This window comes from Silene latifolia, chromosome 6 (assembly GCF_048544455.1).
Source record: "Silene latifolia isolate original U9 population chromosome 6, ASM4854445v1, whole genome shotgun sequence".
Lineage (NCBI taxonomy): Eukaryota > Viridiplantae > Streptophyta > Magnoliopsida > Caryophyllales > Caryophyllaceae > Silene > Silene latifolia.
In genome coordinates this window covers 118,553,537-118,625,625 of record NC_133531.1, presented here as the reverse complement: position 1 = coordinate 118,625,625, position 72,089 = coordinate 118,553,537, and the positions used below count along the sequence as shown (strand labels likewise).

Below are 72,089 nucleotides of genomic sequence, written 5' to 3'. Positions count from 1 at the left end.
ATTAGGCTCAAATTGAATTATATAGCGATAATTGTAATGTTTTGTTGTTTGTGCCGAAAACTGAGCCTTAGTCCCTTTGACTGATGCGATGTCAGTTAATTGAGTGATTGGTCAGCCGCAATTTAACCCGTACCTGTCGCAGGGCTGGGGTTGCGGGTAAAAATTCGGTTGAATGAATTAGATAATCGGCCTTTTTCTTGTTTTAGGCCATTTATTATATTTTTATTTCACATGTGTAATTAGTTGATTTAAGTAGCTTCTTATATTGTAGAAACGGCCCTAGATTCCCTGAAGCCTTTAACATGGTTAATATTGTTAGAATTGGACATTGGTATTGAATACTTATTGAGGACACTGTTGGATTATCTGCTGAATAGACATTTATATAGCCTTTCACATGATAGAATGTTATCATTTAGGATGGTAAGTTGGACTTTTTGTCCTCTTATGGTTAAGTGGGTGTCTTACTTGTCTTGTGTGGTGTGGGCTAAAGTATTCAAGCTGGGACTAGCTGGGACTAGGTCCTAGGTGAGTATTTCGGCCTTCATCATAGATAGGTCTTTATAGTCTTTGACGAGTATATGTTCACTGCATGATAGCCTTTGGGTTCCTGACTAGTGGATTTATATCCAAGTTGGGGCATGACCTCGTTACATATTTTGATAGTAAGTGGTCAGCTTAAGTACTAGCCAACCCTTTGGTGGACTCCTTAGGGTACTCACTTTGTTTTAGAAAAATTGTGGGTCTTGGGTGCGGTGGTGTGTATCCGCATGTCTAGGTCTGCGCAGATTTTAGGCTAGGGTTGTGTTGTGTCTTGGCCATGTTTTATTAATATTAACCGCTGAGCCAAGATACTGGTTCGATTACCTTCCCTACCTCGTGGTATAGACTCGAGTTACAAAGTGACTATTGACGGTGCTAAGAACTTATGCCTGTCTTTGATATATTGCCCTTTCTTGTATGGTGACTTTATGAATTGTAATAGGTGAGATGTAAGCCGGTTACAATTGATAAAGTTTGGATTATTGTTTGTTATATGTTTCACATGATAGTCTAGTTTGGTCAGTTTAGAGTTCACATGTTAGAATACATGATAAGTAAATGGTTTATCAAGTTGTTTACATGTTTCATTACATGTTACATTATATATGACGATTCGTGGCTGGGAGGACTCGAAGTTACTCCCCATTGAATTGTGGCTTTCGTGTTTGTATAAAATGCGATTGACAGGTTGTTGATGCTTTGTTGGGGTCACAGACGAGCTAGTGAGCATAAGGAACCTTGGACCTAGTTTTGGCTATTCTATTAGTAAACCTTTTAACTTTTGGTTTTGTATATAATTTGAAGGGACATATGTCTCCCTTTTCTATTTTGGGTTTGTATCATTACATTTTCTAATCGTTAGCTATGTATGTAAGTTAGTTCGTTAGCATTGCAGGTTTTGGCACCCGCCTCTTGGGAATGTTGGAAATGTTGTGATTGGTTTAGAAATTTTTTTGAAATTACAGGTTTTTATATAGTTGGACCAATTACAAACATATCCTACCAGTTTTTCTGTAGAATTTAAGTAATTAGATAACGTTAAATTTAAGGGTGTCACAGTACCACTTGAACGGGGCTAACCCACAAGGAATCTGATATAGGGTAGATGATTCCCGCATCAAGGAATTTCATAACCTTCACTTTTATAATTTCTTGCATGTGGAGGTTTAGTCTCTTTTGTCCTTGGATGGTAGGTTTATGGTCGTCCTCTAGATGAATCCTATGCATGCAAAAGTCGGGGCTTATTCCCTTAAGGTTGTCTAAACTATAACCTATAGCCTTTTCATGTTCTTTCAACACACCAAGCAAACTTTCCAATTGACTATCATCAAGTTTTTCATTGACAATCACGGGTTTGGTTTTAGACTCATCAAGGTAAGCATACTTCAAATTAGGGGGAATGGGGTTTTATAATTGGGGTTTGTACCTCACTTTTTATCTTTGATGGTTCATTAGGAATATCTTCCACCTCCATTACACATTCCACCCTCATTACATGTTCTACCTTGGTTGCTTGTTCTTCCTTAGTGGATTGCGATGATTCCTTGAGAATGTCATTTATCCGCATAGATTGATCATAAGTGAGCTCTTTGTTGTCTAGAGCGGCTTCAAGAAGGTCTACTTCCAATGCCCAATGTTTGTTTTTGGCCTCACTTGCTTCCAAGGCCTCCAATGCTTTCAAATGGTCTTTGATGAGAGTAGAACTCGCATGATCCTCTACACAACAATTTATAAGATCCATCTTGCAAAGTAAACTAAGAGAAAAAGGTGAGAAATACCTTGAGGAAATGCTCTTCCTCAAGGTAAAGAAAAACACAACTAAAAATAATTAATGATAACATTAAACACCATCCCCGGCAACGACGCCTTAGTAGAGTGGTGAGTAAAGGTCGGATCCCAAGGGACGGGTATTGGATTAAATTATCGATTGCAAGTAGCTATGTCTTAGGGTGTCACAATTTAGTTTGGGTTGAGATGGCTATCTAAACTAGTAGGCAAGCGAAACAAAGTAAGTAAAAGAGAATGTAAACAATTAATAATCATACGAACATGTTTACATAGATAACTGAATGACGTGATTATTATTATTAAGTCGTTTACATTATATAGTAGACTGCCTTGAAAGATAATCCAAGAATATTCCTATATTCTATAGGATATTATTATTATTATTATTATTATTATTATTATTATTATTATTATTATTATTATTATTATTATTATTATTATTATTATTATTATTATTATTATTATTATTATTATTATTATTATTATTATTATTATTATTATTATTATTATTATTATTATTATTATTATTATTATTATTATTATTATTATTATTATTATTATTATTATTATTATTATTATTATTTATTTATTTATTATTATTATTATTTATTATTATTATTATTATTATTTATTATTGTTGTTATTATTATTGTTATTATTATTATTATTATTATTATTATTATTATTATTATTATTATTATTATTATTATTATTATTATTATTATTATATTTTTTTTGCAGAAAGATTAGGATCGTATTATTAATAGATAATGATAGATTACAGATCCTAGAACCATCTACAAGGTAGGCCAGTATAGCCACCTAAGCTAAAAACCCAATAAACCAAACAAAGGAGAGGCTACATCAACTATGAACTAATTGAGTAATCAGAGTATCATGCCCCTTGACTCGAAGGGAAGATTGGTAATTCACTTTCCATATAATTTCAGACGGAAGTGAAGAAACCCCATGGAAGACCCTTCTGTTCTGTTCTTTCCAAAGGCAATAGATGACACATACTAACACACATCTCCTGAATTTCTTTAACATGCTACGTCCTCTATTATGAATTCTGTACCATCGTAGAATAGAGCATAATCTATCAGTGAGAGTGACAGCAGCCCATGTTGCAATAGCTTGCCAAACCTCTCTGGAAAATGAGCACTCAAAGAACAAGTGAGAACTGGATTCAGATTGAAGCTCACAAAGAGCACAGCGATTAACAAGAAACAAACCCCTGCTGCATAAGTTATCAATGGTAGGGAGCCTGTTTTGAGCAGCCAGGATGCCTATAACCTCATGCTTAGGATACACCAAGGGCTCATCAAAAAAATTATATGGAGAAAAACCAGAGCCTTTGATCCTAAGCAGCTCATAAGCTTGCTTCTTGTAGCCTGGTGCTACCAGCAACTATTTAGCCACCAATCTATCTCATGTAGCCTGAAGCAAGCAGTCCCTGTAAGCAATGACACTTCTCCAACCCCAGAAATAGGCAGAGTCAGCTGGAAATCCCAAATGTCCACACCCTTCAACACATAGGCCTTAATCCATTTAACCCAGATAGTTGGTGAGTCAAGTTCAATTTTGCTGACCCAGCTCAATAGTTCAGTTTTGTTCCAACTTAAAATCTCCTTTACGTCAAGACCACCCTCCTTTCTAGGCAGGCAAAACCCAGTCCAGCTCTTAAAGACCATCCGTCTATGTCCATCCTCAATCCCCCATAAGAAATTCTTACACATTAGCTTGATTTTTTTAACAATGCCCTTAGGAAGCAGCATACTAGATCCCCAGAAATGTTGTAACCCAAAAATAACAGAGTTGATGAGTACAACTTTCCCAGCATAGGATATTAAGTGATTAGCCCAGCAAGATAGCTTATCCCTGATTTTATCCAGAAGGGGAGAAAACATTTTCTGAGTAAGCCTAGAGCTGAACAATGGAATCCCCAAATACCTCACAGGCATCTCTCCCTCCACATATCCAGTACTTGCAAGAATAAGATTCTTAACTGAAACTGGAACACCACCAAAGTACAGATTTGATTTCATTGGGTTAACCTGCAAACCAGAGAAGGCAGCAAACTGTTTTAGACATCTATCCACTGCTTGAATAGAAGGGAGATCACCTCTTGTAAACACTAACAGATCATCAGCAAAAATCAAATATGTTAAATTGATTTTAACACATTTAGGATGATATGAGAAGCCAGGATGTGTTGGGAGCTTTCTAAGAAGTCTTGAGAGTACTTCCATACATAATGCAAACAAGTAAGGGGAGAGAGGATCCCCTTGCCTTAAACCTCTCTTCCCAGGGAAATAACCTTCAACAGAACCATTGATGTTCAAAGAAAAGTAAGAGGTGGTAACACAAGCCATTATCAATCTAGTAAAGTGATGAGGAAACCCAAACATAGTCAAGCACTTGCCCAAGAAAGACCAGTTAACAGAGTCAAAGGCTTTCTTGATGTCCACTTTAAGGATGCACCTAGGAGATAGGATACTCCTATTATATTTGAAAGCTAGTTCGTGTGCCAACATGGAGTTATCAAACATGTCTCTCCCTTAAATGAATGTTGCTTGCTCTAACCCAACAATATCACCCAGCACATACTTCATACGATTAGCTAAAATCTTACTGACTGTTTTATAGAACACAGTACAACAAGAGATTGGCCTAAATTAAGTGACAGATCTAGGAGAGTCACATTTAGGAATAAGGGCAATTAGGGTGGAATTAGCAGCTCGTGGCATAGTCCCTTTCCTAAAAAATTCTTGAACAGCAGCAGTGAAATCAGACCATGTCACACCCCAAGTATCCTTAAAGAAACCAGAGGTGTACCTGTCCACTCCGGGACTCTTATTTCTATCAATAGAGAATAGTGCATCCTCAATCTCTTTTGAAGTAACCATGACATCCAATGTTGAGGTAGCAGTCAATATATGATGAGAAGAAAGAGAAGGCAGAAGGGTGACCTCCTCAGAGGAGCCCAACAAGGTCTGGTAATAAGCAAGGAAAGCTTGAGATAGTTCAGTATGACCAGCACAATAATTCCCATGAATGTCCTCAATAGCACCAACAGTGTTCCTAGTCCTCCTGGCAGTAATACTTGCATAGAAGTATCTGGTGTTATCATCAGTTTGTTGCAAGTGAGTAACCTTTGCCCTTTGAGCAAGGGCCCTTAGTTCAGCTTCCTTAAGCTTAATATAGGCACCCAAAGCAGATTTCTCCTTAGAAAGCAGTTGCTGATCCAGAGGAGAGGACTGGAGCTCCCTTTGAGAAGCAGTAAGCTCCTCTTTTGAAGCAAGAACCCTAGCAGATAACCCAGCAAATTCATTGGAGTGAATCTTTTTCAGAGAGCCACACAAATACCTAAGTTTAGAGAATAGAGTAAAGATCCTACTCCCTAGTTGCCCAACCCGCCACCCTTGAGAAACAACATAGCTAAAATCAGGAGACAAAGCCCATCAGTTAAGATATCTAAATGGTTTATGTTGAGGAATAGAATAGGCCACAGTCAGGACAAAGGGGGTGTGATCAGACACTCCAACAGGTAAGACTACAACATTTGAATTAGGAACTTGAAGAAACCAAGCTGGATTTGCCAACAGTCTATCCAACTTAGCCCATCTGGGTGAAGCTACTTGTTTATTGTACCATGTATACAATCCACCAGAATAAGGATGATCAACAAGACTACAATAAGACAAACAATCCCTGAAATCCTGCATATCCCTTTCACTAGCAGCATACCCCACCCTCTCATCCTCAGAAAGAGAGACATTAAAATCTCCCAAGCATAGCCAAGGAAGAGACTGAGTAGAGGAGAGCTGCCTAAGAGAATGCCATAAATCCAATCTTTCAGTACCTCTATTGAAAGAATACACAAAAGTGATAACCATTCTAGTCTGAGTAGTAAGATGCATTAACGAGCAATGCAAATATTGTGAATCTCCCTCCAAGACAATTAACTGAACCACAGAAGGATCTCACAGAAATCAAATTCTACCTCCAGGATGATAATTATAATTAGAAACCATACTATACTTAGCTAAAGTTCTATTATAGATAGCCTTAACAGCAGTAATTTTTACATGAGTTTCAATAAGAGCTCCACAATCAACCATATTCCTTTTAAGGAATTCTAAAACCTTCTGTTGTTTTAGAGGATCATTCATCCCCCTCACATTCCAGGAAGAAATGATCATTGAGGTGAGAGGGAGGGAGGGGGGGGGGGACACTCCCCCTGGTTCTATTTCCACAAATTGCCCACATTCAAACCCAGCATGTACCTTCTCATGTTCCACCTCCAAATGCAGTGTAACTGACTCAGTAGGTGCCAACACAGAAAATTGACTATCCAGCTTAGCAGTAACAGAGAGATTGAGTAACTCAGTAGATTTCCTCTTAGTCTGAACCACTTCAAACCCTTCAGCATCCTTCTTAGCAGGAGAATCCTGAGGTTAAGCTGCAACCACCACCTCCTTAGATTTAGGCTGATAAACTTTCTTTGGCTTATTCTTGTTGCATCTATCCTGAGTATGCCCAATCTTATGACATGAATGGCAGAAATGAGGCAACCATTCATACTCTATCTTTTGCAGGACTGTCCCTCTTTAAGGAGTTTGAAGTGTCATCCCCCTAGGAAGCTCTTTAGATAAGTCCACCTCCACTAAGACCCTAGCAAAAGCTATTTTGCTCTTTGTACTAGTAGGCTCATCAGCACATATTGACTTACCCATAAAGCTAGCAACCTTACTCAAAGCAGCTTGAGACCAGAAGCAATGGTCTAGGTTTGGAAATAAAACCCAAACAGGAACAGTAGAGACCACTTCTAATTCCTCAGCAATATTTGGGGACCAAGTCTTAAAAACCAGTGGGTAACCATTAACATTCCAGGACTCAGTTTGAATTGTTGTCATGTCTTCTGTAGAAAGGAATCTAAAATAAAACCATCCTTTTGAGAAATAGAAGATTTCAGGGGTAGTAATATGATGCCAGTGTTTTGAGACCAACGAATTAAGTTCCACAATGGAGGTTTGACGCCCCATACCTGTACCCACAAGTGTAGTACTCCAATATTCCACTTCAGACGCAATATCAGCGACTTCTAAAGTAACCTCCTTATCAAGACCCTTAACAAAGGATAACGACATACCCTTACCAGAAGACTTTAAAGCCTGAACATAAGGCTTCTTAGTAGGACCAGTAGCATTAGGGACATGAGCCGTTTTAGCAGGGACACCAGACTCAACCGTAACCCTATCAGAGTTGGGTTTAGAAGTACCAGAAACATGAGGTGAAATAACCGGCACAAAAGTTACCTGTTGAGCCACCCTTACCCTAGAGGGAGGAGCACAGAGATCGCCAACACCAGTGGAAACCCTAGAAACAGGAGTCCGAGAACAGCCTTCCCCATCACCTAAAGTCCCCCCAATCGTACCACTAGATCGCGTGTTACAGGCTAAGACCTGAATCTTGGGCGGGCGGCCCCTCGACATGGCGGCGGGCCTTCAAAACGAAGGATGAGTGAACCACTCGTCGTCGCAGAGTTGAGAGAATTTTCGTAGACAGAGAAAGAAGAGAGAGGCCGAAAAATTATTATTATTATTATTATTATTATTATTATTATTATTATTATTATTATTATTATTATTATTATTATTATTATTATTATTATTATTATTATTATTATTATTATTATTATTATTATTATTATTATTATTATTATTATTATTATTATTATTATTATTATTATTATTATTATTATTATTATTATTATAAGGTAAATAAACTAGGTTGATAATAAACCAACCTATACCATCCTCGCGGATGAGAACGGTAATTTCCATTTGTCAAGAAGAAATCATAAAATAAAGGGTACAGAGAAGGAGACTCTCCCCGAGAGAGTGCGACATTCTCTAAAACCCGAAAAAAGAAATAAAAAATAAGTTCAGAATGATCGTATAGATTGAGAAAATTGGGCTTTGTTCCATCCAATAATCAACAAATGTGCAGCACTTGCATCATCTTGTCAAGAATTCCAACAAAATGACAAAAATTGCCTCTACTTCCTTGTACAATTATCAATCAAGAGGATAACGACTCTGTGGATTCGGGTATTGTGCTGGTATCTTGACCAGTGGACTGCATAAGAGATAAACACAAGAAAACATACAAAATAATACGACGAAAACTAACCAACGAGGGCAGCAAGGGGAACAAAGAAACCCCAATAAAATTCAAATCTGGTTATAAATTCAAAAAGGATTAAAAATTTCAATACACATTCATCATAAACATATATAGTTATTCTAAAGAAATAAATAATGATTTAGTCAATTTATGAAATTAACTCTAAAAATATTGCTATTAAATTCTTGATTTAAGCCTTCATTAACTAAGATATAAGACTGAGAAAATGCTCTCCTAGACTAAAATGAAGAGCAAATTAAAGTCAAATCCTTAAGAAGGAGAAAAGCAATTTGATAGGCTGAATATTTTTCCAATATGAGACTTATACGAGAATCTACTATCTTCTTGAAAGAAGATGTCTAAAAAAAGTGGTGATTAAAGAATAGGTATGTAGAAGAGTATAGATAATCTTTAAACCCATTTCTTTTTTCTGGATTTTTTTTTTACTTTAGAGAGGACTCTCTCTCTCTAAGATTTTAGAGAGAGATAAATGACATGTGATAGATAGGATATTATTATGATACACATAATAATATCTTTCCTAATATCTTATACTATCTAATATCTCTAATACACCCTCTCAGTCAAAGCGGTAGTTAAATGGACACTTTAACTGGACTAAAAAAAAAAAGAGAAAGTTGTTGATATGCCACGTAGAGGAGCCGAGTTGATCGTTTTTTGACGCTTTAACCGGATGTAGTGCCTTGCCTTTGTCGGAGATCATGCCACTAGAAGAGCCACTCATAACACAAATTAAACTAAAAGTGCACGAGAGTCGAAACACTCGTGAGACAAAAACTAAAACGTCAAGGTGCACGAGGGCCAAAGCAAACTCGTGAAATACCGACTATATGATAAACAAAAAAATTAATGGTGCATGAGGGTCGAGGCAAACTCGTGAAACACCGTAACTGTGAGGGCCGAAGCAAACTCAACATTACAAACAAAATAAAAACAATAATACTAAACCCAATAAAGCACACGTCAAATTTGACTAAAGTAAACGGCGACGAAGTCATATCACCGGCCCGTTAGGTAGGGATGGTTTCTGGGCGAACTCGAGGCGGAGTTGGAGAAGCCGGTGATGGACGTGGTGGTGGTTTAGATCAGGCATCATAGCGGGATGCGATGACGGTGGCGGTTGCCGAAGCAACAGGGCAGATAGGGTTGTTTAGCAACCATAAACAATGACAAGTATGACGGCGGCGCAGCGCGGGCGGAATCAACCGAGAAATTATACAACGACACAACAACAACAACAACAACAACAATAACAACAACAACAACAACAACAACAGCAGCAGCAGCAACAACAACAACAACAACAACAACAACAACAACAACAACAACAACAACAACAACAACAACAACAACAACAACAACAACAACAACAACAACAACAACAACGGCGACGACGACGACGAAAGGGCCATTGGAGGGTAGAGATTTATTTGCAGGGATACTGGGAACGTTGGGTGGAGGTTTGTATTTGCCCAGAATTACTTTATTGATGAAAACAAAAAAATAATGTACAGGTTAGGAACGAAATACCCGTCGGAGATGGTATATTTTTTCTGTGCAGACAGATATGGCATAAGTGGACGATTGTAGTATTATAAAGTAAGCATTATTATACAACTTGATTAAAGTCAAATTAAATGAAAATTTTGACGTTTCAAGGTGGAATCATAATAGATTACCTCGCCGGAAGAAAAAGCTCATATTTTCAACATTTATGTAAGTGAATGAAATAGTTAAAAAGACTTGGATTGTATTGTGAAATATTATTTTAAGAATTAAGGCATGAAGATTTAGGAAGGTGCTTTGATTGAATTCCTGTTATATTATTGTAGGATGCTTCTCATAACTTTATGATAGTAGTTCAGATCATTTATACTTCAAGTCAATTTATTTAACATGTTATTTGAAGGTCTGGTTGGTGATTTCATGATTAGTGTAGGATTGGTAAAAGCATTAAGGGTTTTATAAAAAATATTACTCAAAGTTACGTCTCAATATTAAATAACTATATTTAATTGAAAGGAGAAAATCATATCAATAAAAAAACTAGTTAAAAGACTATATTTAATTGAAATTATATAAATATCATAAAATATAGTCATAGAAGAGTATACTATGTACTACCTCTGTTCCCGTGATATGTTTACATTTCCTTTGAAGTGTAAACATATCACAGGAACGGAGGGAGTATCTAACTATCTATTATGCATATATTGATTCTTCATCTTGGAATCAGAGCATGGAAGTTGAACATTGCTCCCCTGGGTATAAGCATTTCGCTAGACTTTAGAATTGCTTTAAATAAGTGTTTTCACAACACCATTCTCTACTTAAATATATATGACTAAAATCATTATAATTTAAAGTAAAAAGGGTATCTAAAATAATAAAACAACCCCAAAATAATCGATATTAGAAATTTTTTTGGAACTCCATACATCTATGGTATCAAATTACAATCCATTTAATTCCATGTTATTCAAGCACACGAAATTTTAATGAGAAAATGTCTCTACCGAGAATTTCTGGCGTAAAAGAGTGAATTATTTTTTCTTAAATCTACAAGATATTGAGTGAAATAAGGATAGCTTAACATGACTTGAACGCATATACAATTAACAATATACTAGTTTTAAACCCGTGCAAAATTCCACGGGTATGTATTTGGGTCGGTATTAATGTTTTTGGATGTATATTTTATTTTATTTTTGCATTTCTATTGTACTTATCTAGTTGGTCTAAATCAACGATCTACAAAATTAATGTTTAAATTTGTTACAAATACGTGTTCACATGCACTGGTTTATGAGAAAATAATGTAATCTACTCTTGTAAAAAACACTGCATACATAAAAACTTTACATCCGGATAAAAGAAATATAATTTAATAATCAACTTTAACATATGCAACTTATTCTAAAAATTGAAAAATTTCATGATACACTACATTAGTAGTCGTAATAAAAGTACGCATATCTGAGTCACAAATTATGCATGTAATTTATTTGCATTATATGTAATTCAATCCCGTAATTAAATGTAATTCCTTCTCGTAAATATGTAATTTTATTATTATTTAATTTTTTTAAAAGTTACGTAATTCGTTTATTTGTAATTAGTTTTATTTATTCCGATTTGTAATTTATTTCGCTTATATCCATTAATTTCATTTATTCCGAATGTATAATATTTTTCCATTATATTTGTTCTGAGACGGAATTTGTCGTATGTTTTTTTTTTTTTGAGGAAAACCCATAAGGGTTTAATTCATATTATCACGATCGTACGCAGCCAACAAAACAATGTTCTGAGGAAAATCCACGACCCAAACACGCGTACCAACAGACCACGACACCACATGAGCTAGAGCGTGTGCCACCCTATTACAATTACGCTTAACAAAGGAGAACTCTACTTGAATAAAAGAAGAACATAAAACTAAAATCTCATCGTAAATAAGGAATAAATCACTTCGTCCTCGAACTCGATTCTTCAAATCTTGCACGACTCCGAGGCAATCACTTTCCACCTCCACCCTCAACATACCCCGCCGTCTAGCCTCACTCAACCCCATCAAAACAGCCTCTGCCTCTAGCAATTGCGGTTCTCGATCCACCATCTCTTGCCTCGTTGCTGCCCACAACACTCCCTCCTCCTCGTCCCTGCACACCGCTCCTAACCCCATCCCCAACCCTTCCATTTTTCCCGCATCAACATTCACTTTATTCCACCCTTGCATAGGCTTCCTCCATCCTCTCCCTATTACCACCTCTTCCTCAACCTCCCTTCGACCAGCCCCTTCCTCCCTCATCTCCTCCACCAACTCACGCACACGCCTTAGAACCGCGTCCACACTCCACTGCTTTCCATCAAACACCACTTTATTTCTTGCCTCCCATATAGCCCATAAACCAGTCATGAAAGTCACACTCTCGCTAACACCCGGCTCCCTCACCACCGCTTCCACCCACTCCCTCACCCTCTCAAACCCGACCTTCTTCAAAACCTCAATCCCCAGCCCGTCCCAAATCCCCCCAACCTAATTACAACCCTACACCACATGAAGGCTAGTCTCCTTGTTACACGAGCACATCGGGCATACATCCTCAGCTGCACTTATCCTTTTAGCAATGTTACCTTTTGTGGCGATGGCGTCATTACAGAGTTGCCACACAAATACCTTAATGCGAGGTAACACAGGTGCTTTCCAAATCTTACTCCATAACCACTTCTCACGAGAATAGTCGGACTGCTCCACCAGCTCACTCCCATCATCCACGAGAGCCCAATAAGCCGTTCTCACCGAGTACTCCCCATTCTTTGTCAATCCCCAGCACCATTCGTCTTGTCCCCCAACCGTACTTAAACGGATATTCAAAATGCGCTCAGCTTGAAACGAAAGGAACAGCTCCTTGATCATCTCGTTATTCCATCTCCCCTCCCCCTCCACCATCAACTCTTCCACCCTCATATCCTCACTACAATTTTCTCTCGGCGAAAGGGCCCTGCTACTCTTCGTGAGTGGTATCCACGGGTCTCCCCAAACCCGTGTATCCTTGCCATCACCAATTCTTTTCCGAGCTCCCAACCTCATCACATCGCGTGCCTCCCAAATGCTTCTCCATGTATAACTCGGGTTATTACCGAGAGCTGCCTCCATAAAAGTGGTATCCGGGAAATATTTCGCCTTCAACACTCGCACCATCAATGACTCCCTTTCCGTCATGAACCTCCATGCTTGTTTACCCAACAAAGCCATATTGAATTTGTTAAAATCTCGAAATCCTAACCCCCTTCTTGACTTCGGCAAACAAAGATTGTGCCACGCCATCCACGCCACTTTCCTCTTCCCTCCCTCGGTTCCCCACCAAAAACTCGAGACAAGCGACCGTAATTCATCACAAAAATTAGCCGGCAATTTAAAGACACTTATCGCATATGTCGGGATTGATTGGGCCACCGCCTTTATCAATACTTCCCGCCCCGCCTTGCTGAGTAACATTCCCCGCCATCCTTGTAACTTCTTACTGAGCTTATCCCGTATCACTTTTGACACAACCTACCTAGAATGCCCCACTACAGTAGGGAGCCCCAAATACTTATCCTGCACACCCACTACCCGTACTCCAAGGACCTCAGCCACCCGGTTTCTTCGCGCTTCTCTTGTTCCCTTACTAAAAGAAACAGTGGTCTTATCAAAGTTAACAACCTGACCCGACGCCTTATGCATATAGAAGCGCTTTCACCCTACCAGCCTCCCTTTCATTCGCCTTGACAAAGAATATGCTATCGTCTGCAAAAAGCAAATGAGAAATCACAGGGGCAGTTGGGGCAACTCGAATACCATGGAGAGCGTTATTTTCCACTTCTCGACGCAAAAGACTCGACAATACCTCCGCACATAGGATAAAAAGGTATGGTGAAATCGGATCCCCTTGTCGAAGGCCCCTCTCCGGAGTAAAAGTAGTAGAAACCGTCCCATTCACCAGCACCTCATAATTTACCGTCGTCACACATTCCATAACCCTCTCAACCCACGACCCATCGAAGCCCATCTTTATCAACACGGCTTCCAAAAACTTCCACTCCACCCGGTCATAAGCTTTCGACATGTCTAGCTTAAGTGCCATATGTCCTCCACCCCCTCTCGAATTTTTCATATGATGAAATAATTCAAAGGCCAACAAAATATTATCCGTGATAAGCCGGTCTGGAGTAAAGGCACTCTGATTTTCCGATACTATATCACCCAGGAACTGCTTCAACCTATTTGCCAACACTTTAGAAACAATTTTATAGACCACATTACACAAACTTATGGGTCTAAAATCCACCATTTTATCTGGCGCCTTCTTTTTCGGGATTAAAACAATTTGGGCTTTATCTGTTGGGGTTGGTGTCCTTAACAGTTAGTGCAAGGACTTATAAATCTCTAAAAGGATCAAAGGGCATACTTTTGGTATTATTATCAGTTGATCCACGTTTATCAATAACGGTTGGCTTGCTAGATAAGTTTGACGTTATTGTCATACAGATGGCGGTGATCAACTGGTCCCTAAAAGTCACACCTATAGGATACGTTTGAGAGATGTGACGGTATGAAAATACTTTCATGTAGATGCCAAAATTGACTAACCAGTTAGTCCGAGTTATTTGACTAATAATAAGTCAAAATGTGATGTTGAGATATGTTATTTAATACGGATTAAATAATAATGGCTAAGGCGAATTAAGCAGTTAATTCGTAAATTGAATATAAGCGTTTTATATTTAATTAAATGTATATTGAATAAATTATACAATATCGTCTTTGTCGGACATGTATTAATACTTCAACTAACCCGTGTTATTAGTTGATGTTTTAATAACCGATAACCGATGACGATTTATAACAAAACCGCGTCATATACATTTTAGCGATTTACGAACCGGACCATGAGCTAATTCTAAAAGGAAGTAGAAGCCCACTTCCCAAGGCCCCTCTCGGTTTTGCCGAGATTAGGAGAACAAAAGGAGAGCTTCTCCTCTTGCTTAACCTAATCATTCATTCTCGAAAATATTAGGGTTACAGAGCATTCTTCTCTGAAATTTCTAGATCTCACATCGTAAAACCTCACAAGAGCTTTCTCAATATTGCAAGTCAATTAGAAAGCATTTCTAGCACAAGGGCATAGTCTCAGACGGTCTTGGGTGCAACAATTAGGAGGAAATCTCTGTTGATTTCTGTTCTTTACGCCGTGCATCAAAGGACCCGAGGTTGATTCTTAATCTTTATCGTTTCATTGTTGTATTTCGTTTATGACCATATTTCACATGTTAAATTTACGTTATAGTCCTAAATTTAAAGGGTCTTATACGGATATTACCCCACAAGTGGTATCAGAGCGAGGCCACGTAAATTTTCATTGTGATTTTTCATAAAACGATTTTAAAACGGTTGTTTTTGTCTCGAAAACCGTGCCATGTATACACGGCTGAAATTTTTTTTTTTTGAAACCGTGACATGTTTTACACGGTTGTATCCTCTTATTTTCGATTTGTTTTTGTGCATATTGTTGTTTTATACGGAGATTATAACAATATGTCAAGTTTTGTCAGTTTGCAAAATTGTTCTTATGCGTTTTTGATTAAAATTGCAATAAGTTTTGTTTTGACAAACTGTTTCACTAGGGTTTTGCATTTCCAGAGATTTTTGTACTCGATCGAGCAAGTTTTCAATCGATCGAGTGGTTTTTCTGTCTTGTTTTTACTCGATCGAGTCCTTGTTGTACTCGATCGACCACTTTCAAAACCCACCGCCGATCGAGTTGTCCTCGTATTTCGATCGAAGCGATTTGTGATAAAAGTACTCGATCGACCACCACCGAGTTCGATCGATCGAGCACTTTCTGTTTGGCAATCCTCTCGATCGACTTGCGTTCAGATCGATCGAGCCCTTTTTGTTCCTCGATCGAGCACTATTGTCCCTGGATCGAGGGATTTTTGTTTCTGGCAGCTTTGAAAATTTATTCTTTTGCTTTAAATTTTCTTTTGGCCTTAATATGTACTTTATACGGATATTGTACACTCGCTATGATTGTGAAACGGTTCACACACGTACCATTAAGTTATTTTAAAGCGTATTTAAAGTAACGGATTGTATTAGATTAAAATTAAACTGATAGAAGCGGTTTTATCACATGAATTTTAACCGTTAAAAGGTGGTTTGGATTAATTTAACATAATTACGGAATTATGTCACGAATGAATTTGTTTTTAGTTGATGCATTTATTTATCGTTAATTTTGAATGTTTTTGAATGCCTTTTATTACGTATTTTTTACAATCAGTTGTAACTTAGTGTGGCCTTAGTAGAACGTGTTACCGTAATGATGGAACACGGTTTTGGTTGTATTTTGAGATCTCGTATCTCCGTTTTGGATTTTTCCACTTGTAATTACAGTTTTTAATTAGAATGTAAATAGGTTTATATTTGTAATTTTGAATTGTAATTTTTTTGAGAAGACCAAAGATGGAGACCGGATGCTCACTCCCGCTACATGGATCAAGATGGAACATCAAGACAAGCTTCTCGGGTCCAACAGTGGATTCCAAAGTTGTATTATGTTCTTTTTACTAGGATAAGCCACACTAGGAATTTTTATTTACGTATTGCATTCTTTTATTTATCTTTCGTAACGATAATTTGCATCATATTCCGCCTAAAAACCAAACCACCTAATTATTGCATGAAAACTGACACATATAGAGGTCGCGAGTTAGTTTTCTTTGACATTCTCATGTCACACGTTTTTTTTAAGCCATCACCCAAATTAATTCATTCACGCAGACGCTAGTTATTCGTTCACTTAATATGAATTATAATTTAGTTGATGGGATCTTCCTCGTATAAACAAAAATTGAGAACGGTCTTTATAGGTCAAACTCCAATGAGTCCCTTCTTCGTCGGTAGACATAATATGACCCCTTCTACGTCGGGTAAGTTGGAACCGATTGACCTATTTTATCTCAACACTATGGTCACTCGTACGATCCTGTGACTATGGTGGACTATAGATAGGATTTACGGAAATCTATCGACCAAGAGTTCTTCCGGAAGAATTAGCTAAACAGTTGGCTTATCAATTTACAGAAATTGAGTCTTGGGATCACTTGTGTCATTCTTGAGGGAGATCAATTATGCAAGTGTGCGAGTCTACACGTTAAAATATTTTTTTAAATAGACTTAAATCACCTCGATGAGTTGCTTATTTCGTTTTTGTTTTTCTTTCTTTTTCAGTGTAGATCACGAACTTTTAAACTGCTAATAACAAATGGCTGGTTCTACTGATAACCCAATGCCAAGTGCCACATTGGTCCGTGAGTCCTGGCTTCGGATCTTCATGAATCAGATGAATCAGTCTACTCGACTGAAGAATGATGGATCAAACTTCGCGGACTGGGAGGCGGCATTACGGAATGCTGCCGGCTGCCGACGGAAGCTCAAATATCTATTAGAGCCCATCCCGGCAAACCCAGGTCCCACGGCTAGAGCTGCTGAAATCACCAAGTTTAATGATTTCTGTATGGAAGCGGGTGCGATTAAAAACATACTCATTTTTACAATGGAACCCAATTTGCTGAAACGCTTCATAGCCCATGGTGCGAACAAGATTTTCACCACGCTCACCAAGGAATTCTCGAAAGCACCGAGAATCGTGACCTATGAGCATACCACTCGCTTCTTTGATGCGAGACTCCGAAAGGGCCAACTTTGTTAGCCCACACATTCTCGATGATTGAGAATGTCGAGAAGTTGGAGACCTTTGATTGTAACATCAGCGAGAACATTGTTATCGACCGCATGCTTCATTCACTCCACGATGGTTTTTCGCAATTTAGAGCGAATTACTATATGAATGATTTGAAGAAAACCCCACATGAACTGCACTCCCTTCTCGTACAGACCGAGAAGGACATGAAGTTCAGTGGGAGCTTGAAACAGGATGTTCTCGTTGTGACAAACAAGGGGAAAGGTAAGGGCAAAGCTCGTGCAAACCTAGCGAGAGGTAAACCGAAGTTCAAGAAGTCGGGTTCGGGTAAGAGTGGGCCTGGTGAGTCGAGCACCTCATCAAGCGCGACAAAGAGCAAGAATGAAAACATGGAATGCCATCATTGCCACAAGATTGGGCATTGGAGGCGTACATGTCCTGTTTATCATGAGGACTTAAAGGCAGGTCGTGTTAAACCGGTTGGTATGTCTTCTTCTTCTTCTACTTTTATTCATATGATTGAGATTAACCACGCAAGTTACTGGAACTTGGGTACTTGATACTGGTTGTGGTTCTCATCTGTGTAATCATGTGCGGGGGCTCCGAAACATCGAACCCCTCGTAAAGGGTGAGGTGGAACTGCGTGTTGGGAATGGAGCAAGAGTGGCTGCCATCTCAAAGGGGACATATGTGATCCAGCTTCTTAGCGGATTTGAGTTGTCATTATATGACCGCTATTATGTACCTAGTCTTTCGAAAAACATTATTTCGGTTTCGCACTTGACAAACTTGGTTTTTCATTTGTAATAGAGAATAATACTTGCATTTTCTCTTTACACGATATGATTTATGGCAAGGCAGTCTCCATGAACGGAATTTATGTTTTAGATCAGACCACCGAAATATTACACGTAATGAATAAAAAGTTAAAGGTTGGTGACAAAGATCAAACGTATCTATGGCACTGCCGTATGGGACACATTAATGAGAAACGCGTAAAACAGCTCATTAAAAATGGAGCTATCTCGGCCTTTGATTTTCAATCATTTGGCACGTGTGAATCATGTCTCATCGGTAAGATGACTCGGATTTCCTTCAAAGGTGTTGGAATGCGCGGCTGCGACCTATTAGGACTCATACACACGGATGTATGTGGACCTATGTCAATCACCGCACGAGAAGGCTATAGGTATTTCATCACTTTCACGGACGATTTAAGTAGATATGGCTATGTCTACTTAATGAAGCACAAAAGTGAATCCTTTGAGAAATTCAAGGAATACCAAAATAGGGTACAGAACCTATTGGGTAGAAAGATTAAAACACTACGTTCAGATCGTGGTGGCGAGTATCTTTCTCACGAGTTTGATCAACACCTAAAAGACTGTGGGATTGCCCTACAGTTAACTCCACCTGGAACACCTCAATTGAATGGTGTGTCCGAACGGAGAAATCGAACACTACTTGATATGGTTCGATCCATGATGAGTCACACCGTGTTGCCTCGACTCATTGTGGGGTTATGCTCTTCTCGTCACCGCCAATTCTAATACTTAACCGAAGTCCGTCTAAAGTCGTGACAAGACTCCATATGAACTATGGAAGGGAACGGTCCCTAACTTGTCCTTTATACGGGTCTGGGGCTGCGAGGCTTATGTCAAGTGGAGACACGAGGATAAGCTCGGCCCGCGAGCGGTCAAGACGCACTTTATAGGTTATCCTAAAGGAACGCTTGGTCATTACTTTTATTCGCCAACCGAACAACGTGTTTTTGTTGCGGCTAGTGCGACATTCTTAGAGAAGGAATTTCTCGAGAATGCAAAGAGTTATAGAACCTTCGAACTGTCGGAGATTCCAGAACCAAGTACCGAGCAATTATTGGAGGAACCTATTCCTTCAATCCCGGCTGCGGTTAATATTCCTGAGGAACCTAGGAGGTCGGGAAGAGTCTCTATTCCTCCAGACAGATACATTGGTATGGTCGAGGAACATGACATAGATGACGTTCTACTCTTAACGAGTAGTGAACCCGCAACCTATAAAGGTGCCATGACTAGTTCTGACTCAAACCTATGGCTTGAGGCCATGCAATCCGAGATGGACTCTATGTATGAGAACAACGTATGGGATCTTGTTGACTTACCTGCTAAGGTTCGTCCCCTTCAATACAAATGGCTTTACAAGATAAAGCATTCTGTGGAAGGTCAACAAGATATCTATAAAGCACGACTAGTTGCTAAAGGTTTCACCCAAGTGCCAGGTTTGCACTACGATGAAATTTTTGCACCCGTAGTCATGCTGCGTTCCATTCGGATTATCTTAGCGATCGTCGCTTTTCATGACTATGAAATTTGGCAAATGAATGTGAAAACCGCCTTCTTAAACGGTTTTTTGGAGGAAGAGTTGTACATGGTACAACCCGAAGGTTTCATCGATCCTTTACATCCTAAGAAAGTGTGCAAACTTAAGCGTTCCATTTATGGACTTAAGCAAGCATCAAGGAGTTGGAATCATCGCTTCGACCAAGTGATAAAAGAAAATGGATTTACTCGATCGGTCGAGGAACCATGTTTATATATCAAGTCGAGTGGGAGCAACATTGTCTTCCTAATATTGTATGTTGACGACATACTCCTGATTGGGAATGACATACCTCTCTTAACTTCGGTGAAAGTATGGTTGAAAAACCATTTCCAGATGAAAGATCTGGGAGAGGCGCAAAGAATTCTAGGCATCCGTATCTATCGAGATAGATCACGACGGATGTTATCTCTCGATCGGAGTCTTACATAGACAAAGTCCTAGAGAGATTCAAAGATGACTAACTCCAAGAAGGGGTTTCTTCCTATGGCTCCAGGGGGTGCATTTGAGCAAGTCTCGGCACCGAGACACCGGAAGAGAAAGAGCGCATGACACGGATTCCTTATGCTTCGGCAATAGGATCAATCATGTATGCCATGATATGCACACGTCCGGACGTGGCATATGCATTGAGTATGACAATTCGATTCCAACAAAGATCCAGGTGAACCACATTGGCTGGCTGTCAAGAACATTCTTAAGTACCTACGGAGGACTAAAGATTGGGCATTGACTTATGGAGGCGAACAAAAGCTATGCGCAACCGGTTCTGTGAGATGCTAGCTTCCAAACGGATCGAGATGACTCAAATCTCGATCGATTCGTTTTTACTCTTAATGGCACTGCAGTCACCGGAAGAGTTCCAAACAAATCACATGAGATTCTACGACTGAGTCCGAGTAATATGCCGCGTCTGAAGCTACAAAGGAAGCGATATGGATGCGTCAATTCTTACATGGGCTATCTGTAGTGCCTAGTTCGAATGACCCGATCACCATCTATTGCGACAATAGTGGTGCCATCTTCCAAGCTAAGGAGCCAAAGTCTAGCAACAAGTCTAGACATGTACAACGGAAAGCTCATCTAATCCGGGATTACGTGGAGCAAAAGGAAGTAGTGATAGAAAAGATTGCTACAGATGATAACATAGCAGATCCTCTCACTAAACCATTACGACAAGATAAGCATGAAGGGCACGTCAATTCCATGGGAATTAAACGTGTTCCTAAGTTGTAGTACTCCTTTATGGCTCAGATTCATTCCCTTTGTACTCTATACAACATCATCGTTTTGATATTTATATATTTTGTTTTTCATGTGGAATTGTACGACAATTTTTGAACACCACAAAGTGAACTGAACGAACATTATATTTTTCAGTCCTTAATTGCCCACATGAGCTGATAACTCTGGCAATTATTTTGTGACGTTGGTTGATGGTGGGTTCAACGAGCCATGAGTCAAAAGGTTGACTGACCAATCACAGAGGCGATTTATACGGATATTTCGTAGGACACAATTGTGACATCGACGTGGAGTCCTAAATGTTTTATAACATTCGGTGCCCGGTCGTGGATAGGACCTCCATGGTGATCCTAAGAGTCGATTCTTTTGACTATCGACTGTCTCTTGAGACTAAGGCAGATTTTGGGTGACTTTGGTTTCTTTCTCACGGTCATCCGTAGGGGGCCAAGTAGATTTTTTCTGGGTCATTTCATGCTGTGCTTAGATCGGAAGGAGTTCGAGTTGAATGAAATATTCAGCCTTTATCACGTACTCGATATTTCTCAGGGCCACTCGAGGAGTCAGAATCGAAATGCATGGCCATGCTCGGATACGGATTCGTTTTATCACTTAAGTTACTCTCTAGTCGGGGAAACCACTCTAGATACAGATCGATTGTAAAATACGACCTTTGTGGATCCGGATCCGCAAATTGTTTTACATTGAGTGGGAGAAATTTTAAATGAATATGAGAATCGGTTATCGCACATACACTTGTACGGACAAGTGGGAGTTTGTTGAGCCGTGTCCTCCGGTTAGTGCGGATAACGTCATTGCACATACACTTGTACGGACAAGTGGGAGCTTGTTGGGGTTGGTGTCCTTAACAGTTAGTGCAAGGACTTATAAATCTCTAAAAGGATCAAAGGGCATACTTTTGGTATTATTATCAGTTGATCCACGTTTATCAATAACGGTTGGCTTGCTAGATAAGTTTGACGTTATTGTCATACAGATGGCGGTGATCAACTGGTCCCTAAAAGTCACACCTATAGGATACGTTTGAGAGATGTGACGGTATGAAAATACTGTCATGTAGATGCCAAAATTGACTAACCAGTTAGTCCGAGTTATTTGACTAATAATAAGTCAAAATGTGATGTTGAGATATGTTATTTAATACGGATTAAATATTAATGGCTAAGGCGAATTAAGCAGTTAATTCGTAAATTGAATATAAGCGTTTTATATTTAATTAAATGTATATTGAATAAATTATACAATATCGTCTTTGTCGGACATGTATTAATACTTCAACTAACCCGTGTTATTAGTTGATGTTTTAATAACCGATAACCGATGACGATTTATAACAAAACCGCGTCATATACATTTTAGCGATTTACGAACCGGACCATGAGCTAATTCTAAAAGGAAGTAGAAGCCCACTTCCCAAGGCCCCTCTCGGTTTTGCCGAGATTAGGAGAACAAAAGGAGAGCTTCTCCTCTTGCTTAACCTAATCATTCATTCTCGAAAATATTAGGGTTTCAGAGCATTCTTCTCTGAAATTTCTAGATCTCACATCGTAAAACCTCACAAGAGCTTTCTCAATACTGCAAGTCAATTAGAAAGCATTTCTAGCACAAGGGCATAGTCTCAGACGGTCTTGGGTGCAACAATTAGGAGGAAATCTCTGTTGATTTCTGTTCTTTACGCCGTGCATCAAAGGACCCGATGTTGATTCTTAATCTTTATCGTTTCATTGTTGTATTTCGTTTATGACCATATTTCACATGTTAAATTTACGTTATAGTCCTAAATTTAAAGGGTCTTATACGGATATTACCCCACATTATCCAATTGAGCTGGGATACGTGCGCCCTTAAGGATATTCAAAACCTGTCTAATAACAGACGGTCCTACAATATGCCAGTAAGTTTGAAAGAATAATCCATTCATACCGTCTGGTCCAGGCGCCTTGAGCGGGTTCATTTGATTCAATGCCGTAATAACCTCCTCTCCTGTGTATTCGGCTCTCAAGATCTCGTTCATATTCCCTGTGACTCTACCTTCTACACCCCGCAATACATCATCAAACTCCGCAGGGGAAGTAGACGAGAACAGCCCTCGGAAATATCTATTAACAGCTTCCGCAATATCACTTGTTCTCTCATAAACACGATCATCCTCCTCAACCAGCCTTTGAATTCGGTTCTTCTCCTTTCTCTGACAAGCTGTACGATGGAAAAATTTTGTATTACGGTCTCCCTCTTTAAGCCAAATTGCCCTAGAACGTTGACGCCAGAATTGCTCTTCTTAGCTCAATAATTTATTTATGTCTACCACCAATTTCCGCCTTTCCTCTACAGCCCGTCGCGAACGCTGCCCCTCATTCAAAGACTTCAAACGCCTCTTTTTTTTCGCCAGGTCCCTCGTTATCCCACCAATATTAATCCCCTTCCATTTCAACAAGTCCCTCACACAGCCAGCAATAGTGACGATAACGTCCCCATCATCTCGCTCCCAAGCCCTTCTAATAGTATCCTCGCATCCTTCCTCCCCCACCCATACGTACTCAAAACGAAACTTCCTACGCGTGCCCATCTCCTCCCTTATACGTTTATCGAACACTACCTTCAACGGGGAATGGTCCGACCATTATCTATCAAGATGTAGAAGTTTAGCATATGGAAAAAGATCAAACCAATCCGTCGTACCCATAGCTCTATCAAGGCGGCACTGTCGATTATCCATACCCGCTTGTCCATTATCGAACGTAAACTCGTACCCTTCGAATGGGATGTCTCGTAACCCGCAATCATCCACAGCATCCCGAAAATTATTCATCTGCCTCTGAGCGCGATTTCCACCCTTCATCTCCGTTGAATATAAGATCTCATTAAAGTCCCCTACACATAACCATGGGTCATTCGACTGAGTAGCAAGTAACCGAAGTTGTTGCCAAGATAAGTGACCATCTTGCAAGGCCGGCCAACCATAAAAACCAGTAATCCTACACTTCGTCTCGCCAAACTCCACATCAAAATCCATAACATGTACAGACGCGAGCCTCAATTGACACCTTACTTCTTTACGCCAAAAGAACGCTAGACCACCAGAACGTCCCCTACTATCTACAGCCACCCCCTCATATCCCCCTATCTTTCTAAAGACAGCTTGCATATCTCTACTACACAACTTAGTCTCACACAAGAACACAATACTAGGATCCTCCCTTCTGAGCAAATGTTTTAGTCCGCCTACTGCATCGGGGTTGCCCAGCCCCCTGCAGTTAAGGCTCAACAGATTCATGAGGCCCGGCGAGGTTGAGCGACCTCAATCTCCGCCTCAGGTGAACTTACACCCATGATAGTAATGCTTCTCCGTTTCACAGCTACATCCTCATCTACGACTCCCTCTCGTTCTCTCTTCCCTAACTGCCACGCCTCCCCGCTGGTACCATCTCCAACTATACCCTTCTCCCTAGCCAGCCTTTTCCACGAGCTAACACTCCCATGCTCCTCTAGAGACTCCCCCGTACCCTTATCGCATTCCCTCTCCCCCTCTCCAGAGTTCTCCCCTCTCCCCTCATTCATAGGAATATCCCCTTCATCCACCCTTTCCACCACCTCAATTGGTCGCTCCTCATTGCTCCTTCTCTCACCCTCCTCCTCTCTCCTATCCCCAACGACTTTCTCCACAGCAGCATCAACCTTTGGTTCCTTTTTTTTGTATGTTACTGCTATTTGTTGCAACTTCAAGATCATCTTCTCGATATCATCCCTCTCCTTCCTCTCCACGTCCTCAAACGTTTCAGCAAGTGATCTGGCTACCTTCGACTTCGACTCCGCAACCATAGTCTTGGTCACTTTCCAAGGAGAAGCTCGCATCCATTCCCCAAACCTCAATTTCCCTTCATCATATGGACCCTCATCGCACTCCTTCTCCCCATGCCCGAACAGTCCACATCCATAACAAAAATTAGGTAACCTCTCATACTTAACCGCAAACTTACTGGAATTCCCATTTGGCAGCTTCACGACAACGTCCTCCCTTAGAGGCTTTCTAGCATCCATCAAAACCCTAATTCTCACAGCCCTCTCCACCTCCGGGTTTGGTAAATTGTCCATACATACATATGTTCCAATCTGTGACCCTAAATAACGAAGATTCCCTTCATTTGACCTCCTCCTTATCGGTAAGTCATAAACACGTATCCACATTGGGACACGAAACAGCGGCGTCTCAGAAATCATTCCCATGTCACACGGTTCATTTAAACACCATATATGTTTGTCAAAATGCCACGGCTGTCCCTCTAAAACCCTACCTTTATCTTTAGCAATGGAAAAACGGAAAACAAAAATTTTCTCTTTAGGGTTTAGGACGTTACCAATAATAGTGCCCTTCGGATTCCACAGTTTCACCATCGTATCGATGGCTGCTTTAACGTTGATGGCCTTCGTAGTCCATAATTTCCCAACGAGCATAAGGTCCGAGCATTGTTTCTCTCCTTCATCATCTCCAATATCCCAGACAAACTCCTCACTTCCATCATCAGACCCTCCAATCATGATTTGCTTGCCAGCCCGTTGACGAAAACGATCCTCCATATATCTCCCAGAGTAACGAAAATAAAGAAAAAAACCCTCAAGAATAACCCACAAAGACGAATGTAAAGAACAAAAGGAAAGCACAGTCCAATGTCAAGGACACAAGACGGAACCTTAAGCAGAAAGGATGAATAAAGACGGCTTCGACGGACTCTCCACAGGAAACCCTAGGAGCACTTCTGTAATTTGTCGTATGTTTGTATAGCCAGAATTCCGAAGAAATAAAAACATTGCACACTAACGGGTCCCACCATATCATGGATTTCCAAAAAAAAAATAGATTGAATTAATGACGTGGCACGCCCTGAGTTGAGTATTGTCTTCTAAATTAATAAAGATAAAATTTGTGTGTTATTCATTACTATCATCTATCATACGTCTCCATTTGACACCTACAAGGTTACAAATATCGAGTCCCTATAAACCTAAAAGTGTTAGTGCGTTTTGGGATAGACTTTGAGTCATTGATTGACTCCTCCATTTCAATGAATTCTTCTTTCACTAGGGGTGGAGATCATATAAAATTTAAGTATTTTTTTTTAAATTGTACAGATTGGCATAATATTCCATTATAATATAAAATTATAGTTGTAATTGATTTTTGGATTTTAATGAGATTAATTGACATTTTTACATACCGTGCAACGCACGTGCATGAAGTACTAAATATAATTGAACTATTTACCTCAATCAATGACAACAATGAATTAATGATAATTACATTATATGACATAATCCCAAAAAAAGATGTTCTATCACATAATAAATATAATTGAACTATTTATTCACAAAATTCCAACAAAATGTCGGTTGTGTAACGAAATGAATCATTTACTTATGTTTTTAGTGTATTTTTTCACGTTTACACTAACAAAATGTCTATAGTAAAAGAACGTGAGCGGAAGTTTGACACCGTTAAAAGCCTATTCAAATTTCAGTACCCGTACTGATTTTTTTTTTTTTTTTTTTTTTTTTTTTGCTTTCAAGAAAAAAAAATTCAGTACCCGTAGTTGGTGGGTGCTTGGTGCGAAATATGCTCATTACTGAGTTTCTAGCTTTATTTGAGTTACGATCGGCACTTTTTAAAAAGGCCAAATTTTGGGCAAAACTTTGACATCGGCACTGTTTAAAAAGGCCAAATTTTGGGCAAAACTTTGACAATGATAAAAGGGCCCAACCGGGATCAAACCGGTGACCTCTTGATCTGCAGTCAAATGCTCTACCACTGAGCTATGGACCCAATTGGTGACATTTTTAACTATTATAATGATATAATACATACTTTGAATATAAATGTGCTAAACTCAAACTCTCATAATAGTCTTTGCAAAATACACTACTCCGTAGTATTTTATTACAAACTACATTTCTAAATTCTAATAATAAGACATAGCTTAAGAATATAATATACTTGTTACTTTATGGAATATTTTTCAAAATAATGCTCAATAAAATAAAAATAATTTTGCAAAATCAGTTTGAAATAACTAATTGATGTCTACATCGGTTGGGCGGTAAGGATTGCCCTGTTTTTTTGTGCTAGGCGAACAATGCTAGTACTCGTATCTTAAAATATAGGTACAGAAGTAGAAACGTCATTATGAATGACGGTTTTATGGGACGAGATCGCCCCTTCCAATGACAATGAGTTTTTTGTCTCACATTTTTTTGGCGATTTATCATACGAGCCTTTTTTATTTTTTTGTTAAAAATGACCGTCTAATCATGACTTGATATAAAACGATCCAAATATTAAAAACTTTTTAAATTCAACGATGTTTCTAAAACAGTAAAACTAAGAGTTTATTTTTGTGAATAAGGCAAAAGTGAATTGGACATGAGGGCCATGAGGATAAGGTTTTGTTGCTATCATGATATGACATCCTCCGTATATGAATATATGTTTGCTAGAATGAAGAAAAATGGGTGGTCAGCTGACCATTTCAATCAATTAAATGGCTTGTTACATTCCAAACTCAGTAACCTACAGGTGTAGAGGAAGTCCAAGGAGCTTATTTGGATGGAACATTGGCAAAAGAAATGTTGATGAAAAACCTCAACCTAAGTACCATGACATTGATCTTCCCTTCCCAACTTCTTTGGTCTCCAAAACTTTTCTATATGGTACCCTTCTATTCATCATATATATTCACTTCTCGTTTCGATCATGTTTTTTCCTGATTCTTTGTTACGTTTCTTTTTTTTTTTTACCGATAACTTATTTTTCGATCAAGTCTATGTTGTTTACATTTTTTCTACGTCAAAGTTGACACGAACAAGTACTCCCATAAGGTAGACTCGAAAAAATTTAGTTAAAAATTTGAAGTTTTCAATTTTCAGCCGGGGTGAGCGTCCTTGCTAGCTCCCTTTGCTCCACCACTGTTCCTTTCCATTTCTTTGAAAATTGGGTGTTAAATTGTCGCTTTTTTTTTTTTTTTTTTTTTTTTTTTCTCATTTTATGTAGCTCAATGTGATTTTAGCATAGGGGAAGGATGTGTGGACTCAACCCTCTTGCCACCCTGTGGCAAGCTAAGATAATTTGAGACATTAGGATAATGTTATTATCGACTGTTTATAAGATTTCAATATCTGTATTGATCGAGAACGTAAATTGTCAGGAAAAGAGCTCAGATGTTGTTACAGGGCAAGTATAGACGGGTTCAGTGCAACTGAATTCCACAATTATTGTGATTTCAAGGGGCCTTGCGTGATAATAGGGTACACAAACACAAACCCACCCTTAAAATTTGGGGCATTTAACCCTGAAGGCTATAGAAGCACAGATGACTACTATGACTCCTTTGATCCATTCCTCTTTTATTGGACAGAGGATCAAAATTCTGATCCAATAATTCTGCCTAAAGTTGGTGGAAGTGGTGCAGCCCTTTTCGACTACGCTCGTGGAGGCCCACAGTTTGGTGCTGATGGACTGCTCATTGGGCCACCACTTGCGCCAGTCATGGGTGGGTTTGCAGGGCCGGATACTAATTCAGGTGTAGGAGATTTGAAGCAAGCAAAGTCTAGGCTTGGGTTATCCTATGCTAAAAGGCCAGATGGAAAGGAGTCGATTTTCGGAGATGAATCCAGGGCAGTCCTCGAAGAGGTTCAAGTTTTTTGTAATCCTAAGATAGCAAGCTTATACTAAATATCTGTAAAATACATTATTCCTTAATACATGAGTTTTAATTTATCGGTCCAGTATCAGTTCTTTTAGCTGATATAAAGTGTGTTATCATCGTTGTCAATCTGTTGGTGAATTGAGTTAAAATAATGCCATGACAAGCAAAAGTTGGCATGTTCACCTATATGGTTCGTAAATATTACAGCACATGAGCTATTACAATTTACAACTACTAAGAAAATCACATACAAGTATCATCAGGTTGAAGTAGCTTGCTTTATCTATATATGCGATTCCTTTTATTCAAAGATCTTATCCGAGAATTGCTTCGGCCTAAAATCAGACCTGCTGCTACAGTAGTCTACGACTCCATGAATCAACTTTATCATGAACTGATAGTCATTACATCATGATCTTACCACGACCGTACCAAAAGAAGGAGACTTTTGTCCCGCATACTTGTATTGTGATAGAACTTTATGAACGTTTGAATTGGAAAGTAATATTATTGATGATGAAAGAATTGTGTGTGAAATACAATGACTGTTAGGCTATATGTACAAGAGATATTGCACTATACAAAAGATATTGCACAACTTATTTACGGCAAAGAATTATATGGCAAATAATATGGGTGATCTAATTCCTCTTTTGGTGAAAGTGAACGTTGGAAGAGCAACGTCTTTCTTGAGCATTCTGACCGTTGATTCTGCTAACACCCCCCTCAAGTTGGTGCGTGTAGAGACGACGCCATGTAACACCCCCATACTCCAAGTGCCTTACCAGGATCACTCAGGTATAAGGATGCCACCATCTCGGTTACCCGAGGCATGATATTCATAAGACAATAACGAAACAACTTTAAAAGTAAGTAAAGTTTAAAGTGATTACATAGGAATTCCAAACTGATAAAAAGAAATACAAGATTCTCGCGGTCTCTTCGCTAAAACTATCAAAGCTATAAAACATCGTCGACACAAATGAAGACTTCTAATCGCCACGTGATGACTCATCCTACTATCCCATACGCGTCATAACATACCGCTCAATAATCGCTCACCACCCCCAAATGGATCACCACAGCTTTTAAAACATTTAAACGGGTCGATTAATCACACAATTTATATAATCCAACAACACAACAAACAACACAACTCAAACGGTCACACACACACAATCACACCACTCCCATCAATCTCCGTCACCGACCGTCCACCGGACCCGACCGCTGCCGGGGGACCGCAGCCGTTCCCACCTAAGCCCCGCTCATCATACGAGCGATAACCCCGTCCCATTAATGTGCACATCCCCTTCCGTGGCGGGTTCCACGAAGGGCGAAACTAGGGCGTGAAGCCACTCCCGCAAGTGACTCCACTCAGCCGAGAACGCATCTCGAGAGCCATAGACAAACAATCACAATCACAGCCGTCACAACACAATTACTATATCAAACAATCAATCTCAACACATCAACAATCATCCCATTATGGGACTAATACCGAGTAGGAAATCCTACTGAAAGCACAACAATGACGACAGTATCAACAAAATTTTGTATCAAAAAGCCTCTTCTACAAAACCTCCTCCTATCATACAAACACATAAACACTACCAAATCACAATCTACACAAAGCCCCCAAATCCCCATATTAGGGTTTAACCAACTTAAAGGAAAAACAGTAAAAAGGGTACATAGATCTTACCCTCGACGCAAGGATCTCAACGGTATAACAAACGATAAAAACCGACCTTCCAAACTCCGGGATTTGCTAACAATATGATTAAAGGGATGAACGTACTTGCTTTCTCTCTTTGACAGTAATTTAGGTTTTGAAAAGTGTTTAGAATGATGACGGAAAAGATTATATACCTTAATCGCATAATTAACAAAACCCGAGAAATAACTCCTCAGAAACCTAAACTACTCGATCGAGTAGCTAAGGTACTCGATCGAGTGCCCCCTTACTCGATCGAGTATCCTAGTTACTCGATCGAGTACCCAACAGGTCAGAAACTAATTTAAGACGCAACTCACCCTTACTCGACAGAGTAAGACCTACTCGATAGAGTACCCAAAGACTCATAAATACGGAGTATTACAGTCTTCCCTCCTTAAAAAGAACTTCGTCCCCGAAGTTCAACCCATACTCAAAAACAAACATACTAACTCGATCAAGACACAACAACGTGACTAAGAACTCAAAACAAAACTCCAACCCAAACATGAACTCGTAACACCAACTCCACTAGCTATTCCTACCTCCACAACATGGCTCACGATATCGTATCGACTCCATTAAATCTCTCTCAACACTAACTCCATACACTACCAACTAGCTCCGTAATACATCATCCAGAGCCAATCCAATATCAAAATACCTCTAACATCAAAAGTAATGTTACATTCTACCACCCTTAAAAGGAACTTCGTCCTCGAAGTTTACTTACACTCATAAACATCATCATGCCACTATCAAAACTCTCGAACTCCTAAACATCACACTACTACAAGCACGGCCATGGCCTTTTAACAACATCAACCACAAAACAAATCCCTCCTTTACGCTATGCTAACACTCTACTTCCAATTATTTTACAACATGCACAACCATGAAACTCACTTTTATCGCATCATACTCCCCTTAAGACAAATGTTAAGTCCTCGTAACTCACTAATACTAAATCCTTAGTTAAATCATCTCATCATCCTCATCACCACCACATGTCAAAGATAACCGCCTATAACCTCATTTCTATAACCGTTCCTATTTCCAAGACTTTCTTACTTAAACAGTTCTCATACTTCAATTCACTCTGCACTCCATCTAACTAATACCGCAAAACCCTTAGCATAACCAATACTCCAACTCTTCCACATTACCGCAACATGACATACCTCTCTATATAGACTATATAAAACTTCTATCGCCAAAAGCATAACTCACGATCCACACGTGTTACCTACACTCACACAAGATCCTCAAGTTCTTTTCTTTCATCACTGCAAAACTCATACATGACTTAACAAGACACTAAATCCAAACACCCTTCCCTCATTGGCCCAATGAAAGATTAAAACCACCTGCAGCTTTCAGATCATTACCACACATGTTCTACGAATCACTTGCCATGACTATGTGCACCGATGTCTCATCTACAACAAGGTCAAATGTTCTGTACAACCTCTTACAACTGTGCCCTATCAACAGAAAATCACTATACCATCACAACAACAAAACATACACAACTTTCTCCCATATCATACTCTACCCTCACACCCAAGTTGAAACTGGTAAGAAACATCAACAAACAAAACAACAAATACATGTTCAACCAAAACTCACAAAGAACAACAGCAAACAAAACAACAATCTATGTATAACTGGTATGCACTTTCGAAAACTCGTACCATAATCATCCCGCCTACTCCACCACAACCGGTGACGGCATCACAACACCGTCACCAACAACCGCACCGCAATGCGAAAATACCCGCATCACAACACGAAGTACCGTGCCCGGATCACCACCCGAGGAACCACAACCGCACCGATAGACATCGCAACTTACTCAAACCCATAAACACTGACTCAGCATAACTTCACAGACAAGAAAAACTTACTCAAATCCACTTTATTAAATCACAACGCAACATATTATATGGATAAACAGATAAGCACCTCATGAACATCATGTCTACCATTGCACGGAATACGCATGTGTTATCAATACACATAAAATTATAACTAGCCATGCCAAATCAATCAAATTATTACCTTTTTAGCCTCATTCAATCAGATTGTCGTACCCTACATATATCACAAACATTCATATAACATCTTTATAACTATCACACCATACCGCTTCTCGTGAGGTCAGAACCTCACACAAACATTTATACACCTCATAGACCCATAATCACATCCAACTAGTCAATCCTGATCACGTAAGTTACCACTCGATAAAGGTTACCTGTCGCCCGAGCTTAACTCATATGCCCCTCATAACATACTTTCCCATTCGCATAACCATCACCTCATGCCATACCATTAATATTCAACCACTAGCGCTCGCCTCATATAACCACATCGTATACTCCCTTACAACCATACATATCAATCCGGCCTTTGTAAAATCAACCTCTCTAGATCGCTTTGTCTTTCTTATCTATCATCACCCTTAACCACTAGTGACAACACCACAATACCACCACTGCTCGTATATCAAACCTCTTACACTCATATCAAAACAACACGGTTTTTCTCCTATCTTTGGTTAACATCCCGAAATAAAGAACATCAAACCCATCAACAAAATTACCTCAACATTATTCCCAATACTATCTTAATTGTATCGTCATCTAACTTTCCACAAAAAATCTCATATCGTGTAAATACTCCACCAACTCTTACTCCCTTAATTCCTCGAAACTCATTATTAATCATGTTGTCCTGAAGCTCCCATATAACCATTAACTAACATCCTCATGATAATATCACACATTTCAATGATTCCTTACCTTTATATCACATAACTCCGGTGAAAATTTTCCTTAGCTTACTTTTTACTCTTCTTTTCTCTTCACATTCAACAATACCATTTAATAGCTCAACTCCTTATTACTTCTATCTAATTCTTTAGTGCTCCGGTTACCTTCTCATTCCGCCAAAGCTCAAATCCCATTATTTCATGTCGATATCATCTCACTCTTTCTTACCATGGATCTTCTCTTATTATGCTATCGCTCACACTTGTCACTAACCTATCCATAAAATCAACGTTCACTGTTTAAACAACTTCATTTCATGCCGTTAAATGCCCAAAGAAATCACACGAAGTTTCACCTCTTAATAAACCAAATCTCCCAAACTCACTGACTGTCTACAAATCCACCTCGCAACATGTCTTCATAAAGTTCACTATATACTACTCTTCTCAACCCCTTTAAAACGAACTTTCACTACATATATTCTTGACCAACACGACTCCTAACCATCTCACTCCATAATTCTTTACACATATCAAGTTGCCACTATCCAAACCTTCCTTTCAATCTTTTCATCCTCACGTTCCTTAGACCCACATCATCCCTTACCCACTTTCACTTACTTTTACATCACTCAATTTCGCGAATAAATCACTCACCACGTCTCACCAAAACTTGCACCATGCCTCAATCAGCTCATCAATATTCTTTTTCTTTTTCCACTTCTCAGCACAACCACATATAGCTCATCTCCTCCCACCAAACTCATACTCACCATAAGGTGCCACTCACCACCCCATAAGATTGGGTAACTTACGTATCAAGACCAACTTACATGTAAAACAATGCATAAAGAAGTAAAATAACAATTTTGGATTAAACATAATATGCAACGAATGTCAAAAGATAAGCATATGACCCAAAACAGGGGTCACTAGATCGAGTACCGGCCACTCGATCGAGTAAGGGACTTACTCGATCGAGTAGGTGAAGATCAGAAGCACGTAAAACAAATCACCAGGGCTACTCGATCGAGTAACTAACGTACTCGATCGAGTTCCCCCTTACTCGATCGAGTACCAAGGATACTCGATCGAGTACCCCAATTCTCAGCACTGTCCAGTTTTCGTAAAACAGTCATAACTCACTCATTACTTGGTCGTTTTGAGCGTGTGACCTATCGTTAGAATCGTAAAAGGACAAGCTATTACCTCCAATTGGAATCACATCAAAATCATTTATACATCTCAAGTTATAACAGTTTAAAGACAACCTCTTTATAATCGAAAAACACAACTACTTGATTTTACTTCCAAACAACTTAAACAACAACCAAGCAAACAAAACCAGTCCAAAACTCATAAAACCAGTATTCATAATCATATGTTACTATTTTCAAAAGCCAAGCAACAAAATTAATCATGCACATAGATTATTTAACTTGTCATTCACGATTTACCACATGCTTTTATTTTATAACTTTACGTACACAATAACATAATATACAATATAAAATCCCCTATTCACATGTTACAAACATTGCCATATTATTAAAATCCATTACCCACATAAACATGTTCCACACATGAATTTCATATTTTTATGCAATTACTTACTTAATCTCTTCCAACCAATTCATTCATTACAGCTACACACTTCTTACCACATATACACATGAACAATAGTGGACAAGTACATAAACTTATCATGCAACCTTATGCAAACCAAATATACGTATACGACACAACATTCCTATGCACATATTATTATTATGCCACATTATGAATCATCCATCCTGCAACATCATCATTCATCACATATTATCACATATGAACTACTTCCTTTTTCTACCACATCATTCATCATTCTCATATACTTTTCCTACAATTCAAAACAACATTGTAAACCATCTATCATGCTTTCAATCAATAGCTTACGAAATCACATCATCACCATCTTTTCTACACATTCCCCATTCTCCACATACATACATCCACCGATTCATGCCACACATCACCATATAGGTACACAATTCACAAGATAAACACATAGCGATCCCGACTCATATCCCATGGTGACCGGTTCAAAATTGTAGGGCGAGTTCGCGACTTTAGGACGTCTACCAAGCCTTTGCATTAGCTCCTACAGCCTTTACCCCGGGTTCATTTTAATTGACTCCCTATATTCATTAAATTCATTGGTTACAGGTTTCAGGATCATCGCTCTGATACCATTTGTAACACCCCCATACTCCAAGTGCCTTACCAGGACCACTCAGGTATAAGGATGCCACCATCTCGGTTACCCGAGGTATGATATTCATAAGACAATAACGAAACAACTTTAAAAGTAAGTAAAGTTTAAAGGGATTACATAGGAATTCCAAACTGATAAAAAGAAATACAAGATTCTCAGACGGTCTACTGCTAAAACTATCAAAGCTATAAAACATCGTCTGACACAGCGGAAGACTTCTATCTGCCACGTGATGACTCATCCCAGCTATCCCATACGCGTCACATCATACCTGCTTAATAACTGCTCACCACCCCCGAATGGATCACCACAGTTTTTAAAACATTTAAACGGGGTCAGTACTAATCACACAATTTATATAATCCAACAACACAACAAACAACACAGCTCAAACGGTCACACACATATAATCACACCACTCCCATCAATCTCCGTCACCGACTGTCCACTGGACCAGCCCTGCCAGTGGGGGACCGCAGCGTTTCCCACCTAAGCCCCGCTCATCATACCGAGCGATAACCCTGTCCCATTAATGTGCATATCCCCTTCCGTGGCGGGTTCCACGAAGGGCAAAACTAGGGCGTGAAGCCACTCCTGCAAGTGACTCCACTCAGCCGAGAACGCATCTCGAGAGCTATAGACAAACAATCACAATCACAGCCGTCACAACACAATTACTATATCAAACAATCAATCTCAACACATCAACAATCATCCCATTATGGGACTAATACTGAGTAGGAAATCCTACCTGGAAAGCACAACAATCGACGGATTAATAAATTTGTATCAAAAAGCCTCTTCTACAAAACCTCCTCCTATCATACAAACACATAAACACTACCAAATCACAATCTACACAAAACCCCTAAATCCCCATATTAGGGTTTAACCAACTTAAAGTAAAAACAGTAAAAAGGGTACATAGATCTTACCCTCGACGCAAGGATCTCAACGGTATAACAAACGATGAAAACTGACCTTCCAAACTTCGGGATTTCCTAACAATGCGATTAAAGGGATGAACGTACTTGCTTTCTCTCTTTGACAGTAATTTAGGATTTGAAAAGTGTTTAGAATGATGACGGAAAAGATTATATACCTTAATCGCATAATTAACAAAACCCGTGAAATAACTCCCCGTAAACCGGCTACTCGATCGAGTAGCTAAGGTACTCGATCGAGTGCCCCCTTACTCGATCGAGTACCCAACAGGTCAGAAACTATTTTAAAACGCAACTCACCCTTACTCGACAGAGTAAGGCCTACTCGATAGAGTACCCAAAGACTCATAAATACGGAGTATTACACGCCCAACTTGGAAAGGAGCTCTTCAAAGGAGGCACGCCCAAGTGCTTTCGTAAAGATATCTGCGATTTGATGCGGGTGTGGACATAGCTTGGACTTATCGTGCCTTTCAAAATTTCATCCCGAACGAAGTGAGTCTATTTCGATATGTTTGGTTCGTTCATGAAAGACGGGATTTTTCGTGATGTGGAGCGCTGATTGATTGTCGCACAGTAATTTGATGGGTTGTTTGTGTTGAATGCCAAGGAAACCGAGAAACCCTTTAAGCCACTTGAGCTCACATGTAGTGAAAACCATAGCGTGATATTCAGCTTCGGTTGACGATAGAGCAACCGTAGGTTGTTTCTTAGTTTTCCAAGAAATAGGAGATGAACCCAAGAAAACTAAGTAAGCACTGAGTGAGCGTCGAGACGTAGGACAGCTAGCATAACAAGCATCGCAATATGCGTGAAGAGATAACTCACTGATGCGTGCATTTTATATAGGTATTTCGTACTTCATTTGCACGCATTTCTATGCATTTTGTGTGGTGTTTAGCTACAAATGTCCCCCGAATTGTCTACTTTGGTTTCTCTTGAATTATTTACAGGTATGAACCGGAAAGGAGCATAATCAAGCGTAAAACATGTCCTTATGCATGCATTTAGGATATGAGTTGAGTCGGAGTCTTAAGACTACTATTTTGAGATGCGCAAAGAAGTAAGTTAGCTAGGCGAGCAGAGGAAGAACTTCAAATTACTAGTGCCTACTTTGAAGAGCCATATCTCGAGTTCTACAACATATTTTCAGGTGATTCCCATTGCAGATGAATGTTTGTCCTCTTAGCTTTCCAATGCTACTGGAATCGCCCTGTTTGCCCAAGTAACGAAGAACTGGAAGCCGTTTGAAGTTCAGTGCGCGAAGCAGGAATTGTGCGGTGGAAAGTACTCGATCGAGTACAATTGCGTTCGATCGACTCCTTTTTCTACTCGATCGAGTAGTGCCTATTTAATAAGTGGTACTCGATTGAGAGGTTTTAGCTTGGTTTTGCTCAATCGAGTGATATAAAAGTCCTCGATCGAGTATTTAGCTATTATACTCGGGATTTTTAGTCCGTGATTAGGTTTATGTTTGTAAAATCTCGCTTCCCTATATAAAGGAAGTCGGGATTAGGTTATAAACACACTTTTTTACTGTAACTTTTGCTTTTCGGGTTTTATCGCTTGGATCTTGTCGCTCTTTACGCCAGAATTCTCGTGATTGTAATCTTTCTCTCTTTTAATCTTAATCTCATACTTTGTTTACTTTAATTCCTTTGTTCTTCCTTAATTAATTTATGCCCTAATTAGTTTATGCATTTTTATTACAATTTCATTATGTCATTTATTAGTTAATTCATTATTGTTATTGTTGACAACATTAGCAATATGAGTAGCTAAATTCATTCATGTTGGGATTAGGGGATCTATGGTAGAATAAAGACGATGTAGCGAATAGACTAGACGACTTAGTTGTGAGAATCTGTGCCCATGGCAATTTAATTATAATACCGACTTAGTTGAGTGCACGCTTCTAAGTTACCCTTTAATTTGGTTAATTTCGTTCCTGGATCGGAAGATTGGAATGAACAGACCTGCTATGAACAGTAGACTACCCTAATGAGGACGAAAGTTTAGTTAGTGGAATTCTAGGATAGAAAGTGGACCAGAAGGACCTTTTCGTTATCCTTCTCACAGTAGATTGTCTAGGCTATTTGCAACTGAATCGATTGACTACCATGGTGAACCGAAATCCTGACATATTCTCTCTTATCTGTTATCTTTATCACATTTTCTGCCTTTATTACTCTTTCCCTTAATCTTCAGTAGTTTAGAAATCAATTAAACCCCCCATCTTGTGACCAGAGACAGACCGAATAGACAAGTAGATAGTGACCGCCTCCCTGTGGAGATTGACCCTACTTACCGCTGACTTCCGTTAGTAGTATCTAGGTATTTATTTTTGGTACCTGACGACGGTATCAAATTTTGGCGCCGTTGCCGGGGAGGTAACTACTTTATTTATTTGTTTAATTCTGTCTGTTTTTAGCCTCAAGGGATTTTTCCCTTGAGATCGTTCTAATCATTTGATTTAGTGCTGTTTTGATAGGCCATACAGGTCCTACCTAGACAGTTCTAGGTAAAAGATCGTCAAATGGAAGGCTTGAGTACCTTTGACCTTTCGCCTATTATGGACAATGGGCCCACGGGGGCGCTTGGGAACGAACAAGCGTTTGCATTTGTGGAGTCGCCACCAATTTATTGTTGAAAATTGGAAACCGTTCGAATACCTCGTGCCATGTCAAGACACAAATTAATGACATGAACACCAAGACCTCGTTACCCTTAGCATTCTATGTCTAGAATGACTCTCGTGGATGCCAATGAACACGGATGTTCACAGAAATCTGGAGTAAGGGGTGAGGGTACGTATTAGGAAGCTCTTTTGATCGAACACCTAATCCCGCCCGCCTCGATATCGGCCTCCACTAATGATTAGGGAAAATCGTCTATACTCGATATATTGTCAATTTATATGCATGCAATGCAACATCTAACGTTTTAATCCTAACATGTGAGAATTAGACTAAGTCGGTAAACACGTAGTTTAGCATACAATTGGGTCGAATTGGAATTTAGGTTGATTACATGTGAAGGCATACAATCAATACAATACAAGAAATACAATAAATAATAATAATGAAAAATTACAATAATTACAATGGGATTAATTGATTTATGTCGAAGGTACTTTTAAAACGGGTAATTTGGAAATAGAATAAATAAACAAATAAACGAACAGGAATTAAGGGTGATAATACGAATAATAGTTAGTTAATACGTAAGCTAATAAACTAGGTAAAATCAAAACGGAAGTTCAGAGATAGAAATCGACCAGGAACAGGCACAGCAGAGCTGCGCCCTCTGGAAGAGGCGCAGCAGTCGCTGCGTCTGTTCCTTGGCACAGTTCTGGCTGTGAAGCCGGAATTGCGAATTGTTAATGCTCGTTGGCGATTTTAATGCTTGATTAATGTTATTTGACTCGGATAGAAGTGATTAGAAGGTTATTTACATATGATTGAGGGTCGTAAAAGTAATAAACATGGATAAAAACTAATTAGGACGAATTATTTACAAGATTTAAGATTAATTAATTACAAATTAACAAACTAAACTAATTAATTAGGTTAAATACGATGAATTAATGACGGACTAATGATGAATATGATAATAAATAGGTGAGGATATATCAAAGATCGAATTCCAGAAACTCAATATGAACGAATCGAATTTCTATAACCCGGATTTGATTTTAAGGACGAAAAACCCGCAAATATTGGTTATTTGGGATTGAAGTCGGGAATTAATGACGAATTATATGTGTTAATGACGATGAACAATGTATATGTGCTAAATTATCATGCTATTATGTCAAGGAATTGAAGAAAAAACGAAAACAAAATAAAAAACAACGAATTGACAGAGGACGAAGGAAGAAGAAAGGAAGCAGGAACTGCGGCAGCCTCACGAAGAGGTGCAGCAGGTACTGCGCTCCTTCAAAGAGGCGCAACAGTTGCTGCGTCCTTTCTCGACAGCCGTCTTCTGATAATCCGTAAAAAGGGTTTAAATAAAGGGTTTTAGAAATAGGTTTTAATTGTATTTTCGACATAAACCTTACAATATGATTACAATAAATGAATAACAATAAATAAAAGAGAGATTATACACCCTCAGACTTACATGTTTGACGAAACGAGATGAACTAAGTTAACGTTTAGTGATGCTCGACTCGAATGTAACGAAAGAGCTCTCGTAAGAGGAGAACGATTAAGATTGATTAAAGTTGATTATGGTGGAGTTGGTCAAATTGGTCGGTCATGCAAAACGAGGCTAATACTCAGAAAGATCCGAGCTTACGTGGTCGAAAGTTCAAGCACGTAGACGCCAAAAAGTAAGAACGTGGTCTAGAATGCGAAGGGAGAAGAGAAGGGCAGACACTCGCGTGAGAAATATGAGGAGCAAAGGCTCCTATTTATACTAATCACACGGAGGAAATAGGGTTTTCGGAGAAACTTTGGAAGTGAATCTCGAAAAGATATGAAAAGATACGAAAAATACGCAGAAAAGGACTTGGGAAGAGGCGCAGCAGGCACTGCGTCTCTTGGAAGAGGCGCAGCACCTGCTGCGTCTGTTCCCAAGTGGTTTCCTCCTGCGGAAGAAAGATTTCCGTGTTTAGTTTATGGAATAACGGAATAATTTGGTTTTCCTTAATATTTTGTATGAATATTACGGGAAATTGTTTACCAAAGATTAAAAGATTGTGAAATATGGAATAGAAATATTCAGAACATTCCAGAACATTCTGACTCGGGATTTTAGCGGTTATCAGAAAATGAAGACGGTTTTAGGCACGGACTCCAAATATGCTCTAATTACTGTCAAAACGACCATATCGGCGCGTAGATGACAATTAAGAGGTAGACATAAATGTTTGAGCAATCACTTGACGATAAACTTACAAACCGTCACAACTCGTTCCGCGTACCAAACATGCGGCCCAATCATCACCGGGTGGTTTGCGAGAGGTGCAGAAATGAGGTATCTACAGAGCCCCCACTTTGACTGAGGCTTGGACAAGACGAAAGTCAAAGTATAGCCATCAGGTCAATCGAAGATTACAACCTGACGACTATGGCGACGCGAGGCGGCTCAAGGGGTCTGAGCCAAGGACCTGTCATCGGGAACATTTTAGAGTCTGTCGACTTTCGGGGAGGGTCGTTTAAAGTCCATTAGACTACGTAAGGAAGCTCGCTAGCCAAAAGACGAGACCATACCTGAGACTTCTTCCTTGAGACGTTTCCGGAGTTGCGTAGGAGCTAAGGGTAAGCATAGGAACTAAGGGTAAGCATAGGAGCTAAGGGTAGTACCTAAGAGATATATAAGGATTGTGCTAGGGTGTGGGACCCTAAAGGAAAGCATCGACGGGAAGAAGGTCAAATATAAGTTCAACTTAAAGAGGGTAGCAAGGTTCGAGTGTAGGAACTTTGCCAGTCTGAGAACTTATGGAGAACGACACCTTTATCGTACTCCGTGAGGAAAAAAAAAAAATAATATCGCGAGTAGCAGGACACAGGCGGGAACTGCTGGGGGAAATCTGCTTGGGTTGTCTTCAAACAAATTTCGGAAAAGCTTGGGGTCGATGGTGATCTCCATGTCTCGAGAAGGACGATTGTATGTCGGTGGACTCTCGTTGGGGAACATAATAGGGAATTGAACTCCATGTCTCGAGAGGGATAGTCTATCCGCTTACTCTCGCTGGGGGAACATAATGAAGGCGTGTCGAAACACCTGTCGGAGAATACTCGCTTGTTGTGACAAGCAAGGTCTTGGAAGAAATAAATAATATATAGCGGCAGTTTGCTATTGCAGTTGGCTTAGAAATACGGGTCCGAGCAAAGAATAAATGTCAAACGGGCCAAAATATGCGGTATGGCATTGAGGAAGAGGCGCACCAAAGATGGGCCAACAAATAACGAACTCATAACGAATTTTTGAAAATTCGTATGAAGGGAAGCTGAGGAAAAGGCGCAGCAAGAGCTGCGTCCCTTGGAAGAGGCGCAGCACCTGCTGCATCTATTCCTGGGCGTGTCCTTTCTGCGTAAAAACCCGATGAAACAGGGGTTTCATTTCACTTATTCGAAACATAAAATTTCAATTTCTCTCTCAAATTCCAACCATTTCCGTCGAAATTTGATCCAAAAGCTAGCATTTGCCATGACTAATCGAGGTATGTATATCAATCTTGCATTTATCTTCCGTATTTGCACAAACGGGATCGATAAAATTAGGGTTTTCGACCCTAATTAGTCTAAAATTTGGGACTTTTCCCCCAAACGAATTTGCCTTGCGAAATTGACTTTGTAAAAGGCCAATTGGTAGTATAAGGATCATAACCATGTATTTTTTTCGAATTTTCGTTGTGTTTTGAGCATTTGAGTGAAATTGAGACGGTTTCACAGCTAAACCGTAAATTGCTTCGAAAATAGCCCTAGGATTGCCCATTTGTGACGAAACTTGATATTTGGGATCCTTGTATGATAGCTAAACTTACTACCATCTCGGAATTTTTGTTTGTGACGGCTTTTTCAGGACACTTTTTAGGGCATAATCGCCGTTATAACGAAATGCTGCTGAAATTACGACTCGAACCTATGACTAGGCTTCAACTTAGGCTTGACTCGACCCAACTTATCACATGAGCGGACGGGTTTGTGGGAAAATTGCCAAAGATGGCAAGAAAAGAGCGATTTCGGAGATCTGAAAACTCGAAAATCCCCTAATCAAGGCCTGTCGTCACTTGACGCGGCCTAAATTTGCCTTAATTTTGCAGGTGACGAGGCTTCTACTTCTGGGAGAGCTCCCATGGACATAGACACTGCTGTTGACCCTTCTCAGGTGCTTGTGGAGGCGTTGGAGGAGGCTTTCACCGCTGCGGTGATGGCTGCTGAGGGCGAGGTCCAGGAGGAGGAGGTTGTTGAGGAGGATGAGGCCCCGAGACGGGCCAACGTTGGACGAGGTGGTCGCCAGCTGAGGGGAGCACCTGCGTGGGTGAGAGACTGGGACAGAGGGCACTTGCTGCTGGGCATGAGGGTTACCTGTCCTACAGGACGGTGAAGAGCTTGGTAAATAGGATTCACAACTCTTCAGTCATCTTCTTTTATTTCTGTTTGTCATTCCTTTTTTCCTTCATTTGAGCTAAAGATAGCTTTTGTTTCAATTCAACAAAGGAGGTCGGGAACATCCGGTCGTTCTCGGGCTACACGACCAGCGATGGGGTGCTATGAGAGGCTGTCGGCTGAGGAGCGGGCCATAATCGAGCGGGGAGCGTTCGGCGCCTTGGTGCAGGCCTGGAGGGACATTGCGAGGAGGAAGCTTCAAGCTAACCTCAGTCTCGTCCGAGCGTTCTTGGACCGGTTCTGGGACACGACCTCCATGTTTCACATGCCCTTTGGTGAGGTGGGGGTCACGTTGGAGGACTACGGCATAATTTATGGTCTGCCATGTGGGACTGAGGTGGTGGAGTGGCCAGAGACGGCCATGAGGGTTGACTCGGCGGAGGCCGGGAGGTTGATCGGTTGGAACTTGGCGCCGAAGGCGGCTGCGGTACCTGGCTTGGTGCCTAGTTCTTACGTGCGGGACTACTTCGCGGGGAAGACCCAGGCGTTGGTGGTGATCGAGGGGAGGGAGACGGCTCCTCCTCCCCGCACTCGCACCGCGGCAGAGTCCGCTTGTGGCTCTGGTGGTTTCTGTCTTCGATTTACCTCGGAGACAAGGGCGAGAGGCTTTCGACGAAGCTTCTTTCCTTCCTTTCTGACATGAGCTCCCTAGGCCGTTGGGACTGGGTCACTGCTAGTTTTGCGGTCCTCATCTGCTTCATGAGGGCCATGGTTCGTCCGGAGTTGATGGAGAAGGGGACTTCTCCTGCTACTGTCGGCCCTGGACTGCTGTTGGAGGTATGAACCTTCATTTCTTCTCATGAAAGATCATCTCTTTTCCTTGTCAAATTATGAAAGATCGTTGCTGATTATCTTGATTTATAGGCGTGGGTGTACTCCTACTTTCCGGGCCTCGCACCCAAGAGGACGGAGCTGGTGGAGAAGGCCTATCCCGTTGTGAGGGATTGAGTGATGTGCCGCATGAGGAGTCGGCGTTCCTTCCACGACGTCTGTCGGTGGGAGGTGAACGCTCTTCAGTTGGACGGCGTGAGTACTTCACTTTTATTTGATTCTTTGTTTATTGCTTATCTTTTAGAACCGATCAGAGGAATGACCCCTTGCTTGATTTTCTCAATGGGTGCCTAGGCCTTGGGAGGAGTACGCTGGCGCTCCTCCTTTCGTGGCTGAGGTTCTTCGACCTAGGAGTTCGAGCCGGCTGCTGTTGAGGACGTCGATGGGTCATGTGTGGTACTTGGGCGAGCGCTTGGCTCGACAGTGCTCTCGGGATGTCTTGACGGTTCCCATCGATCCTCCTCGGACGATGTTTAGGGAGCATTCTGAGGCTGAGAGGGAGACTGACATGGCCGGCGTCGGTGGCGACGCCCTCCTTCTTCCTGGTGAGGACTACTCGGCGTTCCTCTACGGGAGGTTGGCGTACTGGCCGGTTGTGGTAAGTGCTTTGCCCTCTTTCATTCTTGATTGTTTGAGCATATGATGAAGGATCATCGGCTAACAAAAATCATTTGACTTTGTAGGAGGTCGAGGCGGCGGGCATCGAGCCCCCAGAGAACCCCGAGACCCTTGAGTACACTGATACGACGGGGATGACTACGATCTCCGAGCTATGTGACTTTGACGTGGCGGTGAGAGATGTTGGCTTGGACGATTGGCAGCATCTGATTCGGAGGGTGAGTCTTCTAGCCTGTATAGTTTTCGTTTAAGAACACGTTTGCTCACATTTGCTCAATTGCTAAACATTTTTCTTTTGAAATGCAGGTCGCGCCATCCCGGTTCGTGGCTTTGTGGAGGGTAGCAAACCGGCTGCGGGCTACCGCCGTCGAGGCACTGGCTGGTGGTCGGGGACGTCAGGTATGAACACTCCGTTTACATTACTTTTGAGTTTTCTAATTTTCCTTTATGCTTGAAATGATTGACATAAGCCATTTTGTTGTTTGCAGAGGGCGCGTGAGCTGGAGCGAGAGCTTGCCCAGTCTCGAGAGGAGACAGCTCGCTTGCTGAGGGAGCTCGAGGTTCGTGACGCCGAAGTTGCTGCTCTCGAGGCGAGAGTTGCTGAGCTAGACGGCGACGAGCAAAAGCTTCCGCGTTGCTTCTTGTTTTTGGCTGTATTTTTGTACATTTATACATTTTTTGGACATTTAGATTTTGTCTTGGGGCTCGAGCCCGCAGTTTGGTGTACATATCCCTTTTTTGGTTGTATATAGGATGGCATGAGTGCCTTTGCTGCTGGGTTGCTTGTTTGTACCTGCAGGTTAGCTTTGAATAGGTTTGGTAGATGACGGTTTACGGCGTCATGCTGCCGAAATTTACACAGAAATTACACAGAACATATATTTGTACATATGGCCTAAATTAGCGCAAAACAATGACTCGAAAAATGAAAAAAAAAGTATGACCAGAAATGAAAACGCAAAAAATTTGGTCGGAGATGGCAAAAATGCAAAAATTTGGTCGAAAATGACCAGAAGGTAGGGAGGGTTACCCCCTAAAAAAATAAAAAATAAAAACATATAAGTTTGAAATGGAGAGTGAAATGATTTCCCAAAAAAAGGAAATGTACAAGTGTGCTAAAATGACGAAAATGTCGATATCGTCTCGAGATGCGTGCCCGCGAAATTAGGAAACACGAAATATGGTAACCTGACGCATTTACCAAAATAATAACCCGTATGAATAGGAAATTATTCGTTGAGGAATTTAGGAAAGATCCAACGCAGGAAATCACAGAAAAAGAGCTGAGGAAGAGGCGCAGCAAGAGCTGCGTCCCTTCGAAGAGGCGCAACAGTTCCTCAGTGCGTCCGTTCTGACGGATTTTAGGAAACAGCTTTTTGTATAAATAGAGACGTCGTAGGAGGTTTTATTCACATAATTCTTCCGTCTTTCTTCGTCGTATTACACAAAAACTCCCAAAATAAGCCTACATCATGAATACTCTTGAAATTCGTCTAAAAGAATGGACAAACGAGTTCTCTAATGTGGAGAAGTATGACATGGGTGCTTATAATTTTGGAGCACTTTTGAGCTTGAAATTGATCAAGGTAGTCAAACCGTTTCTCGATGCTTGTCTTGACTATTGGGACCCTAATCATCACATATTTGCCTTTCCTGGAGGAGACATTTGCCCATTTCCTGATTATATTGCTGCGATTGGTGGTTGGGATCCGGAACATTTGCCTGCTATTCCCTCCACTTCTCAAGGGTATAAGAATAAGTTTAGAGACTTGCTTGGATTGGCCAGAGTTGATGTTGACCGTCTTGCGACCTCTAAAGGAGTTCGAATGTTGGATTTCATCGATCGCTTCATCAAGAAGGCTGATCCTACTGTTTCTTATGTTGCAAGGCGAAGGGCATTCGGGTTTTGCCTACTTCATGTATATGTCCTCCAAGGGAATGTTGATGAGGACATGAGGGGCGACCCTCGTCTTTTGAGCTTGATTGAGCAAATGGAGCTGAGCAGGAGCCCAGCTTGCCTAAGTTTAGGAGAGATCCTATTGGGCTTGGATAACAGAAAAGCCAACCGCGACCTACCGTATTTGGGAAGTCCCATTATTTTGCAGGTACAAGAGTACTTTTCTCTTCTTTTTTTTTTTTTTTTTAAATACCCGCTTTTGGTAGGTCTGGCTTATGGAGCTACTTCGATTGATCGAGGCCCTAGTTAATGTTCCTTCTTACCATGCTCGTTCGATTGCAATGAGGACCGGGCTTTACATGGTGGACTTCTCTCAAGTGTGCAACTACTGGGAAAACAAGTTGAAAAGTGAAGATGGCCCCTTAATTAGATGGATCGTACCATGGTGGCATCCCAAATCCGTTACTGGAGTATCTTCCCTGGATTCTACCCGATCTGTGCGCATTCCCGGCTTGGAGTTTATGATATGCATCTTCCCGGAGAGGTTGATGAGGCAGGTTGGATTGAAGCAGATGATCCCAAAGCTTGACACTGTCCCGCAGACTGCTGTGGCGCTTACTATGGAGAGTCGAAGAGAGTGGGCCATCAAATGGGCTCAGGGGAACATTTGGTTCTTGAATTCTTCTGTCAGTGCTCTATGGGTGTCAGATTCCTATATGCGGTGGAGGAAGGCTGCTACTCCGGAGGTGCGCGAGAGACTAAGGAAGCGTGAACCGGTTGACTACAAGGTTCGCGAGGTGGAAAAGGAGAAGGAGAAGCACCTGACCGAGGGAGAGGAAGAAGCCGGGTTTCGAGTTGTTCCTCCTTCGAAGAAACCGAAGACTTCTTCTGCCGTCGAGATGGTGGTTGGCAATAATGGCAAAGCGAGACCACGAGAGAGACCATTGGTGATTAGGTCAGAAGTGGCGCAGGAGCGTCCGGCTCGAGGTCGCGACAAGAAGTATGATAAAAATGACAAAGGCAAAGGGAAAATGGAAGAGTAGCCAATGTCTCTAATTATTATTTATTATTATTGTTATTGTAATAAGAAGGTGGGGTTTTTAGAATCCTAGCCTATTTATTTTTATTATGATTTTATTATGATTATGAAATGAAACGAAAGAGGTTAATTGGTTAAGAAACCGTTGTGGTTTCCTATCATTATTCTTGTCGAATTTCAAATGCATTTGCAAATGTCCTTCTATTTACATTTAAAGCGATTAAGTGGGTTCTATCTCGTGAGGGATTTCCTACGTATTCATAAAAAAATGAAATCAAACCCTTGCGCGTAGTTCGAGTAAATGTAAAAGAATAATTGTTCTAAGCAAGAGCTTGTAATGAACTTTTAGAAAATAAGCATGTGCTTTACTTACTCTGAAAATGCAATTTAGTTTATTTGATGATATGAGAATGACAAATCGTCAAAATACAAGAGCAAGATGACATTAGCTTATTTCAGCTTGGCCAGGGGCCGTTTATTTAGTGCCACAAGAGCGACACGTGAGGTTACGCGAGGCGCGTTTTTGCTCCTATTCTAGGCACAATAACGTTTTAATTGGTCAAGGTTTGTTGGGTTGGTAAATTCGTTCCCGTCTAGGTCTGTGATCCTAACCGCACCCCGTTGAAGTATGGACTTGACTAGGAATGGCCCGAGCCAATTGGGTTTGAATTTTCCTCGTGGATCGACAGGTAAAAGAGCCCTAACGGATTTGAGGACCAAATCTCCTTCCTTGATGTTTCTTGGCCTAACCCTTTTGTTGAAGGCTCGTTTGATACGCGCCTGATATGTCTGCACATTATGTAATGCACGTAACCTTCGTTCATCCAGGAGGATGAGTTCTTCGTATCTGTCCCTCTTCCATTTGGCTTCGGGTATTTGACTTTCGAGTAAAAAACGCAAGGGATGGTATTTCTAGCTCGACTGGTTGTACGGCTTCCATGCCGTAGGTCAAATAGAAAGGAGTAGCCCCAGTGGGCATCCTAACGGATGTAAGATATCCCCATAAAGCAAAAGGTATCTTGCTCGGCCAATCTCTATAGTTGTCAATCATTTTCTTGAGAATTGTGACAACGTTTTTGTTCGCTGCCTCTACCGCGCCATTGGTTTGTGGTCTATATGGCGAGGAGTGGTGATGCTTGATTTTGTATTTGGCTAGCAATTGTTCAGTCTCAGCTTGGAAATGTGATCCATTGTCACTGATGATCTCATGTGGGCATCCATATCGACAGATGATATTGTGTTGTATGAACTTTGCCACATTCTTGGATGTAAGACTGGTGTAGGAAGCCGCTTCTACCCATTTGGTGAAATAATCGATTCCTACTAGGATGAAACAGTGACCTCCTGTTCCAGCTGGAGTGATCTTGCCGATGATGTCTATTCCCCAAGCAGAAAACGGCCAGGGAGATGTCATGGTGTAAAGCAATGAGGGGGGAACATGTTGCACATTCCAGAAGATTTGGCAATTATGGCAATGTCTCACATATTTGATGCAATCAGATTCCATCGTGGTCCAATAGTATCCTAAACGTGTGATTTTCTTTGCCATCATGGGTCCACTCATGTGAGGGCCAAATTCTCCGTCATGGACTTCTTCCATCACTTTTCGTGCCTGTGAATGTTCAAGACAACATAGGATTACACCAAGAGGTGTTCTTTTGTATAGCTCTCCTTGCATGAGGACGTATTGGGAAGCTAGTAAGCGGATGGCGCGTTGTCCCCTTTTGTCCATTTCTGGTGGATAGGTGCCGTTGAGTTTGAATTTTAGGATTGCTTGGAACTAGGGTTCCTTCGCAATTCCCTCTTCATCGGTGATTTGGTGCACATAAGCTGGCTCTGATCGTCGCTCAATGCATAAAGGCATTTCTACCATACTATCCGGCATGTTAATCAAAGATGCGAGTTTTGCAAGAGCATCCGCAAATTGATTTTCTTCTCGAGGTAGGTGTAAGTAGGTTACCTGATCGAAGAATTGGGCTACTTGCTCTATTCTGGCTTGATAGGGCACCAAGCTTTCGCTTCGGATTTTCCAAGATCTCGTAACTTGGTTGATGATCAAAGAGGAATCCCCATGTACTCGAAGAATCTTGATGCCTAAACTTACTGCCGCTTGCAATCCAATGAGACAGGCTTTGTATTCTGTAGCGTTATTTGTCACCTCGAAGTCGAGTTTGATAGAGATTGGTGTATGCTCACCTTCAGGAGAAATGAGCAACACTACTATTCCAAATCCTCTTAAGTTCGATGCTCCATCAAAATAGAGGTCCCAGGGGTCTACATCTGTTTGTAGTATATCCTCATCCGGGAATGACCAAGTGTCTATCGTTTGTGCATCATTGATGGGATTTTCTGCGAAGAATTCGGCAACGGCGTGCCCCTTTATGACTTTCAAAGGTACGTATCTAAGTTCGAACTCAGAGAGCATCAAAGTCCATCTCGCTAGACGTCCATTGAGAACGGGTTTCTCGAAGAGGTATTTGACAGGATCCATTTTGGAGAATATTTTGACGGAGTAGCTAAGCATGTAGTGGCGTAGCTTTTTCGTTGCCCACACAAGAGCGAGGCATGTCTTCTCGAGCGATGTGTATTTGCACTCGTAATCCAAGAACTTCTTACTAAGGTAGTAGATGGCTCTTTCTTCTTTTCCTACAGTTTGAGCTAGCATGGCGCCCATGGCCATTTCAGTTACCATGAGATATAAACCAAGAGGTTGATCTCGTTGAGGTGGCATAAGCACTGGCGGTTTGGCTAGTATCTCCTTGATTCGGTCGAAAGCCTTCTGACAGTCATCATCCCACATGGTGTGATCTGTTTTCTTTAGCTTCTTGAATATGGGTTCGCAGATCATGGTGAGTTTCAATATAAATCGACTTATGTATTGAACCTTTCCTAGGAATCCCTTAACTTCTTTCGCTGTTTGAGGTTGCGGTATTTCGATTAAGGCTTTGATCTTTGAAGGGTCTATTTCTATACCCCGTTGGCTAACCACGTATCCCAGGAGTTTGCCTGATGCTACTCCGAATGCGCATTTTTGAGGATTGAGCCTCATGTTGTACTTCCGAAGCTGCGAGAAGAATTTGTGAAGGTTCGCAATATGTCCCTCTCTTTCCTTGGACTTGACAATCATGTCATCTACGTATACCTCAACTTCTTTATGCATCATATAATATAAGAGCGTAGTTGCGGTGCGTTGGTATGTAGCTCCGGCATTTATTAACCCAAACGGCATAACCGTGTAGCAGTAGGTTCCCCATTGAGTGACGAAGGCGGTCTTATGCCTGTCCTCTAAGGCCATCTTGATCTGGTTATATCCTGCGTATGCATCCATGAAGGATAGCAACGCGTGATCCGCTGTATTATCCACTAATATGTCGATATGTGGTAGAGGAAAGTCATCCTTAAGGCTTGCTTTGTTTAAGTCTCTAAAGTCAACACAAACACGGATTCTCCCATCCTTTTTGGGTACGGGTACTATGTTAGCCACCCAGTCTGAGTACTCGGAAACTTTGATGAACCCGGCTTTGAATTTTTTATCGACTTCTTCTTTCATTTTGAGAGCCCATTCCGTCCTCATTCTTCGAAGCTTCTGTTTCACAGGTTTGAACCGTGGTTTGATTGGGATTCTATGCTCTGCAATCTCCCTGTCGATCCCTGGCATATCTTTGTAGGACCAAGCGAAAACGTCTTTGAACTCGTGTAGGAGGTCTATGAAATTGGCCCTTTCGGTGGGGCTCAGGGTTGTCCCTATCCTAAGTTCTTGGGGTTCTAGTTCAGTTACTACGTTGATGGGTTCAGTATCTTCTATCACGGGCCCCCCTTCCCGCTCTTGTAGTATTTCTTTGGCTATGTAGGGAGGTATCTCGATTGAGTCAGGGTTTGGGTCATCCTCATCATCATCGTAAACAGAATTGCATTCAAGATAACACGAAGAATAAGCAGAACGTTTATTCATATTAAGATTTGAGAAAAGTTGAAACAGAGAAGCCATCTGATCTGTGGTCAGTGGCGGTAAAGGGACAGCGGTTGGGACATTTCCCGAACTACTGTTGCTATTCGACACTAGGCTAGGAGAAACGAGGGGAGTGGAAATGACGACAGGAGGAGACTCTCGAGGAACTTTTCTAGACTCCGACTCTGACTCCGACTCAAATTCATCGTCTTCTGGTTCTCCTTTGAACATCTCTCCTTCTCTAGTAGTGAGCTTGAAGAGTCTCCCTTGGTTGTTTGTCCACTAGATCGATTTTCTCCATCCTTTCTGCTGATTGGTGTTGATTTCTGTGATTAATGCGGTAGGGTTGAAGTGATCATCTTGAAGTATCATAGTAATGATCTCGTCCTGCACGGCTCTAACAAATCTATCTTCTACAAATAGTAGACTCACAGCTTCTTCGTCTAGGCAAGGTGCTTGACGAGTCTTAACGGTAGGAACCGTTTCTGGAGGAATGAAGTAGCAATCGTGAAAGATCTCGATTCCGGCTAGCTTCCTTTCGAGATAATGCCAAGGTTCGGGAAATCCATGAAAGAATTCTTGACTTCCTTCCCTAACGAAATATCCATTTAGGGTAGGGAGATAGGGTCGCATTTGAATTCCCACATTCTTACGGTTTTGAATTTGAGCGAGCATCTCGAGAACTTCCTCTTTGGTGGGTTTGTATCCTAATTCAAGGGGTATTCTTTGTGAATTACCCTCCTTGTAGGGGGCAATGGTGCTTCTTCGGATAGGATTCAAAGGCATTCCCGGGAAGTATCCCTGAGCTTTGAGTATGTGGTTTACCACTAGGTTAGAGTAGGGATGAAGTATAATGGTGCCAATTCGCTCTCTATGACGTTTATGATGTGAAAGCCCCCAAGTTCATGTACTGGATCTATAAGGACTTGATTGCTTGACTTCTTTTCGATGATTGCCTTGATGGGTGACGAAGTGATCGTCTCCACCTTACCATTTAGTGGGATTTTGATTTTCTGGTGGAGTGTGGATGTTATCGCTTTGGAAGCGTGAATCCAGGGTCTTCCCAAAAGTATGTTGAAGGATGCCTCGATGTCCACTATTTGAAAATTGACCTTTCGTTCAATTGGCCCTGTGGCTATGGTTAGGTCAACAAGTCCCACCACCTTTCGTCGTGTACCATCATATGCGCGAACACCTTGATTGGTAGGAGTCCAATCTGATTCTTTCATGCCTAATTTATATGCCGTTTTGAAGGGTATGACGTTGATCGCGGAGCCATCATCTACTAAGGTCATTGGCACATTCTTCTTTAAGCAAACGACGGTGATATAAAGAGCCAAGTTATAACTAGCACCGAAAGGTGGCAAGTCCTTATCCGAGAAAGTAATAGGATGAGTTAGCTTTGGTGATTCTTGGAAGACCAAGTTGACCACGTCGTCGGGTGTGGAGTTAGGTGCCACATTTAGTTTGGCCAAAGCTTGTAACAAAGCTTGGCGATGTGGGAATGAGCTTGACACTAGTTGCCAGACTGAAAGATCAGCCTTTGTCTTTTGTACTTGCTTTAGTAGATGGTCGGTAGAGCCTTCTTCATTGTCATTTGGTGCGACTACAATGGTTGGACTGTTTTTGCTATGGGACCATTTTGAGAAGTATTTTGGTATGGGCGCCCTGAACGAGTAAGGTGATCTACATCTTTATCTTCACAATTCTGGACTATTTCCTCATTGATTTTGACTAAGTAGTGTTCAGTGAGATACAGATCTTCGTCATCGTCAGCCCATATTCCATTGATAGCAACAAGTTCCCTCATTCTTATGATTTCAGCTTCTAATTGGATAATCTGGTTGACTAGTTCATCAACCACGGTTACTACTTCTTGCATTGTAGTGTTTTGAGAGAAACCTAGTGGTGCACGTTTTCTAGATAATCTGGTTGACTAGTTCATCAACCACGTAAGGTTGCCCCTGCACTCTCTTGTTCCAAGGCTTGTCTAACCACACTTTTTGCCCATGCGATGAAATCAGTGATAGTTGGGGAAATGGTGGAGTAGTTCCCTTCATTTTCTATTGCATGAACTTCATCCTCGACTGGGGAGATGAGATGTGAACAATCTATGGTAGATTCTTCATTTGTAATCACTAGAACTCCAAGAGGATTCTTAGTGTTGTTAGGCTTACCTCCAGGTGGTATTGGTAGGCGACCGTCTTTAATCATGTCGTGAAGTACATTTTTCAATTTGTAGCATTTCTATGTATCATGTCCCTTACCTCTATGGTATTCGCAGTACGAATTCTCATCCCAGAACTTGGATTTCTTTTCTGGTTCAGGCGTAGGGCCTATGGGTTGAAGTTTCCCGAGCTTTATCAATCTTTTTAGAGCGTTGGAATATGTGTCCCCTAGATTTGTGAATTTCCTTGGAGGGGTACTCTTTTTAGATGGCTCAAGGAGGTTAAATTCATCAGTCTTGTTAGTAGAGCCATAAGAACGACTTGTTGAGCCTTGATATCCACGACCTATTGTTTTGGACAAGAGCTCTTTACGAATGTCATCTTCGATCCTTGTCCCTAGTACAGTCAAATATTTGAAAGTCTTGATGTTTTGATACCTCAAATGATTTGCATAGATGGGCTTTAGATTGTCCACGAATTTCTCCACAAGGGTAGCCTCATCCGGACGTTCAACAAGTTGAGTACTAGTCTTCCTCCACCGACTTAAGAAATCGGTGAAACCTTCTTTGTCATTTTGGGTAAGAACCTCTAAAGTGCGCATGTTGACTTGGATTTCAGCATTATCCGCATATTGTTTAGCGAACTCGATTGCGGCATCGTCCCAAGTAGCGATTTTCTTGTGATCCAGCGAATAGAACCATTGCTTTAGGATGGTGTCAAGAGATGAAGGAAAGATCCTTAAGAACATCTCAGGTTTAATGCCCTTGATAGACATGTAATCCTTGAAGGCACGGATATAGTTCAAAGGGTTTTCATGCCCCTTGAATTTAGGGATATCCGTCATGTTGAAGTTGGTTGGCAACTTGGAACTCACGGCCTCATAATTGCGATTATTCTCCCTATAAATGTCATCCCCTTTAAGATACATCAATTGCTCCTCTAAGTATTGGAGTCGTTTCTCAGCTGCAGTGATACCCATGGGAGGGTTTTCATCCCCGAAGTCATTCACGAAGTCATCAACGATTTTACTTTCTCGAGGAGGCATCCTCGTTTCTACCGCATATATTCGGCCCTCAATGGTGTCAAGGCGATCATACACTTGCTCTTGGGTAACTTGGAGACGAGCTAGCGCGGTTAGGATTTGATCATTACCATCTTGGAGTTGATTGAAGTTCACGTCGCTTGTTCCAGGCATCTTTGGAAACTAGATAAGAGATCGACGATGAATCAAAACACGATCGACCACTCTAGCACACTTACTTGAAAAGAAATGTTTTGACTCGTGAAGTGGGAGTGTGCCACTTGTGTCAGTGAGCTTTAAGGAAATGACAAAATTTTAAAAGTGTTGGTCTTAGTCAACTTTAGTGTAGTTGTAGGAGTGGACTCGAAGTGAGGTTTTGAAATGGGTTTTGAGGCCCGAATTTTGACTTGACAATTGGACAGGGTTTCGACTTGTTTTGCGCTAATATTAGGCCCAAGTTCGAAATTTTACATGTTAAAGAAGGATTTTGAATTTTACAAAAATCGTCATGGTTTCGTTTAGAAAAGGGTGATCACGTATGGTACAAACAATATACAAGCATTATAACGGGATGTTGAGTGCATTTTAAATGAGTTTTGGTTTAAAGGGTGGGTTGCCATACCGAACAATCAAACACGAAATCTGTGGAGAGGCTCGTACCAAACAAGAGTAAGGCCGATTCCTAGTCCATTTCCTCAAGTAGTGAAAGTCCTTGATACAAACAAGAGTAAGTACCAAGGTATGGATGACGTTAATCTCTATCCATCCTTAGGCCCAAATAGGAATTAGGACCGTTTAGACGGGACGATTGGTCGAATGGGTTGGGTTGGGCCTAGGAAGGCCGAATGAAACGATCTAGGAAGAACGAGTTATGAAAATCGACAATTGTCTTGTACAAACTATTCCCTAACCTTGTTCAAGTTTCACCCTTTTGGCTACACGTAAGTGTATAATCCCCAGCGGAGTCGCCAAACTGTGGACAATGGGCCCACGGGGGCGCTTGGGAACGAACAAGCGTTTGCATTGTGGAGTCGCCACCAATTTATTGTGGAAATTTGGAAACCGTTCGAATACCTCGTGCCATGTCAATACACAAAGTAATGACATGAACACCAAGAACTCGTTACCCTTAGCATTCTATGTCTATAATGACTCTCGTGGATGCCAATGAACACGGATGTTCACAGAGATCTGGAGTAAGGGGTGAGGGTACGTATTAGGAAGCTCTTTTGATCGAACACCTAATCCCGCCCGCCTCGATAGCGGCCTCTACTAATGATTAGGGAAAATCGTCTATACTCGATATATTGTCAATTTACATGCATGCAATGCAACATCCAACGTTTTAATCCTAACATGTGAGTATTAGACTAAGTCGGTAAACACGTAGTTTAGCATACAATTGGGTCGAATTAGAATTTAGGTTGATTACATGTGAAGACATACAATCAATACAATACAAGAAATACAATAAATAATAATAATGAATAATTACAATAATTACAATGGGATTAATTTATTTATGTCAAAGGTACTTTTAAAACAGATAATTTGGAAAAAGAATAATTAAACAAATAAACGAACAGGAATTAAGGGTGATAATACGAATAATAGTTAGTTAATACGTAAGCTAATAAACTAGGTCAAAGCAAAACGGAAGTTCAGAGACAGAAATCAACCAGGAACAGGCGCAGCAGAGCTGCGCTCTTTGGAAGAGGCGTAGCAGTAGCTGCGTCTGTTCCTTGGCTCAGTTCTGGCTGTGAAGCCGGAATTGCGAATTGTTAATGCTCGTTGGCGATTTTAATGCTTGATTAATGTTATTTGACTCGGATAGAAGTGATTTGCAAGTTATTTACATATGATTGAGGATCGTAAAAGCAATAAACATGGATAAAAACTAATTAGGACGAATTATTTACAAGATTTAAGATTAATTAATTACAAATTAACGAACTAAACTAATTAATTAGGTTAAATACGATGAATTAATGACGGACTAATGATGAATATGATAATAAACAGGTGAGGATATAACAAAGATCGAATTCAAGAAACTCAATATGAACGAATCGAATTTCTACAACCCGGATTTGATTTTAAGGACGAAAAACCCGCAAATATTGGTTATTTGGGATTGAAGTCGGGAATTAATGATGAATTATATGTGTTAATGACGATTAACAATGTATATGTGCTAAATTATCATGCTATTATGTCAAGGAATTGAAGAACAAACGAAAACAAAATAAAAAACAACGAATTGACAGAGGACGAAGGAAGAAGAAAGGAAGCAGGAACTGCGGCAGCCTCACGAAGAGGCGCAACAGGTACTGTGCTCCTTCGAAGAGGCGCAACAGTTGCTGTGTCCTTTCTCGACAGCTGTCTTCTGATAATCCATAAAAAGGGTTTAAACAAAGGGTTTTAGAAATCGGTTTTAATTGTATTTTCGACATAAACCTTACAATATGATTACAATAAATGAATAACAATAAATAAAAGAGAGATTATACACCCTCAGACTTACATGTTTGACGAAACGAGATGAACTAAGTTAACGTTTAGTGATGCTCGACTCGAATGTAACGAAAGTGCCCTCGTAAGAGAAAAACGATTAAGATTGATTAAAGTTGATTATGGTGGAGTTGGTCAAATTTGTCGGTCATGCAAAACGAGGCTGGTACTCAGAAATATCCGAGCTTACGTGGTCGAAAGTTCAAGCACGTAGACACCAAAACGTAAGAACGTGGTCTAGAATGCAAAGGGAGAAGAGAAGGGCGGACACTCGCGTGAGAAATATGAGGAGCGAAGGCTCCTATTTATACTAATCACACAGAGGAAATAAGGTTTTCGGAGAAACTTTGGAAGTGAATCTCGAAAAGATATGAAAAGATACGAAAAATAAGCAGAAAAGGACTTGGGAAGAGGCGCAGTAGGCACTGCGTCTCTTGGAAGAGGCGCAGCACCTACTGCGTCTGCTCCCAAGTGGTTTCCTCCTGCGGAAGAAAGATTTTCATGTTAAGTTTATGGAATAACGGAATAATTTGGTTTTCCTTAATATTTTGTATGAATATTACGGAAAATTGTTTACCAAAGATTAAAAGATTGTGAAATATGGAATAGAAATATCCGGAACATTCAAGAACATTCTGACTCATGATTTTAGCGGTTATCAGAAAATGAAGACGGTTTTAGGCCCGGGCTCCAAATGTACTCTAATTACTGTCAAAACGACCGTATCGGCGCGTAGATGACAATTAAGAGGTAGACATAAATGTTTGAGCAATCAATTGATGATAAACTTACGAATTGTCACAAATCGTTCCGCGTACCAAACATGCGGCCCAATCATCACCTGGTGGTTTGCGGGAGGTGCAGAAATGAGTTATCTACACCTATGTTCCATTATATGGCGCAACAGGTGATTTACTGCGGGAGATGTGGTGCTGCTGGGAATAATGCAGCTGTTTGCCCAGCTGAGAACGACGAGGTCTACGCATTCAAGCAGCATAGACGAGCTAGTCAACCTCCTGTAGTTGTTCCGCCACATCCTTCCTATCAGCGAGGCTATCAAAAGCCTCCATTTATCTGGCCACCGCAATAACAAGCTCCTCCTCTTGATAACCGGAATGAAGAGATTGCTGAGCTGACATCTTTAGTGAAGGCGCTTGCATTCAAAGTGCAAGAACATGATAGACAATTTTTTACGCAAATTGATGAGCTCGAGTCCGACATAGCTCAGCTAGCTGCTGAGTCGTAAATTAGGCAACTAGAGGAAGCCTGCGTTACCTACGCAGAGAGCGGTTTTTCCCATAAAGAACCCATGCTGCCTAATGCTGATGACTGGGATAACTCGGATTGTGAAGTTCTATCAGTTAGTGACGCTTCAGACGAAGATTTATGCACTGATCAACAAGAATCACTCGATCGAATGGATTATGTTGGTCGATCGAGTGAAATACCTGAAGAAAGGTTCGATCGAGTAGAAAATTCCACTCGGTCGAATAGTTGCTTAGAGGAAGTACTCGATCTAGTTGATTTATGTACTCGATCGAGTGATTATCATGAGGAAAGTTCTCGATCGAGTAACATTTCTACTAGATCGACTGATTTGGCTAGAGAGAGCAAGGATTTATCACTTGGGTTCGTTTTAAATGACGATTTTTATGATGATAATGGTTACAATGAATCGCCCCTTTTCAAGGTCGAGCTGGATGCGCTTGAGGCTGCGATTTACGGGACGGAATCCATTGAGGAGGGTGACGAGAAGACAGCTGAGTCGGTAATTTCTCCTAGCACGGATGAGGTATTATATTCTTTTGTCCATAATTCCGACATTGAGAGCAACCCACTTGAGGTAGTTAGCGATAATTTTATTATTGTTAATATTAATAGTACGCTACCTCGTATGACTCGTGTTTTTTTCTTTTTATGCTATACCCCCTCCCAGTCGGTCAGTTAATTTAACAGTTTTTCACCGTTCTTGTCATCTTAAATTTGTTAAACTAAAACAATGCCCTAGATTATTATTAATTGCTCCTGCGCTCCTTTATTTTATTGACAAATTTAGGAGCTGGGATAGGAAATTTGTTAGGCTTAAACGGTTGCACATTTCAATTTCCTATTTTATTTTTATACTTTGGTGTTACTTATGCTCTTGTGTAGCACATGCGCAGTTATATGATCTACTGTTAAGAGCTTTGAGTTGCTTTGATTCTGACTGACTGGAGCGGCTGTTGAAGAAAAAAGGTCGAGTTGGGACATGTCTGAAACTAGCGCTGTCCGGGAGGCAACCCAGAGTTTAAGTTTTTTAGTTGTTTTTCGAACATTTCAGTTTTTATTTTGTTTAATAATCGGTTCTCTCGACCAATTTTTCTTACTTTGATTGGCTTCCTATGACGCCACTATGAAGCTGTTTGTGACCTCCCATGTTGATGGCTGGTTTGGGGAGGTCCCTACTTCGCGTTATCTTGTGCGTTTTCTGCATCTCCACTCTCTCCCTTTAGTTTGCATTTCCTTCCTTATTTTTGGGTACAATGAGGGCATTGTACGGTTTGGTTTGGGGAGGTTATGCATCCATATCTGTGTCTGCATGTTGTTTTTATTGCATTTATGTTATCACATTTAATTTCTGTATGCATTGCTTGTTTATTTCCAAAAAAAAATCAAAATCCCATAAAAATTAAAAAAAAAATTCAAAAAATTTCAAAAAATTCACGTTTCATTTTGCATATAGGTTGAGTCGGAACGGTAGATTTCCGTGATGAAATTGCACTTTAACTTGTCATTTTTACTTGAGCCTTGCACTTTATTGACAGTTATTAGCTGAGTCTTACGCATATCTACGAGTTTTTGTTCAAATTTAGCTGACTGTTTAGACTTGACCTGATAAATTGGCAACCTACTTACAATTTCTGAGTTTTAGAGCCTTATAACTGGTGACATTCATGACCGGTTTACATAGGAATTGAGAGTAGTACTCCTTGCCTAGCATGTTCATCACTTTTGCACTTTTATGACATTCGATTTCTTGTTAAAATGCATAAATTCGGGTTTGTGGTCGGTGTCACATGCAGGGAGGCGCTTGCAAATTTCCCATTTTCTTACATTTTTCACCCATTTAGCTCTACTTAGCCAAATTTAGCATTTTTGACCCATTAGCTACATCCAAAACTGAGTCTGCCTAGTCAAGCTAGATTAGTTTGTCTTCTGTGGTATGTTTTTCTGTCTGCGGTTTGGCCCGTATGTATTTTGATTGGAGTTGGTGAAGGATGAAGGAAAGGAGAATGAGAATGGAAAAAAAGAACTAAAAAAGAAAAAAAAGTGAATAATGAAAAAAAAAATCAAAAAAAAAAAAAAAATGAAAATGATAAGGAAATCACGTATACAGTGAACCAGGGGAAGAAGAATTGAGAATTTTGTTGTCAGGTTGTATTTTGGAGACCGTGTGTGCTTACTTTTATCTTGTGACGGTCTCACTCCTCCGTTTTATTTTACATTTTTTGAGGAGATTGTGTATGTGATTAGTGAGCTGTGTGCCAAATGAAGGGCACTTGTGTTTATTTTTCAGTCAGTTGAGATTCGGACAGTCTTATATGGTCCTGTTTAGGAACTAGCTTGGCGCTTTTACCTCCACATTTCCATAATCTGTTTTGCCTTTTCTCGCCTGTAACCTCACTTTCCCATATGATTTGTAAGCCCTCGGCTGTGACGGACATTGTTGGTTGGAATGTATGTATAGTACTTGAATCGTCTATCATGTTTGTTGCATGCATGTTATGTAGGTCGCAGTTTAGGTGAGTGACTGTTTTCTCTTTCTCTCTTATACATATACTTTCACCCTTTGCTTCATGAGAGAAGAGTGATCACGTGAGACTCCGATTTTGTTGGTCTTGCAAGGTCGATAGGCCAGCTTTATTTATGGACAACTTATAACTTGTTTGCGTATTGACTGCTGTGGCTATGACTGTTGATTTTAGTTTGCATTAAAATGGTTTAAGTAGACAAGTTATAGCTAGCTCTAAGCTTTCTTTTTCCGTTCCATTAGTTTGCATTTAGTTTGCTTGGGGACAAGCAAAGGTTTGGTTTGGGGAGATTTGATGCGTGCATTTTATATAGGTATTTCGTATTTCATTTGCACGCATTTCTATGTATTTTGTGTGGTGTTTAGCTACAAATGTCCCCCGAATTGTCTACTTTGGTTTTTCTTGTATTATTTACAGATATGAACTGTAAAGGAGCATAATCAAGCCTAAAACATATCCTTATGCATGCATTTAGGAAATGAGTTGAGTCGGAGCCTTAAGACTACTATTTTGAGATGTGCAAAGAAGTAAGTTAGCTAGGCGAGCAAAGGAAGAACTTCAAATTACTAGTGCCTACTTTGAAGAGCCATATATCGAGTTCTACAACTGATTTTCAGTTGATTCTAATTGGAGATGAAAGTTTGTCCTCTTAGCTTTCCAACGCCACCGGAATCTCCCTGTTTGCCCAAGTAACGAAGAAATGGCAGCCGTTTGAAGTTCAGTGCGCGAAGCAGGAATTGTGCGCTGGGAAGTACTCGATCGAGTACAATTGCGTTCGATCGACTCCTTTTTCTACTCGATCGAGTAGTGCCTATTTAATAAGTGGTCGATCGAGTACCTAAAGTACTCGATCGAGATGTTTTAGCTTGGTTTTGCTCGATCGAGTGATATAAAAGTCCTCGATCGAGTATTTAGCTATTATACTCGGTATTTTTAGTCCGTGATTAGGTTTATGTTTGTAAAATCTCGCTTCCCTATATAAAGGAAGTCGGGATTAGGTCATAATTATCTTGGACGCTGTTCCTTGACATCTGATACATTACTCTTTTCCCTTTTTCACTGTTAAATACTACCTTCTCTCTTCTTCTCCCCCGGATACCTTTTCACATTATTTTTCCTCTGTTACTGCTGCTACTTTATTTTCTCTCCTTTTCCGGATTTACTGTAACTTTCTCTCTTTCCCTTTTCTCCTTTATTTATGTTTATGTTTATTTCTCTCTTTATTTTTATTCTTCCCTTTATTATGTCTAACTAATTCTCTCTGCTAGGATTAGGGGAGTCGATGATTATTGTTAATTAGTTTGCAGATCTGTCGTTGTTATTATGCCTCTGTTGTTTATCACTGCTTAAATTGTATCATGCTAGTTGAGTCGATGCAATTAGCTTATTTAACATTGGTAAGCCTTGACCTAGATCGGAAGGTTGGAAGGGGTGAGACCTGCAGTGAGCATTAGGGCACTTTAGTGAGGGCGGAAGCTAAGCTATTAGTGTTTTAGGGCGAATTGAGACCGGAAGGAGATATTCGTTGCCCCTTAGACCGATACAACTGACTAATCTGTGACCTTATCTGCAATTGACCGATGATCATTGACGACCCCGACATCCTAGTTCCCTTTTCTTATTGTTAATCTCTCTTTTTATTTCCTCTTGCTTTAATCTCGTTAGTTTAATTAAATCAATTCAAACCCCTACACTGTGACATTAGACAGACCGAGTAGACAAGTAAATAGTGATCGCCTCCCTGTGGAGATCGACCCGACTTACCGCTGACTTATGTTAGTAGTACTTAGGTATTTATTTTTGGTACATAACGACCGTATCACTCACTGTCGGACCGAAGTAAGAGACCTTGCCCCGGAGCATTTTTGATATATCGTATGACATTGAGAGCGGCATTCCAATGTTCGGTCGTCGGAGCATGCATGAACTGTGCTAGAATATGGACCGAGTATAGAAGTTCGGGGCGTGTAATTGTAAGGTACACTAATCGACCCACGAGCCGTCTGTAAGGTTGTGGATCATGCATAGGAGCGGCTTTAGATAGGCTGAGGCTGTGATTGGGCTCCATAGGAATTGAACTGGGCTTTGAGCCAAGAAGACCGGATTCGGATAAAATGTCGAGGGCTTACTTCCTTTGGGAGACGAAAATGCCGGATGGGTGACGTGCAATTTCGAGCCCGAGAAAGTATTTTAGAGGGCCCAAGTCTTTCATATGAAAACATTTGTTGAGGTAGAGCTTGTAGTTGTCGATCATAGTAGTATTATTTCCACAAATGACAAGATCGTCGACGTAGATAAGGACATGTACCTCCGTATTGGCCTTGGTTATAGAGAATAAAGAATGATCATATGGGCATTGCCGAAAACCATATTGGGTGAGAGCGGAAGCGAGTTTAGCGTACCAACATCGAGGGGCTTGTCGTAGCCCATATAAAGACTTTCTTAGTCGACAAACTCTGCCATCATTAGACGGAAGAAAACCGGGAGGAGGTTTCATATACACTTCCTCATTGAGATAGCCGTGAAGAAAGGCGTTATGTACATCCATTTGATGTATAGCCCAATTCTTTGCAGCGGCAATGGCTAATAAGGTCCGACTGTCACCATCTTTATAGTAGGTGCAAAAGTCTCGTTGTAGTCAACACCTTCGACTTGTCGATTACCCATCACCACTAGACGGGCTTTATATCGCTCGATTGATCCATCCGAATCGTACTTGATTTTATAAACTCACTTGGAGCCTATAGCCTTTTTATGGGGAGGTAGAGGCTCAAGAGTCCAAGTGTGGTTACGTTCGAGAGCTTCAATTTCCAATTTCATAGCGTTGCGCCATTCGGGAACCTGCACTGCATCTTTATAAAAGCTAGGCTCGTGGTGTTTAGTCACGGCCGTCAAAAAAACACGGTGGTTAGGAGTAAATTTAGAGTAGTCTATGTAGTGAGAAATAAGATACCGAGTACCTGAAGATTGTGTTGGTGTAGTGAGCAAATTGGTTGAGGGACATATAGGTTGTAACACATAACCGTCAAGATTCGAATTCGGTTTCTTGAGACGATGACCACGGCCCAGTTTGGTAGGAACAGAGTCCGTAGTTTGAATGGGGTCACTGTTGGGTGGAGTGAATGTCGAGAGGGAAGCGTCGGGTTGAGTGTGTGGGGATGACGTGGGAGGTTCATCGTGAGGTGTACCGTTGGCCTGGTCAGTAGGGGACGTGATGGTGATGGGCTCATGGTGGAGCGTGTTTGAGAAGTTGGAATGGTTTGTCTTGGTGTTAATGATCACCTGATGAATGGGAGTTAAGGTGTCATTTGTAAGAGGAAAATCGTTTTCGGAATCACGAGTATTAATTGTTTGGTATGGAAAATTATTTTCAATAAAAATAACATCACGAGACTCAAAGTATGATCCCGTGTCCAAATCGTAAAGTTTCCAACCTTTTTTTCCAAATGGGTACCCGAGAAAAATACATTTGCGACTGCGAGAGTCAAATTTATTTCGGGTCCGGTTTTTAGCGTAGGCTAGGCAACCAAAAACGCGAATTGCAGCCATTGGTGGGGGTGTTTAAAAGAGCATCTCATACGGAGTTTTTCCTTTGAGAAGTTTTGATGGGGTGCGATTAATTAAATGAACCGCCCCTAAGACACACTCGCCCCAAAATAAAATTGGTAGACTTGCTTGAAACAGAAGGGCGCGAGCTACATTTAAAAAATGACGATGTTTTCGCTCTACCCGACCATTTTGTTGTGGGGTGTCAACATTTGAAGTTTGATAAAAAATCCCATTTGTTCGAAAAAAAGGAATGAGTGGTTCAAATTCGGTCCCGTTATCACTACGTAAAATTTTGATATTTTTGTTAAATTGACGAGTAACCATCGCAAAGAAATTTAATAAATTTTGCTTAGCATCCCTTTTATTTCGCAAAAGGTAAACCCAAGTCGATCGAGAGTAATCGTCGACTATTGTTAAAAAATAGTGAGATCCACATGACCCGTTTTCATCGTACGGGCCCCATAAATCGCAATGGACCAAATCAAAAGTGGAAATAGCAGTAGAATTACTTAACGGAAACGATGTTCGAGTCTATTTTGCTCGAATGCAAATATCATATGATTTATTATTCGAAGAATTGAAATCAGTTTGTGAAATAAAATTTAAATAACGTAAAACAGAGGGAGATGGGTGTACAAGTCAACGGTGCCAAAGATCGAAATTGTCAGCGGGTTTTACCATATGAACCGTGGCCTTCTCGTCATGGATACCTTGAAGATAATAAAGTCCCTCGCGTTGCTCACCCGCACCAATCACACTCTTCGAGGAACGGTCCTGTATAAGACACAAATTATGAGAGAATTGGATCGTAAGAGAGGTGTCGAGAAGCAAACTATAGACGGAAAGTAAATTACATTGTAAGTTTTCAGCATAAAGTACGTTACGCAAAATTAGACGAGAAAAAAACAAATATCGCCACTTTTAGTAGCAATAGTAAGATCACCATTAGGCAACCCAACCGACAGTGGATAAATAGTACGAATATTAGAAAATTGAGATAAAGAACCTGACATATGGTGTGACGCTCCCGTGTCAATAATCCACGAAAAATTAGAATGATTACCGTGAAGAGTGTCGGATGCGGGAGCGGATTGATGAGCACGCTAAAGCCTTGTTATCTCAACCAGTTGATGTGGACTCATTGAATTAAAGTCCAACCTGTACATGTTTGATAGAGATGGACCAGAGGAAGACGCACCAGTAGTGATACCAATAGAGTTATGCACTGAATTTCCTGCTGCCATATGTGCCTTAGGTGGATGACCACCTGCCTTCCCCTGTTTTCGAATATGATCCCAGTTCGCACGACCTTGTACATCCGGTACAAAGGTAGCCTTGCTTAAATCTGTGGCATGAGGGTCGACAAAAATATGGTCGCGGGGACGCTCTCCCCACCAGTCCGGGAATTCACCCGTGACACGATAACACTTTTGAAAATAATGACCGGGTCGATTACAAGCAATGCAAAAAATACGGTTCGAGTTATTTGTCGAAGCAGAGGAAGGGCGTGTATGAGCTTGAGAATCACGACCCCCCCCCCCCCCCCCCCGAAACGTTAGACCCGTTAGTAATACGGGCAGCAAATGCCATTGTATCGGGCGTACTGTCGGTTTTTGGTTGAGACAAGTTTCTCACACCTTCATCCTGAAGCAGCCTGTTATAAACAATATCTAGTTGGGGAAGAGGGGTAATACTAATAATTTGTGATCGGGCATTATAAGAGAAGCGGGCATCAAGACCCATTAAAAAATCGCGTACCCGTTTTTTTTCTCAGCGAGAATTAATAAGATGCAGCCAGTTACAAGAACACGGGTTGCACGAACACTTAGGAAGCGGGTCATGCTCTATAATTGCGTCCCATATTGTCGTGATTCTCCCATTGTAATCCATCAGGCTCTCGGTTGGGCCTTGTCGACAGGCCATCAACTCCGCCTGAAGTTGATATACTCGGGCTTCATTTGTTTGGCAAAACCTATTTTTGATGTCTTCCCATACTTGCTTTGCCTCCGGTCGAAGCGAGATCTGCTTGCGTACCGAGGGTGTAATCGTATTAAAAATCCATAGAGTGACAAGAGCGTTGGTAGACTCCCAACTTTCGTACGAATCAGCAGTAGAAGATGGTTTCTTGATGGTACCATTGATATAGCCAAGTTTTCCTTTGGCCATTAAGGCAAGGTAGAAAGATCGTGACCAATCATCATAGTTGGTACCATTAAAAGTGACCATAGAGATTGAGTGGCCTGGATTTTCGACATGAACAATTGAATATGACGAATTGGGTTGAGACAAATTGGTTGGATTAACGATTTCGGAATTAGGCATAATGAATTATAAGTTGAAACGAAAGAAAAAAAAATTGGATTGGAAAATTTGTGAACCTAATCTCCTGATACCATGATAGAACTTTATGAACGTTTGAATGGGAAAGTAATATTATTGATGATGAAAGAATTGTGTGTGAAATACAATGACTGTTAGGCTATATATACAAGAGATATTGCACTATACAAAAGATATTGCACAACTTATTTACGAGTCCATTTTTGAAATAATGCTCAAAAATAAAATATTTGTCGTTTTGAGTCGGTTTTGAAAATATTTGTCAAAATGGTGTCCACGTAGGCTCGGAATTTCTGGACCTAAAACACGCTACTACCAATGGCGTGTTTATAATGAATAGGGAAAGAAACTTCATTAAAAAATGGACTAAAACAAACACGCCATTGGGAATGGCGGGTTTCGGAGTGGAAACACGCCACTCCCTATGGCGTGTCTTAGTATAATTTTTTTTTTTTTTTAAAGTTATGTCAGTTGAAGAAAAAAATTGTTGTAAAGACACGCCAATGCTAATGGCGTGTTTCTTTCACAAAACACGCCATTGGTTGTGGCGTGTTTCAGGTCTAGAAATCCCGAACCTACGTGGACACCATTTTGACAAATATTTTCAAAACCGACCCAAAACGACAAATATTTTATTTTTCGGCATTATTTCAAAAATGGATTCCTTATTTACGGCAAAGAATTATATGGCAAATAATATGGGTGATCTAATTCCTCTTTTGGTGAAAGTGAACGTTGGAAGAGCAACGTCTTTCTTGAGCATTCTGACCGTTGATTCTGCTAACATATTGCATCACCTCGACTAGGTAATAACTTTTTTTTTTTTGGTAGCCGTAAAGAAAGATATACCTAACTACACATAGCCCCACAAGCGAGGCCATGAGCCATAGTATTATAGGTCCTAGGAATATAACTAAAAGCTAAGCAATGAAAAAACACGAAAAGTTCCTGAATATCCTCAATGACATCAACAACTTGATGGTGCGGTCTCTCAAGCCCAGCCAGAAAAGCCACTATAGAAAGGCAATCCGTAGAAATCTCCAAGTGATGATAGTTGTGATCAAGAGCCCATCGAAGAACCTCTCTAATCCCCAAACCTTCAGCCTGCAAAGCTGACTGAAGTGCGCGTCGTAGCATTAAAAATCTCAAGATTGTCGGAAATAAAGGCCCACAAGCTGACTTTGTAATAACTTGAAATACCAATTATGCCACAAGTTGAGAAAAAAAAACTCAAGCTGAAATAAAGGCTGCTTCTACTTGAATGTTACTAGTAACTGTAGAAAACTCAAAATATCGTTCAACTCGAAAGAGGAACAATACAATTGAAAGAGGAACTTGAACCTACCACTTAATATTCGTGTATAGGGGTATTCATTTAAATTCTTAATCACAGTCCTCACAGACCTTAACATCTCCAATTAACCCTGTATCAGATCACTATATTCGTATAACCAAGTCATCACTTTCTAATATAGAATGGATCATAACTTTGCACTACATTGCTTGGAAAATTGACCATTATACTAATTAGAGGTGCACAAATGAATTGGGCACTATCTTTTTAAACTCGCTCGTTTTTAAATACATGTGTAAGGCTGGTTTACAAAAATTTATCATAAAACCGAATTTTTTAGAAATCATTTTTAGTTTTTTTACACATTACACTCAAATATTTTGTAATAATATATTTTTTTTAAAAATATTTTGTTTGGTTTTCAAAAACTCTATAATAATCATCATATCATATTTATAAATAAATATTTAAATTAAATAAATAAAAGAAAAAAAATTTAAAATTAAATAAATAAAGGAAAAAAAGTAAGAGAAACCGAATTCATATAATTAATTAATCACAATCAGTTCTTTCCTCATGACCATACTAAACTTGGTTTGTGAATGTCAAGGGGAATAAAGTGTATGGTTGGCATTGTTGGAGCGAAAAGTTTGGGTTAAAATTGCACTATTTCATTAAATTCATAATTATTACTATTATTACTATGTATATTTATTTTTTATGGTTTGTGTATATACTAGTATTGGTGCCCGGCTTTGTCCGGGCTATCTTTACTTACTATTAATTTTTTTCATTAAATAAAATTACTTAAAGTTACATAACCCATAAATTTATCATTAATATATTTTTCTATGACATATCCTAAAATTACGATGAAATAAATTTTGAGACAAATTCACTACTTCCGCTATTAATATTTTTTTTACTCTTATTAATGAAACAATAATAATAACATTTCACTACATATATTATTATTATATAAATATATTACATATATGCATTAAATCAAATCGAACGAATTATGCAATATTATATATTATAGAATCTAATTTAAATTATTTATAACCTACTTATATTATATTTTTGTATGTTAAATAATTAACATCTCGACACATTTAATAAACTATAAAGTTTAATAAAATTGGATAAATTTTAAATTTAATATATAATTTTATGATGATAATAATTAATACCATAAGTGTGCATGTTTATATTAATTAATTATTTTATTTTAAGGAAATTGACGATCTTCTAGTCTTCTATAAATATTTAGGAAAATTACCAAGCATCTTCTTTCTTTTAGTCTCCTTGAAATTGACCATCTTAATTAACTATGTTATTTTAAGGAAATTGACCATCTTAATTAATTATTTTATTTTAAGGAAATTGACCATATTTTAGTCTCTTACAAAATGTTTAGGAAAATTAACAAGATTCTATATAATTTAATTTTAACCCAAACTATATAATATTTGTATTGAGATCCCTTAATCGGGTCCATCACACGGTGCTATTGATTTAAAACTATATAGTATAATTAATTCGTATAACTTTCTTTAATTACATTGAAGTCCCTTGGTTTCTGAATTTAATATATAGTATTGATATGTGTAGTGTAGTTATATTTTTATTTTATTATAATTATGATATAGTGATATACGATATATATGTTGTTTTGTTTGGATTCATTTTGTAAGGTTACATTTGTAGATACCTGTATCTGTCGATACTGGTATTTATTGAAACCCGACAAACACCCGATGATGATCGGATACATGTATTCTCAAATGGCGTGCTCATGATACCGATACGTCATAATGTCATATGGATATCAAGCAAGGCTACGTCGACGGTTTTTGTTAATTTAAATAGGGCTTTAAATTGACATTTTGAAATGTTTTGAAATAAATTGTTTGATTGTTTCTTTATATTTATTTTTCGAAAATTTATGAAGTAAAATTTTTTATTTAAATTATTACATTTTAATGATTTTTGAAATAAATGGAATTTATTTCATACGATTTGAATTTAATTCGAGTTGCGAATTTTTATTTACGATTGATCGTTATGAATTATTTTTGAACGTTTTAATTTGATTTTTATTTCGAAATTTGTTTATTTTCATTTGAAAAATCAAAAGTTAATTTTTGTGAAGGTTTTTATTTATCGTTTTATTTCATTCGAAGTTTCGAGTTTTTAATGCGGTTTTTAAAGCTCGTTTTGAGGCGATTTTCGATGCGATTTCGAGCCAAGTTTGGCACTAAATTCAAGGTGTTTTCGAGGCCTATTACCTTCCCCTATGATCCAGTGTTCAAATTCCTCTTAGCCTAGCCAAAGCCCTTCCTATACCTAACCAAAACAGACCCGCAACAAGCAGCTCCCATACCCGCTGCATACCCTGTTTTTGAGCTCGGTTTGGAGCTCTTTCCTTGCCCTCCAAGCACACCCACCGACACCTTGCTCTCCAAACCTTCAACATATATTCCCTACCTTCTATAGACATCCAGAAAATGACCAAAAAGATAGAGAAAACCTTGTGAAAGATTGATCACAAGATAGTTACCAAAAACCGAATGTGCAAGTTTCCTATTTTCTAAAACCCTTGCAACCCAAAGCCTATATAAACTTTCATTGTCATATACCATCAGAAAAAGATGATATACAGAGCCTACCATAGCCTTACAACCCTGAAAAATACTAAGACAATCTTCATCTTCAACCTTGACCGAACCACAACATAAAAATAGAGTGCTCCTGCCTAGTATCGAAAAACACCTTCGAAACCCCATCAAAACAGCACCACAATTCACGAAATTTGAGATACACCATCTAGGTAGTGTCCTTTATTGATTCGTGCCTTCGTACAACAACATTGGTAACGCTTAGAGCATTAATTTGCTCAATTTTATACCCTTGCTCTCGGTCGGTCCAGTCCCTGTTGTGACTCGTTTTTAATCATTTTAAAAGCGGTTTCAGTTTGGGTGTTTTTGCTAAAGCTTAAAACTTCGTTGTTCAAGGATTCCAAAACATCTTTGGGGATGAAAATTCTTTGAGTATTGAAGTCGTGGTGGTCAGTTTAAGATCGATGCGCAAAAGTTGGTTAAACATGTGAAACTGGTTTGTTTATTCGAGTTCGATTTCGTTTTTTGATTTGAAGTCCAT

The 72,089-nt window shown here is 40.1% G+C and overlaps 3 protein-coding genes and 1 non-coding gene across 4 annotated transcripts; 1 reads left to right on the top strand and 3 right to left on the bottom strand.

The window, feature by feature from the left end:
• Window positions 1–5,009: 5,009 nt before the first annotated feature.
• LOC141588557 (uncharacterized) lies at window positions 5,010–6,230 on the bottom strand. The gene is made up of 2 exons (XM_074409993.1): window positions 5,872–6,230; window positions 5,010–5,772 (listed from the first exon to the last, which is right to left on the bottom strand). Exons 1-2 carry the CDS (start codon window positions 6,228–6,230, stop codon window positions 5,010–5,012), a joined length of 1,122 nt encoding a protein of 373 aa, XP_074266094.1.
• Window positions 6,231–11,806: 5,576 nt separating this feature from the next.
• LOC141588556 (uncharacterized) lies at window positions 11,807–12,463 on the bottom strand. Its single transcript, XM_074409992.1, has one exon. It carries the CDS (start codon window positions 12,461–12,463, stop codon window positions 11,807–11,809), a length of 657 nt encoding a protein of 218 aa, XP_074266093.1.
• A 14,699-nt stretch (window positions 12,464–27,162) lies between these two features.
• Window positions 27,163–27,234, bottom strand: TRNAC-GCA (transfer RNA cysteine (anticodon GCA)). The gene has a single exon. It is a non-coding gene; the product is annotated as a tRNA-Cys (tRNA).
• A 657-nt stretch (window positions 27,235–27,891) lies between these two features.
• LOC141587162 (uncharacterized) lies at window positions 27,892–29,231 on the top strand. Its single transcript, XM_074408604.1, has 2 exons — window positions 27,892–28,118; window positions 28,613–29,231. The coding sequence occupies exons 1-2, from the start codon at window positions 27,950–27,952 to the stop codon at window positions 29,137–29,139; spliced, it is 696 nt and encodes a 231-aa protein (XP_074264705.1). The 5' UTR covers window positions 27,892–27,949; the 3' UTR covers window positions 29,140–29,231.
• Window positions 29,232–72,089: the final 42,858 nt, after the last annotated feature.

Coding starts and splice junctions, on each gene's coding strand:
- LOC141588557 (XM_074409993.1), bottom strand. CDS start 6,230: ATGGTTATCACTTTTGTGTATTCTTTCAATAGAGGTACTGAAAGATTG. Junction 5,773..5,871: donor GTAGTCTTACCTGTTGGAGT/GTCTGATCACAC, acceptor TCCTGATTTTAG/CTATGTTGTTTCTCAAGGGT.
- LOC141588556 (XM_074409992.1), bottom strand. CDS start 12,463: ATGACTGGTTTATGGGCTATATGGGAGGCAAGAAATAAAGTGGTGTTT.
- LOC141587162 (XM_074408604.1), top strand. CDS start 27,950: ATGGCTTGTTACATTCCAAACTCAGTAACCTACAGGTGTAGAGGAAGT. Junction 28,119..28,612: donor CTCCAAAACTTTTCTATATG/GTACCCTTCTAT, acceptor GTAAATTGTCAG/GAAAAGAGCTCAGATGTTGT.